Source organism: Phyllostomus hastatus, unplaced genomic scaffold (genome assembly GCF_019186645.2).
Source record: "Phyllostomus hastatus isolate PE091 unplaced genomic scaffold, TTU_PhHast_1.1 phas_scaffold_585, whole genome shotgun sequence".
Classification (NCBI taxonomy): Eukaryota; Metazoa; Chordata; class Mammalia; order Chiroptera; family Phyllostomidae; genus Phyllostomus; species Phyllostomus hastatus.
The window spans coordinates 11,634,202-11,706,290 of record NW_025334037.1 but is presented as its reverse complement, the minus strand read 5'-3'; the positions used below and the strand labels follow the sequence as shown (position 1 = coordinate 11,706,290).

Below are 72,089 nucleotides of genomic sequence, written 5' to 3'. Positions count from 1 at the left end.
GTCCTTTATGATGTTGTTTCAGTGTCCTGAGATGAAGTCTCTCAATCATAACTGAGGGCAAGAAGAACTAGATTACACACACACACACACACACACACACACACACACACACACATTATGTGAGATATGTCTGGAAAAAGTCCAACCATTGTTAATGAAGAGAATGGTTTACATGACATCAATGTAATCTAGCAGCCAAGGAGAGTGGACTAGAATGTGCATGTGTGAAGCTGACTTCACTATACTGGTCAGTGGGGGTGGTGAACACCCTCGAGTGAGCATGTGTACTGTGCGGCCATTGCATTCAAAGTGACTGAGTGAGTAGAGTAATGAGTCTGCATCAAATTTTGCATTAAGCTTGAACATTCCTCCACAAAAACTATTTGGATGATCCTGAAGCCCACAGCTGTGGGCAACTGGTGATTGGTAGCTTCATCAGGACAATGCACCCACTCATGCATCATGTCTTGTATAGAATTTTTGGGTGAAACATCAAGTCACTCAGGTGACTTAACCCCCCTATGGCTTATATTTGGCACCATGTGACTTCTGGCTTTTCCCAGAACTGAAATTCAGCTTGGAAAAGGAAGAGATTTCAGACCATCAGTGAGACTTAGGAAAATATGATGGAGCAGCTGATGGCAATTAGGAGAACTGTGTGAGGTCCCAAGGTGCTACTTTGAAGGGGACTGAGGCATCATTGTCCTATGTACAATGTTTCTTGTATCTTGTTCAATAAATGATTCTATTTTTCATATTGCGTGGCTGGGTACTTTCTGGACAGATCCTGTAATATGTCTATATGTATGAAGATGGCTTGCTCCAACCTTCCCTAAACTGGACCCTCAGAATGGATGAAATCAACATTCCCTACCCTTGTACAGACTTCTGAAATACCCTGTAACACAGGACATTTCCGTCTGTATTATATTGGTAGATCACTTCTTTTGACACTACAGGAAAAATTACTTTAGTCTAAAATTATCTATTTGTCTTTAATGTTCAGTCCCTATTAAGCACCTGGGATATATTAAGTATCCAATAAATGCCTGTTGATGAATAAAGACATCAACCATTTAGTAGTTTGGAAAATTAAACTGTCTTTTCTCCCAAAGTCTAATAAATTCAGTTTAGTGTGTGATAGGATGTGGTGGTTAAACAAATAATCTGTTTAAAAGATTATACCACAAAAATGATAAAAAATTATCATATCATGAAATATATGAAACCCCCACTACATATAATTTGCCCTTGATGGAATAATTTTGGATATTATGATAGTTGAGGACATCATAGGCCCTCATTTGTTGTCATCAGAAGACATGCTCCAACATCGTTTAGTAAATACATCTAGTGAGCAGGGTATCAAATGCCAGGGAACTTATTATATAGTGATGTCACTGTTGTTATTACAAATATTAATCCAACAATATTTCTAAATATAGGGGTTAAAGCTTGTTTTGGAAGAAACTGTAGAAATCATATTTTGTTTAAGTTTTCTAGATATCTTAATCTTCTAGTACTGTCACAATGATGCATTGACTTTGACAAGTATGTCACCAATATTAATGATATCCTAAGCAAAAGCTCTTCTCATGCTTGGCAGCTAAACCAATGACCTCCTGTCTATGTATTGCCAACTTACTTGTTTTGCAATACCGTTATCATTCATGTCCTAACTCCTGATCTGATATCTTGATATTATATTTTGTCCCCTTATAGGGACTCTATCCCTGGCATTTGGGACTTCAGTAATCAGGAAGAGTTTCGTCTGTAGCATTCCTTATCTTTTAACATTCCCAACTGCCTGAGGTGGGGACTCTACTTCATCTTTCAATGGACTTTTCTTTTCCTGGGCCACTCACTAGCTCCCTCCAGGGAAAGTGGAAGGGTAGAGGCATTAGACAGTCAAAGGTTTCACAAGATTGTTACTTCTCTTTGCCATCACAAATGTATGACAAGTCCTCCATAAGAGAAACCCAGTTGATTCTTGGTTAAATTGGAAAGATAGGCAATTACCAGTGCCCTTTGCATGGGGAAAGACATTTCCCGAATTCAAATCCTTCTTTCTGTGGGCTGCACAGACAAGACAGATATCTTTTGTGTCAATGTCACACTCTGTAAAATTGAACAGCTATCTCCTAAAAATGTAGATACCTAAATTGACTTTTGTTTGTGAAGGGTTGTAATAGAACTAGAAAGACCTCTTTATATTAGAGTGATGGTTCTCTCCTGTTTCATTGGGGGGAACACCAGGAAATCTTGGTGGTGTTTCAGTGCGTAGTGTGCACATGTGTGTAATATCATGAAATATTCACATAGTACACTATGCCACATGAACTAGACCTAATTTTTAGCATAAAATATAACAATTATATGTCTGCCAAAAAGTCATAACCACGGGTGTCCTAGGATTGGAAGTGGGGAAATGAAACAGTAAAGCAAGCCTGATTTTCCATTTTTCAGTTTTCCACATGTTGTTCCTCAATCATTCCTTTTTCTTTTTTTAAGACAAGCTAAAGAAAGTATCAAATATCAAGAAATGTACATGGAAGAAATTTTAAAATATGACCTAATGTTTGTCTCAAAAAAAATCATTGCTCACTTTTGGGAGCAGAATGCTCCACCTTACTTCAAGGAGCTCTTAATTTCCATGCCGGGATAGTTGGAGAGCCACCGTGCCCACATCCCAAGATCAGCCTCTAAAAGCAACTATTCTCCCTACATTTTTTTCTTAAAATGAACTGCAAGTTAAAATAAGATGGTTTTATTCGGATAGAGATTAAGATGCTAATATTTCCAAAGAGAATGAATCCACAGTTTAGCATAAATACATAACATGCACATTTCTCATTTTTAATAGCTTTTTAAATGTGGACATAGAACATTCACACTGCACTCATTCATAGAAATGATGCCTAATTTGAAACACATTTTCCATTAGGGAGACGATCATATATAGAAAAGGAAATAACTCTCTGAGCCCCGCTGTGTATATCGAAAGAGAAACCTGAAGCCATTATATAGTTTATGCTTAGATTTTGATTAAAAGATATCATAAAAATCCTATGAGAGCTCAGCCCAAGGAAAAGGATTTGATTTGAGCATATTGAAAAAAGATTGGTGCCCAAATACCAGCTTTAAATATCTTCTCTTACTCTACTATATAATAAACAATCCGCATGAATGTAAAAAACAGCAACTTCCTGAATAATGGTCACATCTGTTTTGCAGGCAAACTTAAATCTCCTATCTTAAACTTAGTGAATAATTCACTTCAGAGCTGGAAGAGAATTTGGTCTGGTTTCCCCGGATTAGACTTGAGGAAATTGAGGCAGAGAGAGGTTTCAGCTTAGTAACTCCTACCCATGCGTCCAGTCTCAGCCTAAGAGGAAGTCCCTGAAGGAGCCTTCACTGATTCCTGCCACCAAACAAAATATGAGCCCTCCTTTTCTATACTCAGAAATGTCTCTGCGCTTTTCCTCCCTGGAACATAACATGACTTGTAACTACATAATTGTCATGACTTTTTGGTTTAGAGGCTGTTGTCACAAGTGAAAGCTCCAGAGGCTCTGTAAGCTGGACGCTCACGGGCTAGCACATGCCAAGCACACAGAGGGCTCCCAGTAAAGTTAGAAAATCAATGTTTAAGCAACATGTAATGACAGAGATACATGCATAACTTTATTTATAAAATGAGGGGTTAGATGAGGTGATCTGTAAGATTGATACCAACTCAAAAAAAAAACTATGAATGCTTAAATCTAGCGTTCTTTCCACTCTGCCACAAAGTCAGGTGAGACGTGTCTTCTTGTTATTCACAATTTCTCCATTTACCATTTGTGTGACTTTGGACAAGTGTATTCTCTACACCAAAGCTCAATTTCTTTAATGGAAAAATAATAATAAAAAAATCTCTCTTCTGACACATTTTTCTATTTTTATTTTTATTTTTTTAAAGATTTTATTTATTTTTAGAGAGGGAAGGGAGGGAGATAAGAGAGAGAGAGAGAGAAACATCAATGTGTGGTTGCTGGGGGTTATAGCCTACAACCCAGGCACGTACCCTGGCTGGGAATCGAACCTGTGACACTTTGGTTCGCAGCCCGCGCTCAATCCACTGAGCTACGCCAGCCAGGGCACATTTTTCAATTAATATTTTTAATTGTGGAAAAAATATGTGACACAAAATTCACCATTTTAACCACTGTTTTCAGCTCAGTGACATTAAGCACATCCATGTTGCTGTGCAACCATCGCCACCTTCTAACTCCAGACACATTTTCAACTTCCCAAGGTTTTATTTTTGTACTTCCACTTTACCATGCTTCCTTCTCCCTCAGACTTCCAATCCATTTACCATTTCTCACCATCTATCACTGACCTGTATCAGTTGTCAGGTGTTATGCTCCAGGCCATTTATTAAGCTCACAAATCTTCTAAGTGGTTCTTCTGGTCTAGTCTGGGCTCAGATGACCTTAGCTGGGTTTGCTTGTGAGTTTGCAGTCAAGTCAGTCAGTTGACTGGGGTTTGGCTGGTCTTGGATGGTGTCACTTACATATCTACCAGTAGCTTGGCCGTGGGCAGGGATGACAGTAGTGAATGAGTCACATGATTTTCATTCTCCCAGTAGGATTATCAAAAGCTTACTCATATAGCAGTGATAGTAAAATCTCGAGAGTTCCAAGGAGTCAGGCCCCAATGCTTAAATGTTTTTCAAGTCCCTGTTTGTATTACATTTGCTCACATCTGATTAATCAAAGTCAAATGTCCATAATCTGTGTGGCAGAAACTATTAAAGGACATGAATCAGGAACTCTCAGACAAACTGTGGGACATGACTGCAAAATATATTATACCCTTGTTAAACAGACTGTATTTCATACTCATCATTATGATCATTTCTTTCTAAACATTATCGTCTTTTTTTTCTCATTTTCTCTCCAAAGTACTCAACTGAAAAAATATCCAAACTCATCAACTCCCAAAATTTGCCTGTTCTGCCCCATATTAGAGCAATTGTACATCACTGACGAAAACCACCCAAACCTACTGAATGCTCTCATTCATAATTTATGACTATAAATTTCACCTGGGCACTGACTACTACTTATCAGTTCCACTTATTTTTCTGAATCATTCCCTTTGTTGTTTTCCTAGATGATAATCTTACTTCATAATATACATGACAAACACACACGATGAGAGAATATGAATCAAAGAATCACTCATCTTCCTAATAACAACTCTAACATCTTGCATCTGTTGGCATATTCATTACCTCCCTTCTAGATGCCTTTTAAATTGACTTCGCCAGGCTCAGTCTCTCTCATACTGGCTACTCCTCACATATCCAGTCGCCAACCGAGCATCTCACTTAGATCTCTGCCAGGCAGAGCAAACATAGCAGGCCCAGACAGACACTAGGTTCTCTTTGTTTCTTCACCGCCACCCTCCAACACACACACCTCATCTCTCTCCCAGTTTTTCTTTATTTATAATGGCCCTTAATATTGCCCAAGGCATTAATTGGAATGGACTCTCATTTCTTACTACCCCTTCACAAACCCATTATCAAGTCCTGTTAGATACCAAAAATACATATCAAACCTACATGTCTTTTTCATATCTCTGCTTCTGCCACCTCTGCCAGGCTACCATCATCCCTCATCACTTGCAATATCTTCCTAACTGCTTCCCTGCTTCTACTCTTAAATGTTTCAGTCTATTCTTTGCACAGCTGCCAGAATCTTTTAAGAACATAAATGATACTTCTCTGCTTAAAACCTTCTAACAGTTTTCCACTGCACATAGATTTAAATCCAGATTTTGTATGGTTGTCTACAAGACCCGGATGTGGTTCCTGCCCACGGCTCTCTGACCTTGCCTCCCATTGCTCTGCTTCTTCTTATGCCTCAGCCACTCTGACCTGCACTCCACTGCTTGATCACACCAGGCCTGCTGCTGCCTCGTGGCTTTGGCCCTCGCTGTTTCCTCTACCTAGGATGCTGGTCATATGGTTTGGCAGGGCTGTAAGTCAGGCCTCCCCTCAGGTGTCACCTGACCACCCTTTCTAATGCCGCTTCTCCTCCTACTCCTGCACACAGTCCAGACATACCTCTGCTCACTCTCCATCACCCTATCCTGCTTTTCCCTCACAGCATTTGTATTACTTGGACTTGCATCTTTACGCATCTATTCCACTAGAATGTAAATCCACAAGTGTTAAGAACTCATCTTGTTCACTATTTTATTCCCAGTTTATAAGACAAAGCTTGAAAAATAGTAGGTATTCAAGAAATACTTCCCTAATGAAGGGAATAACTAAGTCTTTTCCATTGCATGGTTTCTGTGGGAAAATTTTTTAAATGTGTTTGAAACACTCTGGTTAATATTAGTTGCTATATAAATGTTGTTCTTAAAAACACAAATATGGTTTTCCCACTTTTATCCTTGGCACCTAGCAGTTTCTATAAATAGTTTGCACATGATACTTCTTTTTGTATCAAATCGATGATTCCACAATAAATAGCACTAACTTTGGTTAGTATAGACTCCATGGAATATTTTAATCAAGGCTTTTTTTGGTGGCAAGTAACAGCAATCCACTTACACTAACTTATGTACAATAAAGAATCAATAAAAGGACCAAAACTTCACCTTACAGATGTGCAGAAAGGACAGCCATAACCTCTCAGGGACTTAAAACCAGGAGCTAAAAATTCATCACATTCTGTGGGTGTTTCCTTTCAGGGAGCATGACAGTGTCGCCTGCATCACTCACTCTCTCTCTCTCTCTCTCTCTCTGCATATCAGATCTCTCTAGTGTTTCAAGCAATGGCTATCCCAACTCTGGCTTTATATCAGTTCATAGTCCTCATGAGCCAAAGAGAGTGAAGTAGTGTCTGAGAATTAAATTTCCAAGTCCCAGTGCAGAAAATCTGATTGAGTTAAGTACTTACTGCTACACAAACATGTGTAAAAAGGAGTTGTGGTCACATATTATCAGATGACTTTGAAGATCCACACCTCTGTGTATACTTGTATGTGGAAGGGAAGGGACAATAGAGTTCTAAGAAGAAGTGGAGAAATAAAGGAATGGACAAATACACTATAATGCACCTACCTCTCAAGGCCCTTAAGTTCAACTTATAAAAAAGTAGAGAATCCATGTCCAATGGCAGCGCTAGTCTTCAGGTTTATGTGGCTCTCCACATTGGCTCAGGACACTTGGCTCAGACATGTGTGGAGATTTTACCTTAGTTTCAATCACTAGTGGGAATTCGCACTCCAGAGGCCGTAGGGCGAGCCAGTGTCCGATGGGTGTAAATCATAAGTCAGATACACAAAGCACTCACAAGATGGGGGTGAGAAGTCTTGTCTGATCATGCCAAGGGAACAAATGTAATTGGCATTTGGATAAAGACACACATGTTCCCAGGAAGGAGGAACCATTTTGAAGCAAGCTACTGAGTAGAGATTGGAACTGAGATGCAAAGAAACACGGCTTTTGTCTTTGATCTCCAGAGACGCTTGATTAACAGCATAGAAAAGCAGAATGATCTGATTCCTGGGGTTGCTCAGCATAGGCATCACACTAGAGTCACACAAGAAAAGGAAAGTGGATTTATTTTAATCCATCTCACCTTAGCCCTCTAAGGGCAAGCCTACGAGATTCTCCTGAATGAGAGGGAAGTGATTATTAAATTTTAGGACATAATTCTCCTGCCTGCCACCTTCCACTCTGTGAGTCGCTTATGAAGAATGAACATTTGAATTAAGAGATAGATAAGAGTGGGAGAAAGGGGACAATTGAACTGACTTCCCTGAACATGAAAAAAGTCAGAAAGGCAAAGGTAAGGATATTTGACTGAATGCCGTCTTGTGAACAGTCCAGATTAAAAGGAAAATGTTTCTTATGCTTCTTAAGTTCAGTTTCATTTCAACAACAACTGGGGAAAAGTACAGTAGTCTCCCTTCATCCTTTGGGGATATATTTCAAGCCCCCAGTGGGTGCCTGAAATCATGGATAGTACCAAACCCTATATACATTATGTTTTTTCCTATGCATATGTACCTACAATAAAGTTAAATTTATAAATTAGCACAATGAGAGATGAACAATAACTAATAATAAAATAATTATAACAATATACTGTAATAAGTTATATGAATGTTCTCTTTCTCTCTCAAAACACCTTACTATACCATACTCACCCTTCTTGTGGTGATGTGAGATGACAAAACGCCAGACTGGTTTTTGAATCTGTGGAACCACCCCCTACTCGCTGTCTTAAGGGATCCCTTGCTGAAGTCTTCACACAGGCTCAATGCTTTCTGGTGCAACCCACTCCTGTCAATCAGAAAACACTTTCGGCTAATCTTCCACTCACACATTTAATGCCTTTTCTATCTTAATTAAGACATTTATCACTCACTCTGGACATAACTTTTGCAGTTTGAAGTACACTAGCAAAACAAATATGTTTTTTTTCCTTCTTCACAATTTTATGGATAGAAGATTTATTCTTACCATAGTCCTTAGCAACCTTGGCACATAGTTTTTTCTTTCCTTATTAAGTCCAGGACTTTTGCCTTTCCACTTAAACAAAGCCCTTTACAGCTTCTTTTTGGCATGTCCGATTGCCAGCATCACTACTGTTGTACCTTGGGGTTATTATTAAGTAAAATAAGGGTGACTTCAACACAAATACTATGATACCTCAAGAGTCCCTGGCTCCTAAGTGATAACAAGCAGGCAGCATGTACAGTGAGGGCAGGAGATTCACGTCCCTGGGGTCACAACGTGAGATTCCGCCGCGGTACTCAGAACAGTGTGCCATTTAAGGTTGATGAATTATTTATTTCTGGAATTTTCTGTTTAATATTTTTCAACCATGGTTGACCATAGGCAAGTAAAACTGCAGAAGGCAAATCCCTGGAGAGGGGAGATGATCGTAATTGCGAAAGTATAACTGTTGGATATACTAAGGCTATTTTTTCTCTGGGCAAGTAAAATAGTTACACTGAGAACACAGGATTTACCACTTCTTCCTCAGAATTCAAAATTTGTTTATAACCTTTCATTAATATGTGGGCTTGGGGACCAGGACAAAAATACAAGATAAAGAGCAGACTATTTGTCGCCACCTGTTGTGCTGCCCAGCCAAACTCATTGACCTTCACCATGCTAGCCATTTTGAAGGGTCCATATATTAGCTGTTTGTTAGTGAGTATATATTTATTCACTGATTCATATATTCTTACATTTCTTTATACATTATTTTTTTCAAAAAGATGTTTTTTAGGACCTTTCAAATTCTAGGTTCTGTTCTGGACATTCAGGCTATAATAAAGCAAAAAATAAAAATAAATTATAAGAAAGAGAAGAAGAAGGAGGAGGAGGAGAAAAATGAGTTAAGACCTTGCAGAGTATTTTGTTGAGCACTTACTTTGTGCAGTAGTTAATGTTGCATGTCAACATGGCTAGGCTATGAGGTCCAGCTGTTTGGTCAAACACTGGTCTGGTTGTTGCTGAGAAGGTATTCTGTAGCTACGATTTCATATTTATAATTAGTTGACTTCAAGTAAAGGAGATTACCCTTGATAATGTGAGGGGGACTCATCCAATCAGTTGAAGGCTGTAAGAGCAAAAACTGAGGTTTGCTGAGAAAGAAGAAATTCTACCTCAGGACTGCAATGTAGACACCCTGGTACCCTGAATTTCCAGTGTGCCTGGCTGACCTATGAATTTGTGACCGAAGGCTGCGACATCAGCTAACTCTTCCTGATTTTCCAATCTGCTGTCCTGCCTGACAGATCATGAATTTACCAAGTCTCCAAAATCACGTGAGCCAATTCCTTAAAATTTCTCTCTCTCCCTTGCTCTGTCTCTCTCTTCTTCATATAAGTCGCTTTCTTAAGGCTTTATATTTATAATAATATCTCACTTAGTCTTTGTAGCCAGAGGCAGATCTAGACACACTATTAGGAGGCCTGAAAGTAGTCAATTGTCAATTATAGTCAATTAGGAGGCTTTTCTTAAGAAAAACAATACAAAACTACAAATACAAAATGTAGATACTAAATTTGGAGAAAATCTGTATAAATGATGCCTTGAGACACTTTACTAGCATTAGAGTAAATCCACCTCCTTTTATAACAAACTATCACATGATTACCAATATTTTAATTTTTCCCAGCTGATATATGAGGGAAACAAGATTTAGAAGAGTGACTTGTCCTGTGTCTTCAAGCTCAGGATAGAGCAACGTAAAATTCTAGGATAAATGATAAATTCTGCTTGAGGCTTAAGTTTCTTCATGGTAAGTATACTAGGTAACATTTCAAACAGGAAGTTTCTATATTTTCATTGAAGAGGGAAAAATCCGAGAGGTCTGTGCCTTCAAATGTGATATGTCTTTTTAATTTCTAGCTCCAAAATGTACCACCCCAACCCCTAGCCAAACACAGAGCCCAGAGAAAGAATGCCAATGAACCTGGCCTTGAAACCCACATGGTGCTGGCACATTAGGATTTACAGGTACAAAGTGATAATAGTGCATTTTTTTAAAAAAGCAGAAGCAAAATGGATTGGTTTTAGTACTTGTGGGAATGAAAATACATTTCCTTTTCTCTTATTTTTCATCTCCAACAAAATGTTATATAGTATATTCAATACACTTGGCTTTAAAATAAATGTCGTTGTACCTACAATAAGCTTTAAACAACTCTTAATATTTTGGCATATTCGCTTTGAAACTTTAAAGTAATACATTTCAGGTAGAAGTTAAACTACTATTGTATCCCTTCCTCAGTCACATTTTTCTTTACCTCAATAACTGCTTGTTGAATAAATGAACAAAGGAACTAATGAACAGATACACTTGCAATCTCTCTCCCTACCCCCTTCCTTCTCAACAAAGCCGTAAGTGCCCTCATCCTCTGCTGAAGCACCAACAGATGAACACACCCTGCAGACCGGAGTGAAGAAACTCGAGGTGGGTGTTCTGATCCACCCACAATGTCAAAGAACATTATTGGGAGATACATTCATTTATTATAAAGCCCTATTGAAAAACCTCAAATCAACTCAGACTTTGCTCCATTCCTTAATCAATCTGGGATCAATTTGCAGGCACTAAGTGCATCTGTCTTTTATTTATTTTTTTTTAATCCTCGCCTAGGGATATGTTTATTGACTTAGAGAGGGGGGAAGGTGAGGAAAGAGAGAAATTGAGAGAGAGAGAGAGAGAGAGAGAGAGAAACATCAATCTGTTTTCCATTAACAACCGAACCAAAATAGAACCTGCAACCTAGGTATGTAGCCTGCCTAGGAATCGAACCCGCAGCCTTTTGGTGTATAGAACAACCTACTGAGACACCTGCCCAGGACAAATGCATCTGTCTTTTAAAAATTGCTAGTAGAATTTCCCCACATCCCTTTTTAGAATCAAAGAATCATTTCTCTTTAACGTCTAGTGAGATCTATAGGGTGAAATGAGGACTAATATCACTAAAGTTCATAAAAAATCAGCACCCATACGTGAAAGTCACTTTTAGCATGAAAGGCGTGGTATTTAAACTCTGTTGGAAAGCAGAAGATGACACAGACACAGGTAGCAGAATCACATCAAAGCTTTGTGACCTGCAGCACCTGAAGTGCTCCTGCCTTTGAGGTAGGCTCCAGCTTTCATGTTCGTGGAAGAATTGCCTGCAGTCCCTGCCTGGCCCTGCATGCTGAAGAGACAGAGGAAAGAGCTGTTCTCACCTCACCAGGGTTCAGAATTCTTCTGTTCAGTGAAGGGAAGCGGAATTCTGGTCTATCACTGAAAAGAGACATTTATTAAATTAAAAGTCAATAATAGTCAGTAACTCAACTTTCAGACAGGCAAACCTGGTTTAATATCCTGGCTTTTTATTTGAGTAGCCTGATGAAGCCTGAGCAAGTGACACCTTCTCTATAACTTAGTTTCCTCATCGGTGATATGGAGCTAATGATAGTAATGATCTCATGAGGCTCACATTTAATTAGACATTGCATCTAAAGTTCTTTGCACTATGCATGACATGTAGGAGATGTACACCAAAGGTGCATAGCTTTAATTAGTGTTTTTAAGAACCAGTAATGGATCTGCCTCTCCAACTCCTTTCTCCTCTGACAATTCCGCCTTCATGATCAAAGTCACTTCAGGAGCCACCATGTGAATATATTATGACCTCACCTGCTGGTCACAAGTAGTATAGGGTTGGGCATCTGATCAGTCCTTTCCTGAGAATTTTGGAACTAGAACTAAGAGAAGCAGACTCTCACCCCTGGCTGGCGTAGCTCAGTGGATTGAGCGTGGGCTGCGAACCAAAGTGTCGCAGGTTCGATTCCCAGTCAGGCCACATGCCTGGGTTGCAGGCCATGACCCCCAGCAACTGCACATTGATATTTCTCTCTCTCTCTATCTCCCTCCCTTCCCTCTCTAAAAATAAATAAATAAAATCTTTAAAAAAAAAAAAAGAGAAGCAGACTCTCTTTGAGTAACTTCTTCCAAACGTATAAAATTCAGGAGCTGACTGTAATTATCAAGATGAATAAAATGCTGATGTTCAGTGGGAAGGAAGTAAAACATCCACATGCAAATGAAAATTGATATGAGCAGAGAGCCCTAATGGCATTTGAATTTCGGTTGGTTTTGTGACACAGCCACGCGCCTGCATTCTGTAAGGTCTTCAAGTTCTAGAGCACATCCCAATAACCCTCCAATACCTTGCCCTTTATCTTTAAACTGGTTGAAGTTGAGTTTTTATCTTTTCCTAACAATGGGAGCACTTTACATATATTATCTCATTTACTTTTCAATAATGCCAAGAGATAAATATTACTATCCATATTTTGCAGATAAGGAAACTGAGGTTCAAAACAGGCAAGTGGCTGCCCAAGGCCAAACCACTAACAAATTATAGAATCACGATAGGACGTGGTCCCTCTGCCTCCAAGCTTTTATTCCCGACACTCTCTTCCATCCATCAGGTTTTGGCTTTTTCCTACTGTTCTCTTTCTCTTGACCTAGCTTCTCTTGGTCCTTCAGGTGTCAGTCTGTGATTCCTTCAGGAAGCTTCCCTTGGCTCCAAGGACTAGGTGAGTGTTCCCATTCCATGCTCCATAGCTTCCAGGCTTCCCCTTATCATAACCTGTATCACTCTGGACTGGAACGTCTTCCCTTCCTTTCTGCATGCTCCTCTATGCTATAAACTCTCTAAAGATAGGAGAGGCCTCTTTTCCATCTTTGCACCTCACATCAGGCTCAGCCCCAGGCATAAATAGGCCCTTTATATACACGTATGTTGAAGTAAATGAAAAGGGAAATATTTCAAAGAGGATGAAGGAGAGTTCTCTGTGTGCCCAAATTCACACAACTAAAGGAGTCACCCATGTCCTCATACAGAAGATCGGCTCGTCAGTCAGACCATCTTTTCCTGGGCTGGACGCTCCTATCTCATAAAATGATACAGATTTTCTTTTGGCATAGCTGTCCCCTCTTTGGCACCCCCGAGCCCCCACCCCCATTCCCTGCAGCTCTGCAGCTCTGCTCTAATTGGAAGGTGAGCATGAAATAACAAATAAAGGCAATTAAGCATATGGAGCCATCTCACAATGGTTCTGCAGCACGGAAAAATATGTCTTGGGCTAATCATGTTCACAGAACTTCTGGTTTAAATTCAGCCATGCTGTCCTTGTAATCTCCAGGAATAGAAGCTATTGTTCTTCATTAAATTTTACTTCAGGATATAAAAAATTATCTGGTTTTTATATTTTTTAACATGCAAGGAAATATATGTATGAATATAGTACACACGCAGAGGATGCATACTTTGAAAAAATAATTACGACCTAAAATAATTACAATATTATCAAAGAGTCTTCAAAATTAAATCAGTCATAATGAAGAATGTTGAAAGAACAATATTTAAGAAGATAAATTTTTAATGAGCATAGTCTGCAGCTAATTAAAATTTTCTCCCCAGAAAAGTCTGTTTGAGTTGGTGAACCTCATTTCTCAGCTTGAGAGAGATGACAGTGTGTCTTTTTGTAGAGACCATACTGAAATGTTTTTGAATTATTAGGGCTTCTGATAAAGTGCAGGTCTATTTTGGACAGGTGCACTGTTCTGAAGCTGTGAGTCTGTCACCATCCTCATTAAATAAAATAGTGAAAGATCAAATCCTCATGCAGGTTGGGACCAGAAGATTTCAAACAGCTGCTGAGCAGCAAGGGGCCTGCTTTGTGGCCAACAGCCATCCAAGTGGTTCTTTGAAAGCATTGTCTCCTAAGCCAATGGAAGGACGGGGACAAGAGTTCTTCATACTACAGAGGACAGAGCAAGCAAAGAGATACATAGTGTGAGTGCTTTCAGAATGGTGCAGTTTAGCTCGGAACACAAGAGATGCTGCCTTTCTTCTTGCAGGGTGGGGGGATGGGAGACTGGAAGAAGTCACAGAAGCACAGAGGTTCACATAAGTAAAGCAAAGCTCTCATAACATAAAGAACTGAGTTTGAGGGAAGGAACATATTCTTCAATCACTGTCAAAACTATTCTCCACAGGAACCTGAGGTCCTCAGACCTGTTAAGACTTATTGTATTTAAAACCTTCCACAAATTATGTTCACCTTCCGTGAATCTTTTTTTTTTTTTACTGCAAGTTGCTATTTTTAAATTTTGGTATGATGGAAGAATCTGTCTACTGTAGCTCTTCATCTGCTGATTATAATAAGGAAAGGGTTAGTTGTTTCAAAAATACAATGTATCATAAAATATGCTAACTCAAAGAGATAAGTTAGATTGATGTTTGTATTTATTGCCATGAAGATGAGAAGAGTTGCTTGGAAATCAGCTGCAAACCTGCTCCAATTAGAATACAAGTGAAAATCAATAATTCATTCTCATACATCTTCCTGCACTTTGCTGGCAATTGCAGGCAAAATTAACGGCAATCCTGACAGCCAGGAAGAATGACTCCACCGTGGTTCCCCAGGAGGCTACACCATTTCAGTACCAGTGACACCGTCTCTGCCTTTTCCACACCTTCGCTCCTGCTGCTTATGAGTCAGCCATTTCCTGTGATTTAACTTTATCTATAGTCAGGCTGATTATTATTTTTACATAACAAAAGTATAAAGTTTCTGTTTGTGAGGAACAACCATTTCTCGGGTGTGCCAGGACCAAAACAATAAAATTAAATGAGTCAGCAACACTTATGAGCTGCAGGAAGAGGCATCTGTGTTTTACCAGGTCTATGGGCTAAGTGAGGGGTCATTGGGTGTTGTAAGCAGAGATCACTTGATGTCCCAGAACATACAGCCATCAAAGCTAATCTTGATAGAGCTTAGAAGTGGATTAAAGGAAGGAATCTCACAAGCACCAAAGGAGAAAAAAAATGGAGCAAATGTGTGCGTTTGAGTGACTAAACTGTCGGGAACTGCTCTCTCTCTTTCTGGTGTGGTCATCTCACAGAAAGAGAACAGACTCCTCTCTAAAATTTAGTTTGGATTTCGAAAGTGATAATATCATACACACCAAGAGACTATGAAAAGATTTATTATTCCCATAATAAGTCTTTCTGGGGAGTGTAGGGCAAGGTCTCAAGCAGTGCAAAATGGCTTGAGAAAGCAGGTCTGGGCAAATGGCTTTGGGGTTGACTGCTGTTAGGGGTTGGGACAGGAGTGAGGAATCTCCAGTGGGGTCTTGCATCTTGCATAGTTTAGACTTCCCACTAGTGCCAAGGAAGGGAGCACCCGGGCTTTCTTACCAGTGAGCTAGATGTGGGGCAGAAGAGAAGAGGGGCCCCAGGGTGCTTGAAAGCTGTCAGCAGTCCAACAATAAAAATGTGGCCAGACTCATTATTACACTCTCCCTCTCCACTGGGCCCAAATATTCTGTGATCTCAGATTCCCTCCTTTATCTTCTTTGAGGAACTGCTCCCTCTCTGAGTCTCTTGCTGTCGGTGTGTCTCTCAGGGCTCTGTGAGGTATGGCAAAAACTGGATAACCATAGTGCTCAGTGACCTGTTAATATGGGTGCCATCACCATGTACATGACTAAACTTCTGTATCTAAATTCAGGAGTGAGAAGAAAGGAAGACAGGGAGACAACAAGACCAAGAGAGAAGGAATGAACCCTGTCTTTGGATTTCCCCCCGGCGAGGTGCCCACTTTGGCCCATTCAATTCTGTCCACTTAGGGAAAGTCATGTGGTCCCAATGTGGCCACTCAAGTGCCCTCTGTCTGAAGGGCATGTGGCTGGGGTAAATTTTAATGAAAAGAAAAATAACTCACAAGTGCTTCAAAATATCTTGATTTCCTTTAACCAAGTCCGTACTTTGCAAATAAACCCTGTAATAGCCCTTTTCATTTATTTTGTTTATGCTGCTTCCTGATGCAAACCTGGCTCTGTATATACATACAAACACACATTTTAAATATACACATATATTTAAAACAATGAATGGAAACATCTGGAAATTATGGCTTAAATAAAAGAAAATGTTAATTTGCTTTTCCACATTGTGTGGGATAAGCTCAAAAATTTACACTGGTTGTTTGATGATTAAGAAATACTTTACATGATAATATATCCAAAGAAACTCAAAACACTAATTCAAAAGAACATAAGCACCCCTGTGTTCATTGCAATGTTATTTACAATAGCCAAGATATGGAAACAGCCCAAGTGTCCATCAGTAGATGAGTGGATAAAACAATTATGGGACATTTACACAATGGAATACTACTCAGCCTCAAAAAAAAAGAAGTTTTATGCTTTGCAACAGCATGGATGGACCTGCAGAATACTCTGCTAAGTGAAAAAAGCTAGTCAGAGAAAGACAAATACCATGTTTTTACTTGTATGTAGAATCTAATGAACAAACTGAACTAATAAGCAAAATAGAGACAGCCTCATAGAGAGCAGGCTGACAACCATGTGGGGGGAGAGAGTGGAGGGATTGAGCAAAAAGGAAAAAGAACTCATGGACATGGACAACAGTGTGGGGATTATTGGGGGGAAAGGAGTATAAGGGGGCTAACTGGTAATAGAAAAACTACAATAAAAATGGCCAAAAAAATACTTTCCATTTATAACAAAGCCAAATAGTAAATCTCTCCATGGTTAGCCCTGACATCTTAAAAGATTCAACTCTAGTATATAATGTATGTACCTTTGTGTTTATCAGAAACACTATTCTGAATATTAAAAATGCTCAGGTGCTTAAATATTCATTTTATCTCAGTATATCACCATGTACAGTCTATCTGATTTATAGAATTTCTACTTTTTATTAAATACTTTCCCCATAAATTCAAAGAAGAGACATAATGTTGAATTTTATTATCACTGACACTGTCAGCAGACCTAGATAGAGTCATACAGAAATGAAAAGACAAGAAATCAAAGAAAATTGCTGTCATATCCAGGCTCAGGTATGGACCTCGGGAACACTGTGAATTTGGCAAGATCTTCTGAGCTCAGACTTAACCACCTTCCCATGATGTGCCTAATATTCTGTTTTTCTCTCTCTTCCTTTTCTCAAAAACTTACATTCTCATTCAGGTTTTATTAACAGATAAAACTTGAAATTCTATCCTCCATGATGGATTCTAATACTCTCCTCTATGTCCTTGAGTTCTCTTTATATGGGCTCATCAAAGACCCCCAAGAATCTTGTCACTTATCACTGAACTTCCAAGCCATAGCACCATTTTATGCTAATAACCTTTGTTTATTTAGTACTTAACTGTACACCAGTCTCTACCCTAAATTGTCGATGCAGCCTCTCATATTTAATCTTTACAACCACTCTCATATAGATACTCTGATTATCCTTGCTTCACGGATGAAGTTTCTGAGGCACCAAAGAGGTGTTTTGCTCAGGTTCCATAGTTTTTAACTGAGCCAATTGAAGGAGTATGGGTCTGCTTAACATAGGAGATGGTGCACGGAAGTCCTGGGTTGTCTCACGGTCCTTGGAAGGTGTCCAGTGCCGGTGTATTTAGTAGATAGATTTTAACATCAATTACCAGTTCATCCTGATTTTTAAAAGAATCTGTGGAAACTCTTAGCTAGAAAATATTCTCTGCTAACAGGACCTGGATTTCTCTCCTTTATTCCTGTTGTTTTTGCAAAGAGTGAAAGTGCCTTGTGAGCCAAAGGACTAATTGTGACAGTTCTCTTATCATTTTATAGGCAATGCCATTCACATCAAGCAGGTTTGAAAAATGCCTGAACTTTAAACTGTCTGTCTTAATCAAACCTTTCTTTTAAACATACACTCTTTTTCAGTATTTAAAGAGCACATATTGCTGTAGTTCTTGAGCTTATCCAAAGGTCAGACCAAGATAAATTGTAAGTGGAACAGGGGAGAAATGGCAAGGGAGAGGAGTAGGGATTTGAAGCAGAGGGAAATAGCAGACCCAGCGGGAAGGCATTTGGGCCAGTGGGGGACAAACAGGGCTGATGAATGGAAGGAAGAAAGCAATCTAATGTCTATAAATGACCATGTATGTGGGGCTGAAAAGGGCAGGTCCAAAGCACAGTCCCTCCAAAGAAGGCTTTCTTAAAGTTTAGGAAAAGAGCCTGCCTAAAAGGAGTCTGAGTCCTTGTCATAAGCCCTATCTTGTCACTTATCAGCATCTTGCCTGAGGGGACCACATTGAATCGGGATGCCAGACTTGGTATAAAAGGCCACAGAGGCTAGGAAGCAGCAGTCTCAACATGGGGATATTTCTCTTGTTTTATCTTTCTTGGCTGCCTTTTATATTATTTGTTTGTTTCTCTTTATCTCCTAGATGCTCCCCCCCAAAAAAGGTGAAAGGTTGGCAGTTTCCAGATATCCCATCTGCTTGCTCCCCATTCTACCAAATATGTATCGTCTTTTGGAGCTAATTAAATTTTGCAGGCTCAGATTTAGAGTAGAAAATTCTTCACCAATACTACTGTGAAAGATTTAAGCAAGATTCCTCTTTTTCCTTCACCTCATAATCCAATCCATCAGGAAACCTGTCAGCATTTCCTCTGGAATATTCTGAAACTCTAACTGCCTCTCATCTTTATGATGGCCGCTGTTAGTCCAAGGCCCGTGATCTGTCAGCTGGACACTGCAGTAACCTAACCGGTCTCTTGCCTCTATTCATGCTTCCCCTACAATTTATCCTCCACTAGGGAACCTTAAAACTTACTCTGAAATTTAAGATACATCATATCTCTTCTCACTTAAAATGTTATAATGAGTTTTCCATAGCACTCACCAAACTACGCACACATGTCCTGATGCCCATGAACTCCTCCAGCTGTATTTCATCCCAGACTCCGTGTTCCCACTGAGCCCCAGGAACACAGGCCAGGCTCATTCCCATGATGCAGAGGGACACTTGCCGTTCTTTCTGCCTGAAGTTCTCTTCTTCCAGATATGTGCATGACTGATTCTTTCAGATTTCCAAGGCCAAAATCAAATATCATCCCCAATAGTGAATTTGGTTGGTAACTACTCAGATCCCCATTGCTATGCTGATGGACCCATCCCCAGCTATCAGATGCATTGGTTGTTAACAGCTCACAGCTGTCACCCTTTACTAAGAATTGTCCTCTAGGCTGAGTTTGTGTTCTCCCCACCAGGGTTTGCACCAAAGCCAATGACTCAATGACTGCCTGCCTGACTGGCTGATTGGGAGATACAAAGAGACAGCCCTCTTGCTTCAAGATGGTACCAGCTACCAGCTGTGTGGTGTAATTAATGTTCTAGAGCTCCTGGTGGGGCCAGGCTTAAGGAACTCACAGCTGAGATCCCATCCCTATTTTGCATTCTTTTCCCTGCCCTCTTCTTTGTCTAGTTCCCCTTCACCTGAAAGCATAGTTTAAATAAACCACTCAGGAATCCCCACCTCAGGCTCTGCTTCTGAAAAACCCTACTCAAGATTCCTCCTCAGAGAGGCTTTCTTGAGAGGGGATCTAGGTAGAACTCCACCCTCCCACCATCCTTCTCTAACTCATCACCTTCTTTTATTTTTGCCCTAATGCCACCATTCTCAAATTATCTTTTTCATACTTTTCTTCATTGTAATAATTTTCATTAAAAATAGTGTTTTTCTTATGTTTAATTTTTCATTAAATGTATTGGGGTGACATTGGTTAATAAAATCATATAGGTTTCTAATGCATATTTCTATGATACATGATCTGCACACTGCGGTGTGCCCACCACCCAAAGTCAGGTCGTCTTCTGTCACCATATATTTGGCCCCCTTTACCCTTTACTATTGCCCATCTCCTTCCCTCTGGTAACCACCATACTCTTGCCTGTGTCTGAGTTTCAGTTTTATCTTTTCTATTTATTCATTTTTTTAAAATTCTGTCTCCTGGACATGTAATAAATTCAATGACATACATACATATACTTTGAAAAGTACCTGCCTATGTGTGGTCACACAGTCAATATTTGTTGAATGAATGGAGCTCAGGCTTTAAACCTGCATTCCATGGATGGAGCCAAGGGCAGGTGGGGTTGAGGGTGGGAGCTGGGCATGGGTAGGGTGGGGGCAAATGGTGCTGGCAAAGGGGGACAACTGTGGGAGGAGTCGGAAATGGGGCTGCAGAGGAAGATTGGTGCAGGGGTTTAAACCCAGACGCAGCAGCCATTGCACAGGGAGAACCTTGAGGCCTCGCGAGAGAGAACCACGCATGATGTTTGAAATGATTCAAACATCAATTAAAAAGTGAAAACAATAAACTTGGATGAGGAAGTGTTACAGAACAAAAGGGGGGGCCAAAGGTGATATACTAATACTGAAAGAATCCCCCAGGTTCATTATGTCCGCCGCCTTATGGGAAAGACATCTCATAATACTAGAGATTTGTGAAAAGGAAAGGAAATGTTTATTTAATGCTATACAGACTTAAAGTAGTGACCTAATGTCTTCATCAAAATCCCAAAGTCCCTTAAAACACCCATAAACACAGTCTTTCCTTGCCCCTTTGTCCAGTCCAGGGTACCATATTTCAGGGAAAAAAATAGAAGTCCATGGTTCAGGCAACCTTCAGTTCTTCCCAGTAATCTGTCTCGGCTGGTAGGCCCCCCTCGGTTCCTGGCACCATCAGCTGTGTTGCTGGGATCTCTGCTAAAGCTGGGTGGTGGTTCCCCCTTCTAAAGCTGTGAGGGTCCCCACTCTGTCAAAGCCTCATGGCTCTCCTTTCTGTTGCCACAGCCACATGGTTCTCTGCAGTGCCACAGCTGTGTGGTCCTCTCTGCACAATGGCCACGGGGGTCCCCACTCTACCAAAACTGTGTGGTTCCCCCTGCAAATGGCCGTGGGAGTCCCCACTCTGGCAAAGCTGTGTGGTTCTCTCTCCTGAGGCCTCAAGGTTCTCCCTGTGCAATGGCTGCTGCGTCTGGGTTTAAATCCCTGCACCAATCTTCCTCTGCAGCCCCATTTCTGACTCCTCCCACAATTGGCTACACTTGCCAGCACTCTCATATTCTTCCAGCTTTACTGGGCCGCCATCATGAGTCTGGGCAGGCATGGCTCCAGGTCAGGGAGCCAATCTTCTCCAAGCTCCCACGTAGACACTATAACTTGGAGGACCTGACTCCAGTTATGTCTTGGTGGGGAAGTTACTTCCATTCCCCTGGCTTAGAGCACCGCCACAGCTATTTAACATACCTATGCAACCAGTTAAAGGTTATAGATGTGTTAAATGACCACACCAGAGGGTAGCTGCAAAGCTGTTGCTATGCAGAACAGCTCTCAATGGCCCTGCGCCATTTGTCCCTTCCCCCAGCTCACACCTGTGCGGGGGAGGGGTGAGGACCTCTTAATATTTTCTGAACATCTTGAGTTCTGGACCCCATTCCAAATCCCTATTTGGGGCCCCCCTTTTGGCTGCACCCTGTAACAGAAGTTACACGCTTTCTCTCTCGAAACTGTTCTCTTTATCAAGCCTGGCCTTCGAGGTGAGTAGATGTTTGTGAGCACAGCTTCAGGCTGAGGAGAAAAGGTGATATCTGCCAGCAAGGGGTCAAAGGCTAAGAGCAGGGTGGGTCAGTATGCCTAGGTCTCACCTGCATTGACTGTGGAACATCCATTAAGAGGTGCGTGAGGAATTCCCAAGTCAGATAATCCCGGAAGCTGTCAGCCCAGATTATTTCCAAGTGTGAGCCTGAGGGCCAAATTGGCCTGGAGATCTTCTGTTTAGCTCACATTATTAAGTTGCTATTATGTTTGCTGACAAGGAAAAAAAAACAGTTGTAAGATGCCACAGAAATACCTTGGTTTGCAACCTCTGTTGAACAAGACATTATTTTAACAAAGCTACAGGCAACTGGGCCTGTGGAGTTGCTGCCCCTTTTGGGCTGGGCGTGAGTGTTCGAGGTTAACCACATCTTCACTGGCTTCCTCCTTCATTTGCACAATGTGCTCGGTCCCTGTGAACCCTTGAGTTTCTAATCCCAGTAGTGACCCGTTGAAAAACTCTGAACTGAATTCTTCTGTAAGCTTGAACCCTGTCCTTGATAAACCTATGTAGAATCTTCCATTTGTCTTGAGCTGTGCTGTAATGAAAGGGAAGATTGGAGTGGACACCAGAACAAAGGGGCAGCCTGAGAGTTTGACACCCAGCCAGAACTCTGCATGCCAAATGATGTACCCTAACACCAGGCAACCAAAGAAGGGTGTCCCTTTCAAATCTCATCTGCCTCATTGTAATTCATTGGCCGAGAGCAGGCCATACATAGAAGCTAAGGCCACGGGAGAGCAATACCCACTCAGGCTAGCATGGTGAGAATGGGAAGAGTTCGTGCTGGAACTTCTAGTAACATTGGGTGGATCAGTTCTCTGGCACCAAATACAGCAAAAGCCCAGTCAGTGACTCAGATGGATATGACATCCCAACGGAAGCTCCCCAAAACCCAAGTTGGGCATTGAGTCAGGAATAGACTTTTGGTTCAACTATTATGTAACCTCATTAAAACCCAGAAGCACAATGACTTAGTTTCATATATTCAGAACTTTGCAGATTTCACATTGAGATATATTCTGTCATTGATTCTTAAAAAAATACTCTAAATAAGAGCTCTACCTCCTGCAGTGACTGTGTTGCCATTGTATTGAATTGCTTCACTGAATTTTCTGAGTGGGTTAAGCATAGACTAAGACACACACTGCCAAGTGGAAGAAATCAAACTTGTGAATGATTTGGGATACCAGTCACACAACCAAGTACACTTGTTTTATGCCTTTGTCTTAAGTGTTCATTTTGTTTCTTGCCCTTGATCTGGGACTTCTGCCTTCTGAGGGATTGACAACGTGTCTTGTCAGATTGACTCCTTGTCAGCAGAATGGCCACGCCGCACTTCTGTAATATCTTCCTTCCTGCCCAGAATGCGAATTCACTCTCCCATTTCCAGCTGATAGTGGTGGGACGCTGGTAAACCTATGTTCACGACAAGTCAAGTGTGACAATGTCTTGCAAGAGCATCATCACCCATAGTAAAGGGGAGAAAAAGAGAGATTATTAAAAATAGCTGCTTTCTGGTCACTAATCACATGAGCTCTTAAAAACTGAGAGCCTGGTAGTTTCTCATAAGACCAAAGGGAGGTTGCCATGGGTTGAATTGTGTGCCCCCCAACATTTATATGTTGACATTCAAACCCCCAGTACTTCAGAAGGTGACCTTATGTGGAAATAAGATCGTGGCAGATGTAATTAGTTAGGATGAGGTCACACTCAGCTGTCCCTAAGCCAATATATCCGGCATCTTTATGAAAAGAATGGCATGGAAAGAGACAGACATGCACACAGAGAGAAGAATGCCATGCGGGGACTGGAGTTACACTACCACAAACCAAGGAAGTACCCATATCTGGGAGAGAGGCCTGGAACAGATTATTGTCTAGCACCTTCAGAAAGACCATGACCTTGTCCACACCTTGATTTCGAACTTCTGACCTCCAGAATTGTGAGACAATAAACTTCTGTTGTTCTAAGCCACCCACTTTACTATACTTTATTACGACAGTCCTAGGAAACTGATACAGAGATGTTCTGAATTTCCCTCCACTTGATTTGGTATTTATTATTTGAGAGGCATAGCATGGGTTCTGTGGGAACTTAGGAAATAAAGAGGATGTGATTCCTACCTTCCATGAGATTGTTGGGGAGCATAGATTTAAGCACAAAGAATGACACTGATGATTAAGGGCTACATGGAAATAAAGGTAATTTGCTGTCAGTGGGCAGAGAACAGAATGATGTACCAGCCTTCCAGACCCTTCCTTCTCAGGCTCCCTTTCTCCTTGCCCCACAGAGGGCTTCCATGAAGTCATGTGGCTGCTTCTGCCCATGTGCACCCAAGGGTGCCCCCACTAAAACTACACTCCCTGAAGAACAGTTCTTTCCAATAACCACCCATCTTGGGATTTATTTCCCTTGGGTTTATCCCATCTAAGAAGGAGTGCTGTGGGGTATCTGATTAGCACTAGTCCTGGGTTCTAGCCCTGAATTAGACAAATCAAAGACTACCACTAAGTCTTTAGTTTTTATTTGAAAAAAAAAAATGAGAGTAGAGACCTTTCTCCATTCTATGTTACAGCACTAGAGTGAGGATAGAATTAAGGGAGGCTGTCTGGAGGCATTTTGAAAATGTAACATGTCATAAAATATTCATAGTCACTAATGGTCTGATATGTTTACACCCAGTTACACACTTCCACTTTACTGGGAGGGTCTTGCTGAGAGCTACTCCCTTCACCCAAATGGAGGAACCAGAAATCTCTGCATTTGTATGGCACCTTGTAAAGATTTACAAAGCTTGCAAATCAAATGATCTTACTTGACGTTTACCCCCATTCACTGCACTGCGCATTGTTATGCCGGTTTTGCAGATGAGGATGCTGAGCTGAAGAAATGAAGTAGTTTGCTCATAGGAGGTTAAAAGTATGACATAAAGCCAATTCCAACGCTCACCTCATTGTGCTTGGCAACCCTTAGTGAGGGAAGTGTGTCTGACCACCCAGCCCTTTCTATGTTTTTAAAAATAAATCCTTAACACAGGCATCCATAATGTCCATCATTACTGATGAAGAAGTGTGAGTTTGTCTGTGACAGCCCTCTAGTGATACATAGATTGTATTTATGTTTCCAGCACATTGTAAAGAACCATGTTCTGTCAAGAAAAGAGAAATAAATACAGTGGGGAAAAAAGCACAAAAAAGTGATGGGGATATGGTCAGAGCTTAAGTGGAATCTCCCATTAAGACGAGCCTGTCGTTCCCTGGGTTGAGTGCATTGATTTCCTTGAGGAGAGACTAACTTGAGGAAACCTCTGGAACAAATATGGCCCTAGAGACAAGAAAGAAAACAAAGTGAAAAATTGAGACATTTTATCTTCTTCTTGTATATAACCTTGAATTTTAGATGAAATTTTGAGAGAGAAGAAAGAAAAACTGTGTTACAATAAATATTGTGTGTGGTTCTTTCAACAGAGTTTTGGAAGCTTGAGACAAGTGGGTAACTGTCATGGAATAATTATGCAAGGGACAGAAAGCATAAATCATGTATTTGTGAATATGTTTTAATATCCACATTAGCTCTTGGGTTTGAGTTGGAGGGGTATGGAAGGAATGACTATGCCAAACTCTTGTCTTGACATCTGGAAACCACCATGGCTCCCAGGGCAACCATCACCACCACCACCACCCCGCCCCCCAATGTTTCCATGGGACTCTTGTACAGAACCAGCTTGCAGTCTCTCCCCACTCCTTGCAACATTTTGCAAGACAGATCTGATCTCAGGCCCCACTAAAAATTTCTTTAATTTTAAGATTGCATCTGAACGCTTTAGTCTGGCATTGAAGGCACTGCACTATCAGCTTCATTGTCCCACTCAGCCTCATATATGCTCCTAAACACACTTGATAGTCCACCATACCACCTGCTCACACCTCCACACACACCATGATAGCTACGCCTCCGTGATCTGCTAAGGATGGAGCCACCACCTCAATGCCTTTCCTCTACTCAGAAGGTGGACAAACATCTATTTCACTTTCAAAGTCTAGTTCATATCTTTTCTCTACCTTTCTCTGACTTCCCTACTGAAAAAAAAGAATTCATTTCATAAGGAGGATAATATCATTGTGCTCACATATCAAATATGGCCATGCATTCTTCCATTTCTTATTTGCTGAATTTCTAATCTATGTTAAACTGTGGATATAGCATGAAGAACAAAAGACATGCTCATGGTATTTCCAGATTAATTGAAGAAAAAAATGTTAGATGCAAATACCATTTCCTGTTTCTGAAACTCTGCCTGTCATGCTCTGCCAGGCTAACCCACATTCACCTTTGAGGTTTCACATTGCATGTCACATCCCTGGGGAAATTTTCCTCAATCCATATTCTAGATCCACTTCCCTTTTGAAATTCTCAAAGCACCTATACTCCTCTTTCAAAGCATCTATCACAACTGTAATTTATTTTTCTGTTCATTTTTTACTGTCACTCCCACTGCGTGTAGAGTTCTGTGAAAGCAGAAGCCATTTAAACTTTTTCCTCACTGTGATCCTAGTCCCTGCCACATAAAACATTCTCAATAAATACTTATTGCCTGACAAACTCTCTAACTTACTGAATGAAAGAGTGGTTCTTAATTATCTCAAAAGCAGTGCTGTGAATCCCGAGAAGTAATCTCCCACTATCCTGCTGCTGCAGAATAAATAGTTGGGTAGACTTTAACAAACCACTTCGCTTTTCTAGCTGCAGCTTCCCCACCTACAACATGAAAAGGGTTGAACATGTACTTTTATCTTTCTCAATTCCAGGACTCTGTAATATAGCCCATTAAACTAGTAAAAGTTGAGTGGGACCTGTTATTAAAACTTCAACTCATGTGTTTCACACATAGGGATTGCAGGGTATTTAGTTGATGAAGGGTTCCATGAAATCTTCAAATCCAAAGTTCTGTACAAATGGGTAAGGGGTTCCTTATGAGTCCAAAAGAAAGGAGCAACACAGAAAGAAGCCCACCAAAACTGGAGCCTCCAATTCTGTCCATCCTGTTAGCTATTGAGATGGATGGCTGATTAAAATAAAGTCTGTAGGAATGTAGGCAGAGAGTAAACATTTAGTCTTATAGTTAGGGGGATCCTGAGAACAATTATAATATTTCTTTAAGTTGTCTTGAGGAACTTAGCTATTGGTCAGCAAGAATAAAGTTAGAAAATTTCAGAGCTTCAGAGCTGGGAGGATCTTTAGGACCCTGCAAGGCTAACCAGTCCCTTCATTTTCCTGATGGGAAGCTGATGCCTGGAGAGCTGACAGAACTGGCCTTGAATTATACAAAGGGCAGTGGCAGAGTCAGGGCTGAAGCCCAAACAGTTCTGCTTTTTCTGCTATCCCATTGCAACTGGGATTGAGAGAGTTAATATTCTTTTAGACTAACGACAACATAATAATTCCCACCCTGTGTTGATGAATGAGACATTTCCCCCAGCACCCCCTTTTTAAATCTTTGAGAAACAGTCCAATAGAGTCTGACAAGATCTGTCAGAAAGATGGCTTGCATCTGTGACATTTATTCTCATGCAGACTTTTGTTGGCTTTGTGCAGAAGAACTTCATTTGGATTCATAACCCTTTTCAAAAACGTGAAAAAATTTACCTTTACTTTGACTTCATAAAATAAAAACATTCTCCCAAAGCAGTTGCATTAAATTATACAGCTTGTGGAAACTGTCAAATAGTCATAAAGATTATGACAATATCTTCATCGGCAGCCCAAATATTTTTTTAAAAACTGGAGAGAAATAAGACTTGTGTTATGTGGGGAAAATATTTGATCAGGTTTGCTTGTTGTTGTATTTTACAATACAGAAAAGAACCATGGAAAAATATAATTAAAAACCATATATGAATTCCTAGAATAAACCAACATTGATATTTCTCATATTTGCTTCATATCTTTTCAAAATTAAAAAATGATAATTTTGAAATTTATTTTAATGCTTTCTCAAGTTCATTCACTCCCTTCCTCTTTAGGTGCAACTACTATGAATATTTTTGTATGTATCCTTTCAATCCATGTCTTTATCCTCTATCTACACACTATATAGCATTTTATATTTTTATAAATATATAGATTACATTTTACATATAGCATCCAAAGTGTCTATTGTTCTGTGTCACATGAAATTTATAATACACAATTGGAAAAATAATTTAGGTAACCAAACTGAGTCATTTTTCATAAGAATATAAACATCTCAAGATAGTTTCCAAAATGGCCCATTGTGATGAATCTGATACTGAAGTTATAATTGAAGAGTTAATCCCTTATATTTATTCAGCATTATGGGAAAAAAGAAACAAAAGTCACATTTGTTAAGCTCAATAATGTGCAGAGTGCTGAGCTAACCACTTGATATATTATCTTATTTAATAACGAAAACAACTACTAACTTGGTATTAGAGTGCCATACTACAGGTGAAAAAAAAACAAAACTGGTCCTCAGAGACATTAAGTGAAACTGACCAAAGTCACACAACTTTTCAGAGATAGTCTTTACTTTCTAAATTTACTCCATTAACTGTGTGGCCTTGAATAAGGTATTTAACTTCTCAGTGCCCAAGTGCAGTTAGCAATAGTACCTAACACAAAGGGTTATTTCGAAGATTAAATGATACAAATATAAATATAAATATAAATATAAATGCCTGAGAACAGTGTCTGGCATTTCCTATGCCCTACATAAATGATTCTCCTTATTATTATTGGATCCCTCTTTCACTTCCTCCTTTGAAATAAAAGCAAAGGTAAATAACAACTAAACAAACAAACAATGGAAAACACAAACTGAATAACACTAAGGACGGGAAAGAAAAACTACAGTTGAGCCAAAGAGTGCATCTCTAAATCCCCTTGAGAAGGAGACAAAGGAGACGGGCAGCCTCCATTCAGACTTTACCATGGATGGTGCTGTAGGGCATCCCAACAGCGTGCTTCGAACTCCTAGAAATGCAAGGATCTCTAACCACTGCACATTGAACAAAGTAATAAAACAGGTCCTCAAATGTGAGTTAACAAAACGAGAGAAGTTTCTTTATTTTGCTTGTGCTTGGTGAAAGCTGTGGAGGGTTTCATTCAGTAAGAGCTGCAGAATTTGGTAATCGACAGGGTAATATATCCAGATTGTGCAACTTTTAGGTGCCTAGCTGTATTCAAGGGGGATAATTGGGGGAGGCAGAGAAAAGCGTGTGTGTTTTAAGAGACTGAATAGTGTAGATTGACCTACATAAATAAAGTATATTTGAGAGCAGTTGAATGAAAATTCAACATAAGGATGGAGAGGGAAGGAAAGAAAAGCTCTCCCTGATCATTGTAACACTATAGTAAGAATAAAATCTCAATGATCACTATTTGTTGTTAAAGCTCAGGGAGGCAGCAGGTACATCAAGGGTGAAAAAGTGGAAAGATAAAATGTATATGTCATTAGAAACCCAGGGGAGAAACAGAAACAGACAGCAATTTAAAGAACTGGATGGAAAATGTGTGTAAGAAGTTCCGCCTATCCACCTCCCCTTATGCTGAATCCGGCACTGGAGGAAGTTGTTGCTGATCTTTCCCCAAGGCCTAGGCTCCCTGAAGCACAGGCATGTCTGAGGCTGAGAAAAGCTTCGTCCCCTGACACTATAGAAGGAAAACAATGACAGGAGCTGCAGCTTGATAGCAGCCCAATGTTAGGAGTTTGGGCATTAAGGAAAATCCTTTCTCAGGTAGGTTAACATGGGCCCCATGTCCCAGGGCCTGACTGGGCAGCTGAGCATGCTTCAAACACCTCAGGGAGGGGAACTGGCCTTCAGGATCCATGACAGTAGAGGCTGGATCTGTTTTCTCACCAGTGTATGCCCAGGGACTTCCAGAGTATAGGCACTTAATAAACACTTATTAAGGGAATAAGTGAATTAATAAATGAATCCCAGAAAAACCAATAGCCAGTAGTTCTCTCTGTAGACAAACACAGGAACAGTAAGCTACAGATATAATTTAAATACCCATCATGTTTATTCATGTTAAATGTGTATAGATGTTTTTGCATTTCCCCAAAAGATCCACCCATGCAAAAAATATAGAGAAAACGATGCAAAGAAGAAATTGTCATAAGTAAGTTATTGGATAAATAAAAACCTTAAATGTAGCAGAATATGAGACTACAAAAGTCTGTTACTGAAATAGGAAAATATGCATGCTAAACTTTAACTGATAAAAATATGTTGCAATGATAGATCAAGTATGACTTCAAATTTGCAAATTACAAAGTATATGTGAGTTTCCTATATATGCGTTTTTTATAGAAAACATTCCAAAAATCTTTTAACAGTGATTATGTCTGGATGTCAAGGTTATTGATTACCTTTATTTTTTATTGTTTGTATTGTTCTTTACCTAGTAAAGGTCCCTCTTACCCCATACTACATTTATAATCAGAAGAGAAATAACATTATTTAAAAGTGAAAATAAGTTCCTCTCTTGCTGCGGTCAGACTGTATTCTTATTTCAGCCCTGAATCTTCAGGAAGTTCATTATACCCTGATCCACTCCCTCACTTTGGAAAATACAAATACTAATATTAATATGTGGCCTTTCAATTTTATAAGGTAGATGTGTGAATGAGATGGGGTAATACATGGAAAAGCATTTTGCAAACTGCAAAATGCTAGCTAGACACATACAACAAACTCGATAGGATTGGGCATTGGGATGAGAAGGAAAATGTGGAAAGGGAAAGGAAAAGAGGGAGAAGAGGAAGATGACTTCACATGACTGAGAAAAGAGAAAATAAGTATGACCAGTGGTCATGCTAGGAAACATCATTAGAGCAGTTTTCTTACAGGGAGTGTAAATGTTTGTGTTATGGAATTGGGGAAATTATATAGTGTTAGATTCAGGACATTTTCGTTCCTGCCATCAAGTTATGCAAAGATGACATGTGAGCCTCCTTAAAAATTAGGTTTGGTCTCTGGCTATTTTTTCTTTATGCAGAGGAAAGCAGGAAGACAAAAATACACTCCTGATCTCACCCCAACCCCCACCCCCACACACTGAAGTTATGCGAGTGCTGGGTATGGGATAGTGATGGAAGCAATAAATATCCTTTTATTAATTTCTTAAATAAAAACCTGGTTTATGAGCTCTGGCTGGCATAGCTCAGTAGATTGAGCACGGGCTGAGAACCAAAGTGTCGCAGGTTCGATTCCCAGTCAGGCCACATACCTAGGTTGCAGGCCATGACCCCCAGCAACCGCACATTGATGTTGCTCTCTCTCTCTTTCTCCCTCCCTTCCCTCTCTAAAAATAAATAAATAACATCTTAGAAAAAAAAAACCTGGTTTATGCCCTGGCTGGTGGCTCAGTTGGTTGGAGTGTCATCTTGGAGCATCATCCCATATACCAAAAGTGTTGTGGGTTCGAACCCAGTCAGGGCACATACCTAGGTCACACGTTCAATCCCTGGTCAGGCACGTGCGAAAGGCAACCGATCCACGTTTCTCTTTCTCTTCCTCCCTTTCCTCTCTCTCCGAAATCAATAAAAAGATAAAATCCTCACATTAGGATTAAAAAAATAATAATAACAAAGGCAACAACCCGGTTTAAAGAGAAAATAAAAACAATAATATAGCTAATCATAATAACTCCTTTCCAAATTCATAACATCCTCTGTGTCCTCTTGATCAAGCCAGTTTCTTTTATTGACCTTCATCATCCTCACTTGTCAAATAAGAGTGTCGACTAAATCATCCCATAAATCCCTTTGAGCTGACTGATTGCCTTCAGCTTCAGTTTCTTTGTAACCTGGATTAAAAAGATTCTTACTTTGGAGGGTCATTGTGGAATTACATCAGATACTTTATATAAAATGGTTAGGGCAGTGCTGAACAAAAAGTATATGTGCAATCAAAAGTAGGTAGTATCTGACCTGACAAGTTTTGAACGTTTTCCTAAAATTTTCTTTAAGTTTAGCAGAAACTGTAGAAGGCTGCCATTGAAGATAGAGTTTGACTCACAGACTTATTTCTTGACATAAAACTCTGTGGAACCATATCCCACACAATCTGAAGAATGCCATGTTTTTCTATTAAGTCTTGAGTGGCTAAAAATGAATGTTATTCTTGAGCCTTGACTTGACTTCTTTGCATCATACTCATCTTAAATTCACATTAGAGGTACAATCTACATACAATAAACCCAAATTAAGGTACTGTTTTTTCTACAAAAGGATAAATAGAGCATTTTATTAACACTTTTCTGTGCAGCAACAAAAATGATAGTCCACATTTTTTTCATTCAACACAACAAAAGCTATGATCACACTATGTCACTTGGAGACACAAAGCAGAAGATATTTTTATTTTCTTAAGGTCAAGAATGGTCTGCATTTTCAAACAAACTTTATGTTTTATGTTCGCAGTAGCAGGGCCTCCAGTCACTGGCACAATACATTGGACAGGTCAAATATCCAGAAAAGACAATTAAATACACCAAGAGTATTTTGAATTGAATTGGGAAATGCATTATTATCATTTTAGAACATTAAAAAGAGGTCTGATGTTAAATTCTTTTAAAAGAAAAAAAATCATTCCTACCACCTGAAAAGCTACCACAAGCAAAATAAAGATAATATACAGACAGGAAATTGTATGCATTGCACTTATTGCTTGGTACACAAATGTTGCAACGCCTGCTGCGTATTATTAAGAAGTGACAAGCAAAATGCCTCTGCTCCATCTAAAACTCTATGACTCTATGAAAGTAGAAATTGCAGTCCCCTACCCCAACATTAGGTGTATGCTATTTTTGGTATTTTTGTGAAGATTGTTTATTATGTTTCTGTGTATGGATATGTATAAGATATACAGATATATAGAGATATAATTTTAATATAATTTCTTGTCCTATATAAGACAAATATATTTTAAATGGGACTTTAAATAATAAAATTATCTACTTACAATCTCTCTATTAAATTTATCTTTTTATATTATATATAGCTCTGTGGCACAAGTTTTACATAGTATTTAATTATTAAGGAAGAAGAATATCTAAACCATTTTCTATTTCTTTTGTTGTTTAATATTGCATTTTCAGGGCTCTATTTCCATAGCAATTTCTTAGTAGATTCTTTATGGTGTGTGCATCTTTTTTTTTTCTAATGCAAGTTACAACCTGTACAAAGTTGTAATAAAAATACATTGAAGTCTCTTCTTAATATTTTTTGCAAAAAGTTATGTGATATGCTACATGAAAAGTCAGATTTATTAAAATGTGAAGTGTTTTATACTGCTAGGTACATGAATGGAAGAACATGAAGCATACCCCACGCTTTACAAGTTCCCTTTCACAGATATGTGTTTGTGCCCAAACATTTCATATAAAACACTGTAACATACTCCCTATGATGACAATCCATATTGTGTAATAACAGTAACTATTTCATATGCCTTGCTAGTTGCTAGCCCACAATATTCTTCTCTAACTGAGATATCCCAACTTCATGATTTACACTCAGTAAACGTTGTCAATAACTGATGCAGGCAACATGACAACATTGCATTTTTGTTAAAACAGGACTTCTGCATGAGATCTTGCAATACAGTGTAACAAATATATAAGTGCATTTTACGTGATCAAGTAGCTTTGGCTTCCTAACCTTTGTAGGATGAAATGTGCCAACTGTTTTAGTTGTGCTTTATTAAATGGTGATGAGTTTTAGCTCATATGAATCTAATGAAAAACTACTTGCCTCTACAGTGTTTGATCAGTCAACCTTTAAATCACAAACGCAAGAATAGATGACCTGAATGGAAATGAGGGAATTTCACAACTTCTACAGATTGCACTTGATGGTAACTTCATGAGTTTGTTTTTATTTCATTGTTATAGCAAGACTTGCCTGGTTGATATGTTTACATGTTTACACCACATATTTTTAAAATTTTTGTGCAATCACAATTAAGTTAATCACAAACACTAAAAATAAATCCAGCAATTAGCTTTGTTATGAGTAATTATCTCGGTTGTTATAGGCGTATGAGTCTTGTCCTTCTTCTTGTACAAATTCCTCTTTCTTTTCCCAACTATTGGGCCAACCTCCATTGGCCTGTGTGGTGGCACCATAAGACTTGGCGGTACCATAATTTATATAATTTTGAGTAATGTCCCCTGTTTCTTCATCAAGTTCATCTTCATGGATAAATCCACATTTTTCTTCACTTGTTTCCTCAGGGTCTGCCCAGGGTTGCTTCTCTCCTGAGGCAAATATCGCATAAAATATAACTCCGCCATAATGGACGAGGGCAGCGATCAGGAAGACATACTGCCACTCCTCACGGGACTGCAGTGACAAAAGTGGAGTGTGAGGACGGACAGCCGTGTTTCAGAGGAAACCCCTATTCTGATTCTCTGAAGCAGATCCCGTGACAGAAACTTTCTCTAAGGTACAACTTTTATCATTTTAAAAAATTAAAATCTAATGTTCCGAAATGAAACTCCAAATATATTTAAGGTCTGCTAATTTAAAAAGAATATTTATAATTGATTTACTTAATATTTTTCTCCCATTCTTTTTATTTATTTTCTTCTACTAAGTCATAATTTTGAAGCTGTACATATAAGGACAAATAGCTGATTATTATATTCTTCCACAGATAGCTGCAGAGATGTCTGAACTGAGGTTTGTAAATAAAACTAGAAGATTTCTAGTTTGTAGAAAGATTTCTGCTTGCCTATTCTAATAAGCTAGGAGCAAAAGGTTTTGTTTACTTTCATCTACAACAGGAATATCAGAAATATTAAAAGATATTGAGGGGCATGTTGCTTATTGGTTGGGAAAAGACGCTCACTCAGCGTTCTTAGATATTTTCTTCTGAGCCTCAGTCACCTCCCCTACTCAGAAGTGTGGTGAGTGGATCAGAAAAGAAATGCCACAGAGAATATATCAACCCTTTCCCCAACCATAAGAGAGAATCTTCTACAACTGAACATCTGTTTTGTTCCACCTTACCTTATTCTTCGTCATTGCACCAACAATGATAGGACAAACCATTCCTGACAATGTGCCCACGCCATTCGAAATGCCCATCAAGATGCTGGCATATCTGGGTGCAATATCCAGGTGGTTAACGTTGAAACCTGAAATACACACATCACCTTGGACTCAGAGCATCCCAAGCCTCTTAGATGTGCCTGCAGAATCTTTTCTTCCATACCCACCACCCACTTTAAAAGATACTAGGTACACAGCAAGTGCTTAATAACTACTTTTTTAATATAATTCAGCTCAGGGGTGTAATAAGAATAAAATGAGGTGTAATTTCTTTTCTAAGACTTCGTATGTGATGTTCCACAGAGGAAGGAGATATGTTCTCTTAACCAGAATAAATAAGTAAATAGATAAAAAAGGGTAAGCAGTGAGAAAATGAGTAATAACGAATCTAAAGAATGCACTGTAAATATTTTTTATTTTTATTTAATTTTTAGTGGAAATGTGTTGACTAAACTTTCTCAACAGTTAAAATATTTAAAGTGGAAAGTAGAATATCTGGAGGTATACAGATAGACCACCTCACCATCACCAGCCCAAATCAGATGCCACAAGCACAAATTTTAAAAATGTGTATTACCAGATATAGCGAATCCGCTGAATCCCACCGCAAGTACCAAGAATGAGATCGCCACCCCTCTGGTGTGAGAATAGCCGACGACCAGAAGCAGTGTTGCCTCCATGCCAAAACCTTCAGAAACAAACACGTGCAAACACATCAGAAATTTGTGTAAGTTTCCCAGTGAGCCAAAACTGCTAAAAATGCCCTAGCAAACTACTTTTGTCTGTCCATGTTAAAAATAATCATAACAGTAATAATTTATACAAAGAGATTACTGAAACCTTCCTGGTGTTTTGGTAAGAACACCAAAACAACCTTAAGTTTTGATGGTGGGGAGAGTTAAGTTAGTTATGTAGTTACTTGGAACTAGGAGTTAGGAAAACCTAAAGATAGGAAAATGATTACAAAAGAACAATGAAGACACATTTATCTTCATATTTGATGAGTACAGAAAAAGCTGCTTATGTGAATCAGAACTTCATGGACTAAAAACATGTTCCAAACATCACTAGTGCACTTACCCCCACAATTCATGATCTTTCTTACTGTCGTAGTTGAAAGAATTTGCTTGCTTCTTAGAAAGTCTGCAATCTGCCCACCAATAGGCACAATAATTGTCATCACTAAGTGTGGCACTGCTGACAGCATGCCGACCTGAAGAAAAACCAGATGGGAGAAATATATATGCTCATAAGTAACATGGGCAATGTAATGACCCTGGTTTCCTGAACCCAGCATAAAGTCTTCATGGACAAAGGCAGGAAAAACATTATCTCCACATGACCACTTATTTCCTAGAATAAGTATTAACTTCCACACAATAAGCAAGAAAAGCTAAGTAACTTTACTCTGACCCCTTTTTTATGTTCTAGAAGAGAACACTGTTTTTCTGTGCTATGAGTCAGTTTTGAGTTTATGAATAAACTATCCTGAACCTTATTAAACAGTGATTCCCATTTATGTGCCCATTTTATACTCTCAAATATGTTTGCAAAAATGTATCATTAGGAAGAAGGGAGTGTAGAAGAGAGGTGGAAACAGAGGCAGAGGGCAAATACATTAGACAAAACCTTGGAGAGGCTATATTTTAAGGCTAACAACTTTAATTGCATTCTAAAGATATATCTCTTATGAGTTTTATCTTCAGTTTCTACAAATTAAGAACCCAGAAAGTGTAGATCAAATTTTTAGGCACATTCATCTCAAATATCAATATTGGATCATATTGCCATCCAATGAAATATAGTTTCTATGCGATCTAAAATCCAACCCACTGGCATTGATTCAACACACATTTTTTGACCAATAATTATGTGCAAGGCACTATTCTCTAAGCATTATTGAGGCAGAAAACATAAATAAAATGCATTTTAATTGTGTATTACTACATACATGGACTTAGTAAATTTTAAATATTCAATATAAACACGTAAGGAGAGGGGTTTTTTTTCACTAAGTATAATTTTAAGCACAGTTCCTGCCAAATGATAAGTACAAGTACCAGGTAAGTTTATTAATATATGTAAATATGTTTTTCAAATTAGATTATTGAAACTTCAAGAAAACGATCGGGTTTTATTTTACAATGGTGTATAGTGTGATCTCATGACCATGACTTGAGTTGTTTTGATGATTAATTGACATAGTGAATGACTCTAAAATAGGTTAGATCTCCAAGCTATTCAATTCTCTTTTCCTACAGATGGAAGTGTTTAATATTATTATGATTATAGTTTATGATAGAGTTTGGTTTCTAAACCATGTCAGCCTAGGTCCAAAGTCCATGACATATTTTCTTCTTTACCTCCTTTATGTGTTTTTTCAGGTAAGTCGAGAGACTTTTTTTTTTACCAGTATAATCAAAATCTTCAAGCCAATCTGTGTGTGTACAATTTCTTTACAATTTTAGTTAAAAATACAATAAGTGAATCAAATTAAGCCATTTAGTTGTTATATTTAGTTTCTGAAAAATATCGTTGCATTTACTCAAGTACTTTCAATGACTCGGAGCCACAGGGCCAGGATGACCGTGCAGTTTCATTAGCATCCGTTGGTTCCTTCACTCTCTCGCCCATGAGGCCAGACTTTATCAATAGCCTCTCAGTGTCATATGTGTCCTAGATTATGAAAATGAACTCGCACCTTCAGCAGCCTTTGTGGAGAAGTGCAACACCTCTCAAAGCTCCCAAAGGCTACCCTGCAATGTTTGATCAGCTCCAGAGAGAAGAGCCCTGTCTAAAGCAGCCATTCTTCTCAGCAATGGAGGAAACAGTTTCCTTAGAAACAGGGTTTACAAAAGAGCTCTTAGAATAGCTACTCCTAAACTCAGGCTTCCTTCAGTTCCAGGCCTCGGATAGTGTTTCAAGTAGAGATGTAACATGAATAGCGAGCCCAGCTGGACTTATGTAATGACGTGAAGAGGAAGGGCAAGTCCATTGCCAGCACAGACAAATGCATTCAGGACTCAGTGAAGGGCTTGGCACAGAGATGAGATTTAACAAATACATGCCAAATGCTTAAATTAAGATATGGTTTACCTGAATTTAAACGGCATAGTAGAGGGAACTGAAACAAGCCAAAGGATCTGGGCTTAAATTTGATTCTGTCATTTATTACCAGCTTGGCTTCAGGCAATTTTAAAACTATTTCTAGTTTCTACATCAGTTCGAGAGAAATGGGGATGGTTATCCCCTGTTCAACCACACTAGGTTTTTCATGAATATGAAGGCCTGGTAAATTTCAAACCCTATATAAATATAAAGTGGTATTATTATGTTTATTTTATCCTTATAGAAAATCTCAAAAATGATTATATTCTCATGGCTATGAATAAACATCTGTAGCTGTTAGTATACTGTGCTGTAATTAGTAACTTTTATTTACCTATTTTTTGGTCTACACCACCAAGCTGTGCACCCTTGAGGGCAGGAACCATGTTCTTATTTCTGAATCTAACACGGAACTTCATGTATCATGTTCAACAAATGATTCTTTAATGAATAAACTAAATAAACAACATACAAGAATATTTTCACATACTTTCTTCTTATGTGCAAATCTTTTAGCCAAACAGGTTTCTGAGAGCACTGGAGAAGAGTTAGATTTGTAGTTACAATTCCACCTTAATAAAATACTTTTCCATTCACTGTTACATTGTCTCTAATCTGACATTTAAAAGAAGTTATATTTAATTGCACACAAAAGACAACACTGACGCCCACCCCGATGGAGATATAAGCTCCATAAAAGCAGAGACTCAGTCTGTTTTGTCTGCATTTCCTGCAGCAAAGAGCAGTTTCTCGCAGATATTTGAAGGCAGCTGACAAATATCTTCCTTAGTCTTTGTTTCCCAGAAGGTGTTTATTGACTGAATAAATAAATACCTCACAGAACTTAGAAGATAAAATCTTGGCAAAAGAACTTAATATTCAGTTAAACACAAAAATGGTGCACTAGTTAAAAATAATTTTTACATACCTTGCTGATTTCAAATCCAAAGACTTCCTCAAAATATGCTGGCTGACTAATAAGCAATAAGTAAAAAGTCCAGCTTCTGCAGAAGTTTGCAACAATTATTGCATAGACTGGCATAGATGTAAAAAATTTCCTCCATGGAGTCTTGAATTTCTGAAATCCCAAAGAGAGAGCCATTCTGACCACTTAAGATACATTCTAACTTATGTAAGAATGATATAGGGATGATAGGTGCTTTGCATTTTCAGGATGTGTGTTGGGGCATGGTAGGAGATAGGCAAGAAGCAGTGATTTGTTAATTGCAACATTCCAGTTAGCTTTAGCTGTGTGAACAATCATTTGTAGAGAAAAAAGGGTAACAGCCTCTTATTTTGATTAAATTGTTGCAGTGTTGGGAATATACAAGATTCCATATTTATACAAAACTAATTCTAAAAGCAGAGATCTCAGTTTCCAAGATCTGGGCGGGGTGGGGGGGAGCAGTTATTCAGACCATGCTTCAACTAACACTCACTGACAAATTTAGTCACCTTGTTGGTCTCCCAAATACTTTATCAAAAATATTGAAAATTCAACATCCTTAGGGAAATAAAAACAAGAAAAATGAAGGGTGCAATAATCCAGACCTTCTCTAAAGACAATGATAGCACTTTGTATCTGTAAACACCCCTGATCACCAATGGATATCAGTGTAAGTTCTGTGACACTGGAGTGCCAGGCTCTGTAAAACCCCCATGGTGTATGTCTGGTTAAAGCCTCTGGCCACCCGGCACACTATAGGCACGTCATAACTATAGTCATGCATTGCAAAACACCACTTTGGTCAGTGATGTACCACATATATGATGGCGGTCTGATAAGATTATAAAGAAGCTAAAATAATTCCTATCACCCAGAGTCACTGTCGTTCAACACATTGCTCACATGTTTTCAGTGCTGCTGGTGTAAACAGACCTACTGTGTTGCCAGACATATGAAAGTATAGCACAAACAATTACAGTAGTATGCTATGCCATCTACACTTGTGTAAGTGCAGTTGACGATGTTCGCACAGCGGCTAAATCACCGAATGCTTCATTTCTCTTAAGTGTATCAGTCATTAACAGGCACATGACTGTAGTTATTTATGATATTCAAGACATTCCAAATTAACAACCTAAATATGATTAGCTTTGTTTATAACACCTATTAAAAAAACATCCAGTATACTTAATATCCTGTATATGCCTAAATATATAGTAAAACAAGTATCTGAAGACTAATTTTTACACCTTAAAATATTTCTCAAGTTTTCAAACACTTTTTCTATTACTTTATTTTGAACACCAAGATACTGTTTGGTGAAGAAACAATAACCTAAAATAATCCTGCTTAATGCTAGCTTGGGGCCAAATTAGTAAAAGAGAAGGCACTCATATGGGGGACACAAAACTGAAAGTAACAAATGAACAAACAAGACAAACAAACAAACGAAAACAACCTCACGCACACAGACAATAGTCTCGTAGTTAGCAGAGAGAAAGGAGGGTGGGGAGGGTAGTAAAGGGCATCCAGTGGGCATCCAGTGGATGGAGACCAAAGGAGACCCAACTTTGCGAGGTAAACAGGGCAATATACAGAGTATCCAGGTGATGTATTTTGGAACTGTACACTTGAAATCTTTATTATTTTACTAACCAATGTTACCCCAATAAGTTAATAAAAATTAAAAAATTAGATATAGGAGGCAAACACTTTTTATACAGAGTTAGTCATTGTTTTTGGATATGGAACCTCATCATTGCTATTACTGATTACGATTCTAATTAATCCTTTACAGATCACCTTATAAGCAATACAGTAGAAAGTTATGCAGTGGTGATCACAAGTACATGTATAAACACATATATGTGATTGAAAAAACAGAGCAACACAAAGACTGTCCTAATAATGTGTAATGAGTTCTGTGGCTTTGGATAAAAATTTCAAGCAAGCATCAATTTCATAGATGGGTTTAAAAAGCGCAGAGTTTTCTCCTTAAATTCAATATGCTCTGGGAACATGGTGCCAGATGAACATATTTATTCACTGATAAAAAAAAATAGCCAAATAAGGAATGTCTGGATGATGGGTATTTGTATAATAAATAGCCTTAGAATATTATTAGAAGTAAATAACTATTTCCTGCTGGTCTGGTATTTCTTTGATTTAACCAGGATTATCTCCACTAAGAACTTTATTCCTCAGGTTGCAAAACACTTCATCAAATATAAGAGAAATGCATCTAGTTTTATACTTTAAAAAGTTGTTGGGGGCTGTCAGAGGGTTTGTGGTATTCTGATAATGTTCTGCTGACTGGACTGGCTGTTCGCTTCCCAGGTGCAGTTAGTGTGTAAAAATTCAGCAGGATGTTTGCTTATGATTTTGTGCATTTTTCTGTATGTATGTTATATTTAATTTTTTAAAAAGAGACATTATAGCCCTGGCTGGTGTAACTCAGTGAATTGAGCACAGGCTATAAACCAAAGGGTCGCTGGTTCAATTCCCAGTCAGGGCACGTGTCTGGGTTGTGGGCCAGGTCCCCACTGGGGGCCATGTGAGAGGCAACCACACATTGATGTTTCTCTCCCTTTCTTTCTCTCTCCCTTTCCCTCTCGATGAAAATAAATAAAATCTTTAAAAAAAGAGAACGACATTATAATCAGCTGCAACATGTGTGATCTTGAATTGGATCCAGACTCCTAAACAAACAGCTACAAAAGACATATGACTACAGACTAGGTATAAGAATTTGGACTGGATATTAGCAATTTGAATATCTAGGTATTAAACAATGTAATTAAATAAATTAATTATATGAGGTTTGATAGCAGTACTTAGCTTGTAAAGGAGAATATTTTTATTTTTCTAGAGATACTCATGAGGTATCTGTGGATAAAGTTTTATGATATCTCCCTTACTTTAAAATTATTCAGCAAAAAAGCAAGTGAAATAATAAGATGAGAAGTCACTAACTGCTGCGTGCATGCAGTGGATACACAGATGTTCCTGCCACGGTCCCTCCACATGAAATTTCTTCACAATAAAAAGTTCAAAGTAAAGTTTAAGTTCTACTCCCACCTGATGGCATTTTGAAAAATTTACTTTGAAACTAAAAGAAAGTGTAAGATATTAATAAGATAAAATATTGTTTAAAAGGCAGTAAGTTAGAGAATATGAGGATTTTAAGATTATCCATGCTCTTTTGGGGGTCATTTCAGAAATTGGTTTTCACTTAGACTCAATTTCTGATTGTTTTAAATAATTTATGCCTGGTGTAGACATGCATTCTCTCAAGAACTGGTAAATAAAAGAATCACATTTAACCTTGAAGTTATAGGCTGATCAGGATGTTTTGGCTAGAAATTGAAACTGAGCTCCGAACTCACTCTGATCAACCTATATATTTAGCTTCCGCTGGTAGCAGGTATGGCTGGCGGGACCAGAGCATGAGGCCAACCCCCGCCCCATCCCCACATCACCACGTGTCTTTGAATAGCCAACATTAGAAAGGAATGATCTGTGCATTTACACAGGAAAACTGGAAGGGGAAAATCCTAGTGCCAGTCTATTTGGTTCACGAACAACTATAATGTAAGGATTATTTTGAAGCACTGAAGTTTAACTTTTGAATAATACCCAGTATGTAATTTTTCTTATTTGTTAAAGGTCAAGATACATATCTGTAGCAACAATGAGTGACAGACCTTTTTACCTACAATGAGATGGTATGCTTTGGAACAGGCCTTCTCTAACAAATGAAGTAGAGGAGCAGAGCTGGAATAAAATACAATTAGAATGTGAGGAAGAGCCTTCTAAAGAAAGAGGAGAAACATACAAGGGGCACTGGGTCCTCAGCCAGTGCGTGCTCCCCTTCAACTCCTAGCATAAGGAAATTGAGTTACTGATTGAGTGCTGAATTACCGAACCTGTCTAAATGCATTACTTTTATTTCCCAGTTTTTAAGTGGGATAATATGTCTATTTACTACTTACTGTTCATGATATATAAATGTAACATGGACTAAAATATTCACATTATTGACATAAAACTGCATTTCACTCTTGAAAGGCAGATTCTGTCCAAAAAAACCAAATCATGATCGGAAGAAAGGCTTTACAACATTTTCTTTATAATACTTGATCTTCATAATAATCATCCTGAAAATGGTAACATTTCATCAAAAAAGGATTATATTATAATAAGAATATTTTCACATTAACTATTACTGGCATTCTAATGCTTTAGTATTTACTAAACCACATATAAGTACACATATACAAAACCTACATTTAGACTATTTAATGGACAAAAAAATAGTCTTTTCCATAACTGTGTTAGGTGATTTGGTGATTCGGCATTTCCTACAATCTAAAATTCACTACTGGTTGAATTTGTTTAAATTATGGATCATACTGAACTGTCTTTCAAACTCATTTATGTTTACAGTCATAGCAATAACACGGAGCAACTCTGAAGATGCTTAACAAAGATAAAGAAAAGAATTATAGATGGAAGAAGTAGCAAAAATTCCTAAGTAAGTCAGGAAATATGGATGAAGTAAAAAAAATAATGATTGTTACCAAATTAGTTTTGTTGAATAGGGACATATAAAATAAGTTGGTTAGTTGGAGGGAGATGAGATGGAGAATAAGAATAGAAATATACACCATAATAAAATTCTTACTTCCATTGCACCTAAAAGATTTGCACTCTCTCCAATGCTTTCTTCTATGTACCTACGTTCTTCATCTGTAATAGTAGGGTGCTTTGCAGGACTCTCGTAAGACACCAAAAGCCAAAACATGTACCAGATCATCCCAAAGCTTCCTGTAAGCAGGAGTTCAAAAGGAGGAAGTTAAAGAAACCCACTGTAAATGCTTCCACTTAACAGTCATTTGCTGGAATAAGACTACACATATCTTGTGACAAACTACATACTACAGAATGTCAATTTGAGTTTTATGTTTCTACAGCTGACTTCAGCTATCTCTTCTTCTCTTTTGTCACCATACTTCAGTCTTTCTGAAGGCTAGTCCTGTATTTTCTCTTTTTTGTAAATCATGCTGATACACATGATAAATAATGATGGAATAGTGTGGTTTGGAACATGTTCATATATCCATCAAATACTGACTGAGCAATTGCTTTTCCAGGCACTCTGCTAAGTGAGAAAAATATGATGAACAGGGCAAAATTTCTGTCCTCAAAGGATTTTCTGAGGAGTTAATACTTTGGCTATTGGGCTTTCTTGAATATATTAGAGTGGCTTGCATTTCCAGAGGAAAAAAAATGTTCATTTACCTCTCTTGATAGCACTTCTAGATCTAGTAAAGAGACTATTAAATAAAACCTAGAAAATAATTATAGCCTGAGAGACTATTAGACATTAAAAAATGGCCTTCTATAATTAAGGTAGTGCCTTCCCACTTTATGTGACTGTAGACCATATTATTTTCAGTACATGCTATTGCCTATTGATCATTTGGGGGGGGTACATGAAGGTTATAAATGTCAGAACAATAAACGGTTTCTAAATTCTTTCCATCCCCTTCTTAATTTAGCACTCACCATTAAAACATGCCCTTAATGTGCAATATAAGTCTGGAAGCATTAATAACAGAAAGAACTTCAGAGGATTTATTCTCATTTCTCAGCAGCTGGCCATTTCATTTTTGCCTCATACTGTTCTTTCTCCCTTGAGTAACAACCTAAATGTCTCTGATCTTTATAATATATTTTTTTGCTTGTCCCATGCTTCTGTTAATGACTGAATGTGACAGCACAAACAATTTTGGGTCAGATAGTGGAAATCCCATATAGTGCAGCGATTATGGAATATGGCTCTCCCAGAGTCAGATCCTGGCTGTGTCATCCATTAGCTACACAATCTGATCAGGAACTGAATCTCTCTAAACCTCCACTATAAAATGAGATACTAATTCAATTTTTATGACATGTGGCAAAGAAAAGTTAAAGGAGATAATGCATAAAGCAACTACCACAGTGGGAGGCTCAAAATAAAAACTCAATAAATGAGGGCTCTTACAATTCAGAAGTAATTATCACGACTGCTCTCTGAATGCATCAAAAGTGCCAGATACTCAGCTAATTGCTTTTTACAGGGTGCAGCAAAAGTAGGTTTGCAGCTGTAAGTACATGAAACACAGTTTATTCTTAGATTATTATTTATTAATTATTGTATTATTTTCAATATGAACAACTATAAACCCACTTTTGCAGCACCCTGTATGAATTCTATTTTTAAAACTTTAGTCACTGTGCAGGTTTTATCTAAGTTTTAAACTATCAATATTAAATGTGTGGCTCAAAGACCCAATTTCTGTTATACACAGTAAGTAAGTAATTACTGCGATATGATGTTTTCATATTACCTAGTATTTAAACTGTGTACCATTCAATGATGGGCATTAAATAAATTATAAATTGAAATAATGAGACTGGTTTTTAAAAATACTTCGTGGAAATTAGCATCCTTACTTCAAAGCCATATCACATCTTCAGTTAAGTAAGGGACTAAGGCACCAAATGGAGGATTTAATGGATGGCCACTCCAACTCGTACTATAAACCCAATATGTAAATGCTTGAAATTTTTTGAATTATGAACCTTTGAAAGTCTAATCAAAGGTATGGATTAAAATCTGATAAAAAGATCTCCCCAGAAAAAAAGATATGTACAAATGCTCACATGGCTTCAATTTCGAGCATTCATAAATCTAAAAGCCATACAGGGACTTTTGAGCCAGGACATGAGACCCTCCTGTAAAGTGTTTTTAATAACATCCTAAAAACATAAGGATTTGCTCTGGTGAGAACATTTCAAAATGGAAATGGATCGTAGCAAATTTGGAAACAGCCAGATAACTATTCTGTTCGACCACATGACTTCATCAAACTTACAGAACCTCATGCCCATGTTCAAAGATGGTATTAATCAATGACAATATCAGCTGGACTCCATCTCTCTTATACTTTTTCTTTCCTCATTAAAAAGAAAGTGTTTCTTAGAAAGAGACTTTAGGGATACTTTCAAGTGGTAAGCTTTCAGCTTCTAGTTACAAAATAAATGGAAAGGGAATTGGAGCTTACAGCTTTTCTTGTCATTTTTACATTTCTATCTGGGAACTGAATCTCCTTTAATTCAGAGGAAATGAGGACAAAATGAACCACTGCTGCAAGAGACTGCTAATATTTCATCACCAAACTGATTTGTTTCGTTAGCACGCCTGTCACCGTCCAGTTTTCTAGCCCTGTTCAGCTTCGAGGAGGCACGCTCAGGGAGCTGGCAGAGAAAACAGTGGCAAAGAGAAGAAGTGGGCACTGCCTAGCTCTTTCCTTTTAATCAGCTTTGAATCAAGAGATAACCTCCATTTTTATTCATAATTAAGGGCAATATACACCATACATCACAGAGTTTCCATCAGCAATGTGGCTGCTTTTTTAAGCAATAGATAACGATATAGGTAAAATCATAAACATAGAACACTTTCCTTGATCTCCTCAGAATATAAGGAAAGAATTCTTAGTAGGAAAAAAAATAAGTAAACATAGAAATATGTTTAGTGATCCATCTCATTGTTTTAGATTATGCACACTTCCTTTAACTCTATTGTATAGAAATGCAACATACCGTAGACATAGAATACTGAAGACCAGCCAGTATACTGTACAAGAATGCCAGCTAAAGGCATTGCAATCACAGCTCCAGCATAGGAACCTAAAGTAGAAGGGAGAATAGGAGAAAGGAAGCGAAATCAATACAAGTTCTTGACTTTTTATCTCACGTTCCTTGGTTCACTTACACAAACACACACTTACACACTTGGGTGCATGCACCCAAGTGAGTGCATGCACACTCACACATACACCTCCAAACACATGTAGATGCCTACATATTTAGCCAAGAATACAAGACTACACAAGTACATATAACTTACACAAGACACAAAATGGCTTAAAAATAAACTATAATAAAAAGTAAATTTTTTAAACTATAATAAAAATCATTGGTAAGTATTTTGAAAACCTAGATAAAATGGATGAAATAGAAAAATATAAAGTACTAACAGAAACAGAGGATTTAAGGAGACCAATAAGAATTGCATAAATTGAAATAGTGGTCAGGAAACCTTTCCTCATGAATACACCCACACACAGACAGACATGCTGCCCCAATGGTTTTACAGGTGAGCTTTACCAATTTTCAATTCTTATTCAAGTTGTTTCTAAACTTTCACCCAACATAACTACACCAGCACACAACACTTACCACAAAAGGAGGTGGTTGCCAATCTACTCCTCTCCAGAGGAGGGGCCCATTTGCTCCATATCCCATGACATGCTGGGTAGGTGACACCCTGTGATGAGGGAAGACATATGTCACCATTTCAGATCCAAGGTCAATGGAAAATAAGCACATTCCCTTTCTGATGCTGTCTCCTTAGAATGAGCACAAAAGAAAGATGCTATTCATAGGAATTTGCCAGTTCCCTGAAATTCCATTCTAAAACTTTCAACCCAGACTGGGTAAGACATGGCCTCTTTTCAGTGACCTGCTCAAAGACTCCCCACCCTTCAAGCATTATTACTACCTCAATATTCTTCTGATCAATGCAAAATAAAAGATTCTATGTTACCCAGTTTATTGGAAGTTCTGAAGAGTTTGAGAAGTTTAGAATACTTTTTTTGTGAGACATAACACTCAGTGACTCCCAAATATAAGGAATCCATGCAAAGGAAGGTAAAGCTTAGGTCCTTGAAAATCACACTTCTCAAGGAAGTGTCTAGAACTCAAGGCCCTTAAAATACAGTCAGCCCTCTGCAGCCACAATCTGCATCTGCAGATGCAACTGACCTCAGGTGAAAAATATTAGGGAAAAAACGTTACCTTTGCTGCTGACATGTACTATTGTAGTTGACTCTACCATGGTTGTGTCTGTACTGAAAATGTGCAGACCCATTTTTCTTGTTTTTATTCCCTAAACAATAGAGTATAACAACTATTTACATTGTAGTAGGCAGTATAATTAACCCAGAGATGGTATAAAGTGTATGGGATGATGTACATAAGTTATACGCAAACACTGCACTATTTTAGATGAGGGCCTTGAACATCCATGGATTTTTGCATCCAAAGTTGGGGGGGGTGCTGGGTTCTGGAACCAATATCCTTTCAAATACCAAGGAGCAACTGTCATTATCTTTTTTTTTTGTTATTTTCACCTCATCAATTTTTCCTTCTGTTTGGAAAGAGGAAATTGTTTTCAGTGTCTTAATACTTTATCTGATTTATTTATTCTCACCATACTTCATAAAAAGAAGGGGCAACTGGTAGGCCAGTCTCAAGTTTTTAATGCTATTCTTTCAAAGGCAGTAGGCTGGTAGAGGAAAAGTCAGTCACTAGTGTTAGATACCCAAAGAATATATCCAATGAAATACATTAGTGAAAACTCAAATAATGATTCTATATGATTCTATGATTCATTCCAGTGATTATATTGGAATGATTCTATGATTCCAATGGAGACCTGGTGTAAAATTCCCAAAAGATGTTAATTCAGGGTTATCACCAACAAAGGGTAAACTCAAAAATTTTTATCACAATACAGTAACAAAAGTACCTATTCTTTTTTTTAAGTCAAATAGTCACTAAGCATTCCCTGAATACCATTCAATTCTAGAGAAAAAAAGTAGTAGTTTAGCATCATTTGAAGATAAAATATCTGATTGCCTAATTTTTCCAATTCTTTAACATGGTATAGACACAACCAAATTAAAACAACTTATTTATAGATCAAGTCAAAGACTTTCTGCTGGTTCTTAATAACATGGCAACCTTAAGATGCTGTCATTCTGCAGTTCCATACCTCAACAAGTCCCTGCAATATCCTAACAAAGATGACACATCCATAATGCACTCTGGCTGCTGATGGGATTAGCATATTCAGGGTAGAGGTAAGAAGTATGGCAGCTCCAAAAACCCTGAAAAACAAAAGGAATTAATAGATCTAAATTTCTCAGGATAAGTTCAACACAAGCAATTTAAAACTAGAATGTTTTTTTCTAAAAGAATAAAATACATTTTGAACTTGATTGGCAACAGCCATTGGAAATGGATTTGTGGACTATCTTCAAATACTAGAAATAGAAGAAATAGAAGAAGAATTTAGTAAATTTGATTATACTTATTTATATTTATTTTCTTCATAGATGTAATTACAAATTGCAAATATGTAATGAATCATTGCATACATTTTTGGGCTACATTTCAGTCTACAATGCAAGTTTCTTAAGGGTGAGAGCTTGTTTTCAGATACACTCTATATCCCCAATACTATGTGCCAGGCACATAGAAGATATTCACTGAACAGTTGTTGAAAAAATAATAAATGCTTGAATGGAATTGTACCCCACATTATACAAATACATTCAACTTCCTTCAATCAGAACATTCATAAAAGTTTTATGAATGAAATCATACTTTAAATGCCCCAAGAAATCTCATGATCAGATTCCCATAGCACATGCTTTTGTAATCGAAATAACTGTTACTATACCAGTCTCAGGGTTTTTTTTTCTTTTTCTGTGTGGGTAGGTGGGGAGATTGTATCACATCACTAGGTGCCATCACCACTAGTTTCTTACAAATAAATAATGATTCCAGAGAAAAATTTGCAAAAATATGATGTTACCATTTCTATAAATCTGCAAGTAAAAAATACATTTCATCATTTAAGAATTATTTTATAATGCTCATACTAAGAAAAACACCCCCATAATTGGGTAACTTTAGAAATATTCTCTTGCATGGAAGTTTTGGGACATATTGACTCTAGTGAGCTTAGCTGTGTGCCCTGTACAGGTTTTCTCAAGTCAAACATTGAGTTATTTATTTATTTACTTACCTACCTATTTTATTGTTCAGTTACAGTTGTCCCCATTTTTGCCCCATTGCTCTCCCCTGCCTCATCCACCCTGCTCCCAAAGACAGTCCCCACCTGTTTTCCTTGTCCATTGGGTCCTTTGTACATGTTCCTTGATTTGATCCTTTCAATTCTTTACCCCATTATCCTCCTCCCCATTCCCCTCTGGTCACAGTCCATTTGTTCTTTATTTCCATGTCTCTGGTTCTTGGTTCTTGTTTGCTCATTTGTTTTGTTGATTTGGTTCCACTCCTAGGTGAGATCATATGATATTTGTCTTTCACTTACTAGATAATTTCACTTAGCATAATACTCTCTAGTTCCATCCATGCTGCTGTGAAAGGTATGATTTCCTTCTTTCTTTTTGCTGTGTATTATTCCATTGTGTAAATGTACAAGTTTTTTGATTCACTCAATTATTGATGGGCACTTGGGCTGCTTCCAGCACTTGGCTATTGTAAATTGTCCTGCTATGAACATTGGGGTGCATAGGTTCTTTTGAATTGGAGATTCAGGATTCTTAAGGTATAATCCCAGCAGTGGAATCGTTGGATCAAAAGGCAGTTCCATCTTAGTTTTCTGAGGAAATTCCATACTGTTTTCCACAGTGGCTGCACCAGTCTGCATTCCTACCAACAGTGCACTAAGGTTCCCTTTTCTCCACACCCTCCACAACATTTGGTTGGTTGATTTGGTTATGATGGCTATTCTGGCTGGTGTGAAGTGGTATCTCATTGTGGTTTTAGTTTGCACATCTCTGATGACTAGTGATGCTGAGCATCCTTTCATATGTCTCTGGGCCCTCTGCATGTCCTCCTTGGAGAAGTCTGTTCAGGTCCTTTACCCATTTTTTTAATTGAATTGTTTGTCTTTCTGCTCTGGAGTTATGGCAGTTCTTTATATGTTTTGGAGATCAAACCTTTGTCCAAGGTATCATTTGCAAATACATTTTCTCATATGGTTGGTTCCCTTTTTATTTTGCTGATGTTTTCTTTAACTGTGCAGAAGCTTTTTAATTTGATGAAGTCCCATTTGTTCATTCTTTCCTTTATGTCCCTTGTTCTAGAGGACATATTGGTGAAAATATTCCTGAGTGGAATATCTGAAATTTTCCTGCCTATGTTCTCCTCTAGAACTTTTATGGTGTCACAGTTTATATTTAAGCCTTTTATCCATGTTGAGTTTATTTTTGGTATATGGTGTAATTTGGTGATCTTATTTTTTTTTCTTTCTTTCCCTTTTTTTTTTTTTTTTGCATGTACCTGTCCAGATCTCCCAACACCATTTATTGAAGAGGCTGTTTTTTCTCCAGAAACATTGAGTCTTTTAACTCAGTCAAAAGTGGTTACCTCATAGAAGCTCCAGTTCTTCCAGGGGTATGTTTAAATGTAGGTGTGAAGGCCTTGAGTTTCTGAAAGGGAGCCGGGCTCATTATTCACCTGCTACTGAAATCTGAGAAATGGCATTATGAAAGCTTGAAGTGGATCAGCTCTTTTTCTATGAATCATAGGCTGGGTCAAATACTCTTGTTTACTTGATGCAGCCTAATAGCCCCTTCCTCAGAAGTTTCTCTCCACTGAGGTAAATGGTGACTCAGAAGGTGAATGTTCTGCTCCATGTTCCCTCTGTGCTGTTTGCTGAATAGGTATCTTTGTGTTTGTGTCAAAGCACAATTTATTTTCTAACTGTTTGATACAAAATAGAAACTTTCTATTTTTAGAAATAATTATGCCTACGAAAATGCCACACACATAGTGACATTAAAGTTCTGCCAAATGTTGATTTTTCAAAAAATAAATGCAAAAATTTCAAAATCTGTCTTTATAAAAAAAAATAATCCAAAGTCATTATAAAAATTGGTTTAAAATGTATTTTATTTCTCAATTGTTACTTTTAAATGGAAAGAATGTTCACCTCTCTTAAGCCTAAAATCCAAATGTTTTTTGTGTGCATTTCCTAGAACACTGTGGAGGTTTCTCTTAGGGCTGACAGGTAATAGGAGGGAGCATATGGGGCCTGTTTCCTAGACCTGGTGGTAAATAGTGCATATTCCCGAAGGCCAAAGTATGAGGTAAACATACCTTTCCACTGTTCTGGGAGTTTGAATGTAGTGCCTGTGCAACAGAAAGAGCAAAGGTGGGAAGGGCTCTCAGACACAGGAGGTCTGGTCCTATGAGCAGGCTGTCTGGATACTGGCAGACTTGCATAACTGTCTTCCTGTAGATCCATCCCATTTTATGTATCATTATTGATAATAATGAGACTGCTTTAGGCTTTAAGGATAAAGAGAACCAAGCTACATAATGCTACAGGATTTTTGAAAGTATTTATATGAGTTATGCATCTGCTCTCTTCAGCCCTTTGGAAGAATTCTTCCCAACTGTCATCTGCAAACCAGCTGCATCAGAATTCCCTGGAGTGCTTATTAAATATGCAGATTCCTGATGCTAAACTTTTCAAATCACAATGTACTTGGAATGAAGCCTAGAAATCTGGATTTTAATAAGCATTCCAGGTGATAATTCTATGTAAAATTTTTTTAAAAGAAGAGTTTTATCCAGCCTTATCTAACTTGTGTGTTTTATTTTCTAATAATTACTTTGAAGGTATGAAGCATGAAGTTCATTTTCTATGAATATACCTTCTAAACATCACTTTATCCCTTTTGAAGGGTTTAACATATTGCTATCTCTAAGTGTCCCAGAGGGATGAATTTTACCCATTCCTTAGCTTGTTTTCTCAACCTCCACACCCCTGTCTTGAACTGGATGATTCTTTCTTGTGCGGCGCAGTCCATGCGTTTTATGATGTTATGCAGCACCCCTGGCCTGTATGCACTAGATGCCAGTAGCATACCCCCACATCAAGCTGTGACAATAAAAACTGTCCCCAGCAATTGCAAAATGTCCTCTGGGAAACAAAATCACCCACCAGTGGAGCTAAATCATTTCTGGACTATTTGTTGAGTGCCCACTATGGTCAGGTCTAAATTTAATGAGTGCTATTCAACTTGATATACACCATTCTGACACTTCACGTGTCACAAAGTCCACAACTACCTAACAGTCCAGGGACATTGGTGATATTAATATACCCATTTTACAGGTGAAGAAACTAAGCCTGAAGTAAGTGAAATCGTATACACAAGTTGTTAACCAATTCTAACTAGAGGAGTCCTGTTTTAAATCTAATCTGATTCCAAAGCCGTGGGTTTTGTCACGAGGATTTATATCTGATGATGAGCATACTATGGCATTAATAATGTATTTGAAGATTCTAATTGTAAATTTAAGTAACAATTTCTACAAAGCTACTTGAAATCATCCTACTATTCCTAAAATAAAATGTTAATAGATCACTTTAAATGTTTACTTTCCACTCTTGCCCTGAATAGTGTTTCAAATTATGTAATATTGTAACATTTCTAAATGTTTCCTACTTTTAAGTTCCTTGATTCCTTTAGTCAATTTTTATTATTAGTGGCCATAACATCATAATAATGATGTGACTTTTCTAATTATAAGAATAAAATCCATCAAACTTTTCAGAACCTCGACTTCTTTTTAAATTTTATATACCTGGTATACAAATCAATATCCAAGTAATTAAAATTCTGGTTATCAAAATTCTTGCTCAGTATGGGAAGCCCTTACATTTTTTCTTGCTGTACTACACACAGCCCAAGTGAAGCAGCCACTTCATTCAATATTCATGTATGCATTCACACTCCAAATCCTTGGGAGACTATATTTAGAGCAGGGTATTGTGCTGACAAGGAGAAGGGAGCTAACATTTACATACGTACTATACTTTCTCTATACATTAACTATACATCAGTTCATTTAATTCGTGCAACTCTTGAGTTACACTTTTCTCTCATTTTGCAAATATGAAGATGCAGATAGAAATACTGTGCAAGAAAAAAAGCAAGCAGTAGAACTGAGATTGGAATCCAGGGCTTTCCGACATGAAAATCTGTGCTACTAGGAACTCAGAAAAAGATAAGGATGGACCCTGGTGGAATGAGAGAGATAAGTAACCAAGGGACAACTTATACCAAAGGCTGTAACAGAAGAACAAACGGAAAGCAAAGGAGGAAATCCATTCCAACTGGAGTAATTAGGAAGCAAGCTGGGCCTTGGAAGATAAATACAAAAAGTAGGGAGAAATTCCAGAAAGAGGAACTAGGTCAGCAAAGTTTCAAAAAATGGGAAGGATTACATTATATACCAAAAACTAGGGCAGTCTTGAAAATGGCTAGACATGGTGGTGCAGGTGTGCAGAAGTGAGAACATCAAGAGTGAGATGATGGACAAGGATGGGGTGAGGGAGGTTTGAGGAAATGTTGGTAGGCTAATTAGGGGAAGAGCAAAGTCCATTAAGTCCATGACATCTAGGAAATAACAGGGTTCAGGGTCATACAGGATAACAGAAAATTATGCCCCTAAAGTGAATATGAAGTGAATATAAAGTGAAGTAAGTGTGAAGGTTACCAGAATTAAGGAGAGAGGGATCTGAAGTCAAAGAGCTAGTAGGTGGTCAGAATTCATAAGTTCAGGCAAGGTGATGTCTTGCAGAGGAACAAGGGGCCAAAGTCATTAATGGTGGTAGAGAAAAAAGTGGGTGACATAAATATTGTACAGAAATTGTTGTAAGACCCTAGTTTTGTTACTTAGTAATGATGTGACTGGAAAGTTACTAACCTTCTTGGCTTCTGATACTTCTCTATAAAAAGGGCAGTGCTGTGTCATGGTCAAGAGCATGATTTCTAAGGTCAGGCTACCTGAGTTCAAAGTTCACTCCTGTCACTTATTACTTGAGCAGTTTATTTTACTATTTATGCTTTATTACTCAACAAAAGAGGGATATTAAGAGAAACCATGAGTTACTACAAGTAAAGCACCCAGAATATCCGGCACATCCTAAGCACGTAAGGGATGTTAGGATTTGTACAGGGATAATATTAATGTATTATATGTTGTATGATTGCTGTGAAGCTAAATGAAATAATGCACTTAAAATGTTTGTCTGGTGCCTGACACATAAAAATAAATCCATAAAGGAGTCAGTCAAGTAAAAATAAATATAGCCAATCATTTTTGAATTGTTAATGTGTACTAGTCACTGTCCTGTATTCTCATTTTAAACCAACAGCACCAATAGTAGAAACTACAACACTATCCTTCACAGATTGAATGACCTAGTCCCATTGAGTTTAAATAACTTTTAAAGGTCACATAGATACCAGGTGGAGAACTATGGTTTATGTTTACTTGGTCTGGTTGTAGTACCTCGATACTTAACTGTTAAACTGGACTGCATATTAATGGCAGCAGAACTAATACTAGCATTAACAGTGCCTGCAGCAGCAGATACAATAACAAAAACTTTGCAAGACAAAATATTCATTGAAAGATGGATGGTGACAGAAATCGGGAGTAACAGGAGGACTCTACCCCACAACTCCTGTTTTGAAAGAAGTAGTTAAACAGAAGCTCATTTAGAGAGTTTTTTTTGTCTTTTATGAACAAGGTTTAGAATTCAAAAAAGAAGTGGAAGAAAAAGTAGATTCGAGTGTGGACAAGAAGTTCCGGAATATAAAATAGTTTCGCGCAGTGATATGCAGGCTTTATCGCACGTGAGAATCACCGTAGGGGCTAGCTCAAACACAGATGGCTGGGCGCCCGAGCATCTGAGTCTGAAGGTTTGTGAAGGGACTGGGAATTTGCATTTCAAACAAGTTCCCAGGTGATACTGATTTACTTTTCCTGATCTGAGAATCATTGATTTAACATCCCGATGATAGGTATTCCCCCTAAACATCATAAAAGGGACAGATCTGGGGCAAAGGCAGGCTTAGAATGAACAGAGCTAGACAGAGCTGAAATAAGGGGATTACCTTTTTTTACAGATGGGAGTAGCAAGAATGTAATGAAATCACCTACAAAAAGGGATGATTTCCCCGACAAAACACAAATCGTGATTAGGTCATTTGATCAAGATTCAAAGTGAATTTTACTGATCTGGTTTTGAACTATCCTCATTGACCAAACTGACTAAGCAGCTGCCTTGTTTTCTTTTAATTTTTATTTACTGATTTGGGAGAGAAAGGGGGGAGCATTGATTTGTTGCTACACTTATCTATGCATTTATTGGTTGATTCTTTTATGTGTCCTGACCAGGGATCGAACTCACAACTTTGGCCTATCTGGACAACATTTAACCAACTGAGCTACTTCTACATCTGTAAAATGAAGATATGTTTTCAGATTTCAAGGAATATAATAAAGACTGAGTGAATTAATTATGAAAGGGGACAGTGTCTGGTTCACAGTAAATGGCTTATAAGTATCAGCTGTCATTACCTGGAACTTTAACATTGAATAGTTTTCAGAAAATTATTATCCTTTGTCCCTTTTTTCCAGAGTGTTTTTGACCTGATTAAATAATGCTATTTCTGTGACAATGGTTTCAGAGTTGCTCCATATCATCCTGAAATTCTAGCAGCTTATGGTCCATGAGGACATAGAGTGGGAATTCTACCTCTCATTTTGAAGGCACACAGAATTAGTCAACATGCATTAGCAGCTTAACCTTTTCTCAATAGTAGAGCTAAAATATGATACAGGAAACAAATTTTTAAAAAGTAATTGATAGCCTTTTCTAAATGAATTATACCTGTCTTTTCTAAATGAATTATACCTTCACTTGTACCCCAATGCTTTCCTTGCACACGCACACACACAAACACACACTCTGCAGCTAATCTCCTTTCAGATATTCCCAAAGCAGGGTAGAGCACTTTTATAAGACTTAACCTAAGATCTCATGTGTTTCTCCACTCCTAAGTTATTTGAATCTCTTGGAGAATATAGTCCACATCTCTATTTCACTTCTTCAAATCCCATGATGCTAGCAGAAGGCTTTATATATATAGTATGTTCTTACACTTTTGTATAAAGACTTCAAACAGAGGGCAATCATAACTTCCTTTCCTGGGGCCTGCACATGTGATAACAGATATTTCTTCTTTGAACCTGCTTTATCCTGGTATCTTTCTCAATCACTTGACCATTTATTTGTTCTTGAGCTTTTAATGGGGACACATGGCCATTCTTGGTATCCTAACTATCCTAGGAAGCTCATATTCTATGAGTGACTCTCAGAATAACTGTAGGATGGCAGCCATGGCTAGAACTCTGAGTACCCCTGTGGATAAATCCTCACTTGAGATAGTTGCTGAGTTCGAGTACATGACCCAATCTGGCCTCACCTTACATCTTCCAAACAATACTATAGAATCTCCTGAAACCAACCGCCATTGCACTTTCAGTTCATCACAGCATCCTGGTCACCCTCTGAGACCACCGTCTCTGCAACACTGCTTTCAAAATCAAATTAGGTCACAGTACTTTAGAGGTAATATATTCTCCTCTTAAAGAATCTCAGCATTTATCAATACTTAATGTAGTCATGCATATTGCATTATGTTTGACAGTCACGATCTTTGTTTGGCCTGATATTACAAAAACAAACAAACTGAGCATTGAATATATTTTTGATATCTCAAGAGACAGATGAAAATAGATTATATACTATGACACATTTAATATTCTTGTGACTTTTATTATCCCTAGCATTGGTCTCAACTAGGACACATAGTTACGTTTCCCAGCACTGCTGCCCTGAAAACACTATCTACCACAATAGGTTTCGCAAGTTTATCCTCTTATCAAACGACTTGTCTAAAAAGCAAAATCATGCAAATAAATACAATTTTAAATTATTCCATAGCTCTTTCCTATGGACCTACCCTAGCTTTAAGTAATATAGTAATTTTTTAAAAAGAGACTGTAAAATGTTTTTTTTAAATAACATGCACAGTAAAGCTATTCAATAGGGGAAATCTGTTTAGTAAAGAAGCACATCCTTTGAAATCAGACACACAGAGGCTTAGAGCCCAGTGTTCCCTCTTACCAGCTAGTGGTCTTTGGGAAAATAACTCTGCTACTCCGTGCTCAGTTCTCTCATCAATAAAACAGTTGTAAGAATACCTGCCTTAAAGAGTCACTATGAGGAAGAAAGGTAAAACAGTAACATAAGGGCCACTGGCTGATTAAGATTGCTTTTCATAATGATAAACCACTTGAAAGCCACTTAAAATTGTTGTTTCCTCATGATTTCCTCTGCAGCAAATGACACCCTAAAATGATTTCGATTTGCTTAGTTTCAAGTTAAACCTAATTTCTATGTGTTTTTTTCTGCTTGTCACACACACATACATATATCTGAGTTTTCAAAGTGATTATATGAAAGAAAATGCCATCATTCCATGCTGAAGGATAAAGGAGAGGGAAGAAATGTGTGTGTGTGTGGAAGTGTGCTGTAAGAGGCTCCGTGTTCCTAAACAGAGCGCCAAAATCGAGAGGCAGATAGGGTCACCCAGACAGAAAGGGTTGGAAAACAAACGCTGTAGTTGAAAGCCTGTGCCCCGTGCTGCTGCCTGGTCATTAACATTTGGTGCAGATCAGAGAGAATTCGCCGTGAAATTCCCAGTCACGTCCTTTTTCTGTGACCCATAGCCACAAACACCCTCACGTATCAAGCCCAGCCAGCATGGATTTCCCCTGAAGAGGTGACAGAAACACTGGTGACTTGTCACTCCTACAGATTTTATCCATTTTCCATGAATCAATCCATCAATCTCCATTTGGGCTGCGGCTTGTCACTCAACAAGGAACCAGTGTTCCTCACCCCAGGTGTGGCACTAATCCTCTCCTAGAGGGTCTGCAGGAATAGAGAGATTCGGGCTGTTTAATCTATTTACTCTAATCAAATCAGTGCCCAGGCACCTCCCTTTGTCACATCGGACGCCCTACACCCATATTAAATAAGGAACACAGGAGCACGAGCCAGCCTTCCAGGTCCCTTGGTACATCATTAAGTTGTACGAATGACTTCATCACTCACGACAGAGAAATTAGACAGCTCCAACAGCAGCATATGGCAGGGGGAGAGTCATTCCACCAGCTGCCCACCTGACTCTCTCCTCCCTCCAGATCATACCCCCACCCCCTCAGGGGGAGTCAGAGCTAGTGAGGGTGAGAGAAGCCCCTGTCAGCAAACCACGTGCAAGCCCTTAGGGACCCCTCCCCCTCTCAAACATCTATTCATCTTGTGGAAAGGGTATTTTCTTTTGTCAGAAAAAGGAAGGCCTTTTCTGCATTGCCCTAGATACCTAACCCATAGGGCCCACAGTGGAAAGGAAGCTAGATGCTTGATATGTGGCAAGATGAGTGAGATGGAAATAGTCACCTCTGGCCCCAGAAAGACTAGAAGACTATTGACTGTTTTTTCATCAAATGAGAATAGTGGTCCCTTGCAGCAGACTTTATGTTTGTAGTCTGAATTATTTTTTCACACAAAAGAAATTTGCAAATGTTTGTCACTGGAAAGGTTAAGGAATCCTAGCTTGCAATGAATGTTGCAGTAGACAGGTAAGTAGAGAGGGAAAAATAGATGACAAAAGATAGATAGATAGATAGATAGGATAGATAGATAGATCATAGATCATAGATCATAGATACATACATAAGTAGAGAGAGTGTATTTGTGTGCCTATTTGGTGATAAGACTTAAGATTTCCAACACATGCTTATTCTAATAAATAAAGCACATCTTTATTGTTTTATTTCTATGAAGGAAAAAGACAGAATAGCTCCAGAAAAATCATTTCTTTCTGGGCTTAAAATATGAAGGTACTGTGTTTAAAATATCTTTGTTTCCCTCTTCCTGAAAATCATTCTCACCAGAGGATTTTTCATAATTAAGTTAGCCAGAATATTTACCAAAAGCATATCAAATTTCATTCTTTTATTTTTTTTTAGATTTTATTTATTTATTTTTAGAGAGGGAAGGGAGGGAGAAAGAGAGAGAAAGAGAAACATCAATGTGCGGTTGCTGGGGGTCATGGCCTGCAACCCAGGCATGTACCCTGACTGGGAACAGAACCTGTGACACTTTGGTTCGCAGCCCGCGCTCAATCCACTGAGCTACGCCAGCCAGGGCTTCAAATTTCATTTTTATATGTGCAAATGCACATCAGTAAAGTTTTAAAATCCATCCATTTGAGCACTGGCTGGTGTGGCTCAGTTAGTTGGAGCATAGTCCAATAGACCAAAAGGTCACAGGTTTGATTCCTGTTCAAGGCACATACCAGATTTTGGGTTTGCTCCCCGGTGGGGGCATGTAGAAGAGGGCAGCCACAACCAATTGATGTTTCTCTCTCACACTGATGTGTCTCTCTCTATCTGCCTCTCTCTCTCTTTCTCTCTCTCTCAAGCAATGGGAAAAAAATCTTCTCAGGTGAAGATAAAAAAAATCCATGGATTTGAATCTGTTCATTTTTGTGCATTAATTACTCTTTTATATTAGTAGTATGGATTGAATTGAATCATTCAAAATCCCAAGGAAGAACCCTTCTTCTTTGCAGAGAAAAGGTCAAAACTACCCCCCAGCCAAGCTCAAACCTCTGCAATCTTCTAGGAGCTCAAACTGCCAAAGGGGCTGGGTTTCCCTCTACAGATAACCACACTATTTGTTTAAGTCATTATCAAGTTTGGATGTTGCATTTTGCAGAGAGAGCAGAATCACTCATGTTGTGGCCAAATAGTTTGGGAGCCAGTGAACACACAAAAATACAGTATGTTTCTCCTGCCACAAAAAAAAAAAAAATCTAAGCATCCCTTGGGCCTACTAAAGGCTTCTCTGTCTAATTCATGGATTTCTGTCCAAGGTTTGGGGCATGATAGATTGTGGGCACTGATTCAGAGAGCAGATGGCTCAGCTTGCTGCTGAATGAGAACTTTGCAATGAAGCACATAATACCAGGCAGAGATGTTAAATTTCAAATAGATGTAGCCTGTGGTCATGTACTATGGGACACCTGAGTTTTAGTCTCAATTATTTTGTGACCTTGGGCAAGTCATCACCTCCCTGATTCTCTAGTCCCTTTGCTGGCCTATAAAAGGAGAGGATTGGATTAGATGAGCCTGTCCAGCTCTACTATGGGCTCTTTCTGTCACGGGGAGTTCACGCTACATCACAGACACATGCAATCCTCAGTCTCTTATTCAAATAAAGAACTATTTTTCTTTAGCAAGAGTCAAGCTAGAAACCCCAGAGATATCTGAGAGGACAAAATTTGCACTAGGAACTGAACCTTCTTTAAATGAAGGATGGGGGAGGGGAGATAAACAGTAACTCAGTAACTTTCAACAGAGCAGTCTAACCTCCATCTAAGTGGATGTATAATGCCTGGTTAGAATTCAAACATGTCATGCACTCTCAATAGTATTGGCTGGAAGTATTTTTTAAGGCAACTCTTTAAAAGTCTTCCAATGAGACATGACATTTCCAGTGAACAATATTATTAATGATGTGTATGAGAAAATAATTTTAAAGACAGAAATCTGACATGTGAAAAGAAGCATTTTTATCATAATAAAAATAACCCTTTGTATTACTAATACTTAAAGTAAATTTAAAGACAGGTAATGCAGAATGTGCATAAGGTATTTTAATGTCTTTTTCTGAACCTAAGATTTCATTAATAATGAATGGTCAAAGGCACTTGTAAAAAAGTTTACACGTGCTCTCTGGTTTAGCTGTCATAACAACCATATCAGGTAGGTATTTTGGTTAGTTCCCTTTTACAGAAATATAAAGGGAGGCTCAGAGAGGTTAAATAGTGTTCAATGTCTTTAGTTATTAAATAGCACATTCAGGAGTCTGGACCCATACAGTTTGCTTCAGAACCTATATCTTAACCAATATGCAAAACTGTCTTTTGTTTTTCAAAGCCACTGATGCTTTGTTGTGATGTCTATTTTATTTATTCAGCTAGAATCTATCATGGGCCAAGCACTCTCTGAGATGCTAGGTATAGAGCATTAAAAACAACATGTGCAAAACTGCATGTTTTGTCATGGAGCTTACATTTTATAGGAGAAAGATAAACATTAAAGAAAAAATAAGTAAAGTATCAGTATAGCCTGTGGCAATAAGTGCTCTGTAAAAAAACTATAGCAGGGTTGGGAAATCAGGAGAACAGGAACAGATTAGGGAAAATTTTTAAATAGGGGTTAAGTAATATTGCCACCTAGACTAAAGAAGCAAGGATAGTCTTCCTGGATATAATATCACCCATTAAAAACATAATGTTAGCCAAACTTCCTTTGGTAATTCTGACCCTCTTTGATTATGCCCACTGCAAAAATTCCATTGTTTTTCACATTAAATATTTGCCCAGCAAGGTTCCTTCTCATTCTCTCAATAGAAGGTAAAAATAGTCCTTAGCCATTCCATACTTGTAAATATCTAGACTGATGTAGGCTCCATGCCCTGTGCTGTTTAAAGACAAAATTAATTGTCTCTAACACCTTTTAATCACTACATTACATATGTTCCCATCTGGAAACATTACAGATCTTGTGAGGAGTCTTTCTTTGGTTCCCCACCCCAACGCCCTCCATGGAGATGACTAAATGCTCCCTCCCAGGATGTGCAATAGCCCTTTAAGGAGAGACAAAGGAAAAAATGATGCAAGAGCCAACTTGGGCAACTGAGATTTTTCTCCCCAGTGCTCCCTCATTTCCTGCTCTCCACAAACAGGAAAGCAAGAATACTTAGAACTTGACCAGACAAAGAACCAAAGAACCAAGAACCTGTATTCTGCCCAAGCGTGAGGCTGTTTTGGCTTCACTTATAAAATGGAGGTGCCAGATAGCAGTGCTGGTTGTTTTTCATTGAGAAATTTGCCTGGCAGGGTAACCAGGAGCCCTTCTCTCTTGAGGAGGTGTCTCTGCACACCTCAGTCCCTCTACTCCAGTTCTGCCCTTAGCAGTGACGGCAAACACTTTCCAAAGTGAGTTTCTTTCCACCTAGAGGGAAAGGAATCTGTCTCCAATTTCTCACCCCAGGGAAATTTTGTTCTATTATTAAATGACCTACAGGGAGAAGCTTATTTGAATGGGCATACAATACTTGTAGGTGGAAAACTGGTCTTGCTGTGTTGTTTTTACTATTTTGAAAGGGGTTATGTAATACAAAAGCATGTATCTGTCAAACCAATTCTAAAAATCCCTCTGAGATTTTGTGTGTGGGTTTTTTTGTTTTTTTTTTAAGATATTTTATTTATTTATTTTTAGGGAGGGAAGAGAGGGAGAAAGAGAGAGAGAGAGAAACATCAATGTGCGGTTGTTGGGGGTCATGGCCTGCAACCCAGGCATGTACCCTGGCTGAGAATCGAACCTGCAACACTGGTTCGCAGCCCAAGCTCAATCCACTGAACTATGCCAGCCAGGGCTTGTGTGTGTTTTTTAAAAGGCCTTTTAAGATAAAATTTTATACATCATATATAGGGCTAATCAGACATTCACCAACATATTAATAATACGTGTTTCTGGTGATTAAGTTATTTACGATTATTATCCTTTATTTTTAATATACATTTTATTTAGTATATAGTACTTTTTATAGAATTTATTGTGGTGACATTGGTTAATATAGTGATATAAGTTTCAGATATACAATTCCATGATACATCATCTATATATCGCATTGTGTGTTCACCACCCAAAGCCTAGCTTCCTTCCATTACCAGTTTTTCCCCCTTCACCTTCTTCTACCTCCACCTGCCCCCTTTCCCTCTTGTAATTACCATCCTGGTGTCTGCGTCTGAGTTTCTTTTCTTTGCTTAATCCCATCACCATTTACTTTTTTCAGTTGGAAAAGGGAATGTTTTCCTGGGGAGGCTTAACTGGCTAAAACATTTGTAATGTTTTATTATATTTTTAATATGTAGCAAAGATGTCAAAATCCTAAAATGTAATAAAGAAGATAATCTATAATCTTTGATCTGTTCATGTATTTTACAATGAGTTTTAACTTAGTTTTCTCAGTCTTACAGAACAGAAAACATTGCATGTAAAAATATTAAGTTTCTCTCTTTTAGATACTCATTTAAAAGTAAGGTGAATACAGATAAAAAAATCTAAATTTGGGAATTTTTCCTTCAGGAAAATGTACCAAATAAATTAGAACCAGAGTCAACACCAGTCTTTTCTTTGCTGAACATGACACAAATGACAGCAATGAGCTTGCTTTTTTTTTTTTTTTTTTGAACCAGGAAAACCTGTTTACTGACCTTCAGTTTTATAACCAGGAAAGCTGGGGCATCCCTGGTGTTTTTTTCTTGGCAGGAAAATGTTAGCATTGTAACATTTGGCAAGCTGAAGCTTTGGACTCTGAGAAAAACTCACAGGCACAACCATTAGGTATTCACTTTACATTTCATTGAGTTTTCTGTAACATTTTTGGGTTTCAGTGATTTGTTAGATATGTATCCCTGAAGTGAAAATATTTCCTATAGTGTGTTTGGAGTATCTTTCCAGGAAAGTTTATTTTGTTTCAGCAAATACTTTATTAAAAAAAAAAACAGAGTCAGAACACTATGCATTATGAATATGAAAGCCAAAAATGTAACAAGTTCATTACCAGTGAGATTTAAAGTAATAATTCCTTTAGGTTTTATTGTTGTTTTTTGCCTAATATAGCTTATTCTTTGATTTATCCCATTTATAAAAAATTGAGTTCTCTATACAGTTAATGCTTTTCATTTTAAACTAATTCCTTTTTAAAAAGAATATTTGTCTCTTGATGGGCCTAAGAGCACTAAAACAGCACTATTTTTAACATATTGCACTCTCCTCTTGACATTTTGAAGGACCGTCCAAATCTTCTCTCTGGAACCATTAAGCCTGAAATAAATTTCCAGGAATGACTTCCTAGACCTTGGCGACAACCGGGAAATCTTGGGTAGGAAGACGCCTCTGGGAATGGGACCGTAGACGACAAAAGCCGCTGGAAGTGCCCGGGAAATTACTGAGATGAAGAGGGGTCCGTTTACAAAAGCAGACAAGAGATCAGATTAGAGAGGTGCCCAGTTCTAGATCTCTTGCCACCTTTTGGGGGAAGGGAGGAGGTGAAGGCATAGGTACAAGGTCTGAAGGAAGACCCAAAGTCTCCATTTGGGGTCTCTAAGCAGCAGTAGCTAGAAGGGCGAGTGCATTTGTTCTTGACCAGATTAACAATTCAGATTTAAGGAGCACTGATTTTTATTTATTATAACGCACACAGTAAAGCAAATGAAGCTGTCTCTCGCCCTCCCCTCGGATGGCTGTGCCCTTTGTCACCCCCGCCCCATTAATTCTTACGGCCCTACAGTCCCTGTGCCTCTGCAGGTGGGGCTTGGAAAACTCCGGAGGGCTGACCCTAAGACCTCGGCTCGCAGCCACCACCGCAGCGCCGCAGGAGGCCGCAGGACGCAGCTGAGCGCCTTCTCCGCCCCGCCCCTACTCAGCGGAGCTCATTAACAGGTGGAATCACACCCACGGCGAGTAAAATCCCGCCTGCCTCCATAGAAACAAGTCCTTCTAGACCCAGAGCACCATCTGGGCGGGCTCTCCTTCAGGGCTTTCGACTTGCCCAGCCGGGAGGTCAGTGCCGCAGGAAGCCGAGGCACCCGCGGGGCGCGCAGGGGAGAGCGCTGCACGTGAGGCCCCCACCCTTCTGTGCACCCGGCCTCACAGTCCCAGCACGGCCTGCTCACCGCCTGGCCTCAGCTCCTTCCAGGCCTTCATGCACGTCGACTATTTTGTTAAGGGCCTATGCAGACGCGGCGGAGAGGAAACAACAACGTGCGCCCGCCGAGGAAAGCCTAGATCTTTTCCGGCGCCTTATTCTGGAAGGAGGCACCAGCAATTTCTGTTACAGGAGGGGGCACCAGGGAATTAGGAGACCTGCCCAGGAGTTCCCAACCCTCGCGGGGCTGTCGTTCCTGCCCACAGTCTCCGCTGCCCCTCCTGAGGGCACACGCTCCACGCCCCCGAGCCCGGGCCTGCCCCGCACGTTACCTGTTGGCTGCCAGCCGAGACGCGATGTAGCCGCCCGGGATCTGGGTGATGATGTAGCCCCAGAAGAAGGAACCGTGGATCATCCCCACGGTTTCTGGGTCCCAGTTGAATTTGGCTTTCTATGGGAGTAGGACAAAAAAAATTTAATAAGCAAATAAAATAAAATTTAAAAACCGAGGTGGAGGGAGAGAGTCTGGTCAGTGCCTGGGTTGAGATTCACTTTCAGTAGCTCTCCAGCCGAAGAGCGCTCAGTCCCCAGTTACTCCCTGCATTTTGAGCTTGGGGGAAGGGAGGTCTTAATTTCCGTTCCATGACAAAACAGAATCAATACCTTTTTATAGACAGGCAATGCCTCTTTTAACTAAAAAAAAAAAAATCGTGCTCATTTGAAATGTGTTGTGATTAAGAGCAAAGCTGGGAGCTCTGGCTTTGCTCTCGGAACACTGTTAGGCGGGTCGGATCGCCTAGGTGAATGAGGAATCTTCAAGGCTCCAGTTTGGGGAACTCCGACTCCCGGTAAGAGATTCCGTTAGCTGCCGAGGGGGTAGAGAACACCCGCCTGGGTGCATTTAGCCGAAGCCAGCCAGTGCGGAGACTAATGGAATCGCTTGGAGAACCGAACTCAAACCGTGAAATTCTGGAGAAGGAAGTTGGGGAGCTTGGGGTGGAAGGTCCGAAGAGGTCGGAGGGGTTAGGAAGGAGGATGGTCCCAGCAAACGGGGATGGGCGTGGGTCAAATTTGGGGAGTCAATGGAAAGGGAGGTGTTGCTCAGAGGTGGTCTTAAGAGGCCGAGAGGGGTGTGTCCGAAGGTCGGGGCCTAACTCCGCCCTCGGCAGCCCGGTCGCCTGCACCAGGTGAACCTTAACGTAAACCAGGAGGAAATACCTGCGGCGGAAAGGGGAAGGAGCGCTTATTCCGCCCGAGTGGCCCCCTTTTATCCCTTTGAATAAAATTGTGAAACCAGGCGCAGGGTCTCCCAGAGTGTCCAGGGCTGGTCAGCGCTCACCGCTTCTCACCCAAAGCGAATGCAGAATTAATCCTCCCAATCCTCACTCTGCCTGGTTTCTGGTCACTCAGATCCCTAAACAAGAAATACGGACCCAAGGGTTTCTGTGACCTTGAAACTGACCCTTCTCTTCCTAGGGGTTACCCAACACGCCCATTGTAAGATTATAGGACTGGATTCCCAAGACCCCAAGATGTGCCTGCGCTGCAGCCCCTCTCCTGGCCAGCCAGGTCGACGGCTCCAAAAGGCCCCTAGGAGGGAACTGCCCAGGTGCATACCGTTGATTTGATTTGGTTTTCGATTTTGTTTCATTTTCATTACTGAGAATGTTTGGCGGGAAATGGAGGAATTCTGCGGGAAATTATAACTAATATAATGCCCTATTCCTCTGAGTAAAAGAAAAACGTTTCGATTTCGATTTAGCAGCGTTATTAAGCCCCGGTTTCCTGTTTCTCAAAAACCCAGTGAGATACACTCTATTTTCCACTTTGCGGGCGAGAAAAGGAAGGCCCAGAGAGCAGAAGCGACTTGATTCAGGAGAAATAAGCCGGCTGGTGAGGATGCTGGACGGGTGCATTCTGAAGGGTAGTACTAGAAGGGGGCTGAGGGAGCTTCCAGGCCTTCCTCACTCGGCAGGGGAAGAGAGGGAACCGCACTCGTGAAGGGGATGCGGCTTTGCGCGACCACTCGGCCGGCTGTTGCCCACCTCCTTGATGACCTTGCCCCCTCGGTGGATGGTACTGTTGTTGACCATGTCCACGATGGCCACGCCCAGGTTGCAGCGGATGCCGAACGAGATGCAGAAGCCTAGGCCGCTCATGATGGCGATGATGTAGCGGCGGGGCAGGCCGAAGCACGTGCAGTCGCACAGCGGCGCCTTTTTCTCAGGCACCTCCAGGGGCTTCCCATCCTCCGTCAGCTCGATGGTCTCCCCGGCTTCTTGCTTTTTCTCCAGCACCCTACACGGCAGAGCGGGGGAAGGGGGGAAGCGAGGACGCCTCGGGTTAGGCACCCCAGACGCCCACCAGTTCCCAATTCCCAGGGCCCATTAGGGCTGAGGGGAAGGGCGCTGACCAGCTCCCCCAGCCTCCGGGGTGAGGGTACTGGACAGACCCGAGGCTTCAGCACCTTCCCGGCTCTCCAGCCCCTGTCAGTACCCTCCCCACAACGGCGTCTCTTCAACTTTAACACCTCCGGCCTCTGGCATCCAGTCCCCATTCCCTCGGGATGCAGACTGCAGCACCTTCATTCATACACACAGGCCGCTTGGGCCTAACTTTCTTGCCGGGTCTGCAGTTTACGTGGGTTACCCCATAGGCGCCTTGTGAGCGGCCGTGTAGACCTTTCTTCGCCGCAGTGCTTCATTCACCCCGGTGACAGGGTGTTTTATCCAGCACCCCCCCCCCCCCACTCCTGCCAGCCGCTCAGGGGCCGGCCTGCCCAGCCCTGGCCCCACACCCTCCCTATCCCTTCCTTCCCGGGCAAATTAAAGCTTTCTGGGATGAGGACGCAGCGGTCCCGCCCCCCAGCTAAGCCCAGGATCCCCGGGGACTGAGGCCTCTGCTGTCCGGTGCCCACGCGGAGCAGGTCTGTGAGCGCTCTCTCTGAAAGATTCGAGCACTCCGCGGCCCCGTCCTCCAGCCCCAGGGTGCCCATTCACGTTCACCCTCCCATTGCACATCTTACTTTTTTCCCTCTGACACTCGACTTTGAAACAAAGGCCTCCGCAACATATGGCCGACACCTAAGCTTCCTACTGCCAGAACATGAATAATTAATTATTCACAATCTTGCGTCATTACTATCTCGGTTACAAACACTGAAAAATGCCACCGGCCCATTTCCAAAGACTTAAAATGCGACTCCCAGGTTACAAACGCGACCCCAAATAAACTCGGTAAGAGGTTCCATACCAAGGTAGAAAGTATCATATTTAGTTTTTGTTTTATGTTTTTAAATTTGCATAGCATTTCACAAGATTTCACCCGTCCGATTCAGTTCCTTTTAGGCGTTCATCCTTGGGGGAAGGGGGTAGGGGAAAGCGGAGTGATAGAAAGCTTTTACTAAAAGCTGATAGCATTGTTTTAGTCCACAGTATATTTGTGAAATTTCTTTAAAAAAAAAAAAGATGAGGCGTGTGAAGGATAACATCACCGTTGACCCTTGAGATGGATATTTTCAATATTTAAACAAAAGCCTCTCCGTTTACAATCTGCAGATATTTCAACTTTACATATAATTAATTTTTATTTGTAGCATTTTAAATGATATATCCAGACACAGTTGTCTTCCCACACGCATGTAAAGAAAATGAAATTCTAAGATCAATTCCAAGAATGCATAGCTTGGGAGATGGCTGTCAAGCAATTTGAAGCTACCAGGAAAAAAAAAAAGTCAGACTTTCAAATTCTACAGAATAACACCTGGGAATAATAGGTCACTAACATATTTGCGACTCTGTTAATCCTTATTCCTAAAGTCCAGTCTCAACTGGAGAACATAGGGAATATATTCTAAAGGAGAAAATTTTAACTAATGAGATTCGATTTGTTTTTATACATTGGCTGCATGTACTCCTCTTGCAAAGTTGAACTCTGCACCTGAACTCCCCACCTGATGACAGTTGGGCTGGGAAGGACCAGCTCTTTCCAGGGCAGCTGGGGGACTGCAGGGCCCTTGCGGTATCTGCTGCCGCATAGGTGCATGATCTAGCCTGCACGAAGCCCACCAGAGCCAAAGAGATTTGGAAAATTGGGAGGTGCATTGGTCATTTTCTTTACATTTTCTATACTTTTCCAAAGGTTTCAGTTTCTTAAATGTGAATATTAGTGCTCTCTTTGAATCGTTTATCTTTTTTTGTTTCTGCCCTCTCTTCTTGATTTTGCTCATATTATCAAGAAAAAGTGTATTCATACAATACCTTGGAAGGATTTCAGATTGTGAAATTTACAGCATAATTTAGTACAACAACTACAAGGAGGATAAAAATATTTTAAATAATTTCCAGTACTTTCAAAGTCATTTTGCTGGTTACTATTATGTTTTTTCTTGTAAGTACTGTGACCTCTTCCATGCAAGAAATAGACTTCTAGGAGAGGTCAAATGATGAAAAATACATATACATTGTTTCAGGTTGAGAGAGAAGAACTGCCTCAGCTATCAATTATTGATATATTTTGATTCCTCTTCCTTCTTTACAGAAGGATGATTCCACTGGGAGATTCACTACAGTGGTTTTGAAGCTAAGATATAAAAAAAACAAACAAACAACATTTTTTGCCATTACTCTTTGGAATTTCTTGATTAATTTTAAAGGCTTCTATTTTTAAAATTCATTTGCCTGCATCAAATTTAGTGTCACTATAAGCACCAAAAGAAAGGTTCTTTGAACCTGTACTGGTCATTTTCAATTGTAAAAAGGATAAATCCTGGGGAGGAAAGGGTGAGAATCTGCAGGTACCAAACAAAAATCACACACACATACACAAAGCAGACAGGTTCATTTAGCGCAACATTCCTGAATAAATAAGCAGGTTTCCAGAGTAGCCCTGATCCAGCAATGAGCAAGAAAAAAAGACTTTCTGATCATATTACATTACAATCTCTCTAAGCAACCAGGGTTTACGGAAATAGCCCTGCAGATTTTTTTCATGCTGAGCCCCAGGAAAATATGGGTTTGCTTTTTCTTACCTGTAGATCTGGCCGAGGGATTTTCCAGCAAAATTCTTTAGCCCCTCTTTTCCTGGGGTTAAAATCCTTTGTTTTACCGACTCCATTCTTGCAAAGACTGGTGTCGGGCTCTTGCCAGATTTAAATAGTGATCGCTACAAAAGGCGAGAGTTGCGCATATTGTCTTAACCCCTTAAGGTAGTTGTGGGATTTTTCTTCTCAGCATAATGTCATAGATGTGTCTCCAGCAAGAGTGCGAGTGAGAGAGGGGAGGCAGAGTGAGAACAGAATACAACAGAATAGCTGCATGCAACCCACGGTTTTTTTTTAAATAGGAGAGTTGGTAGACACAATCAGAAAGTCTCATTGGAAGGGGAGGTTCCGGTGGCAAAGGGCGCACGCAGTGCCATGGTATTTGGGCGGGTGCCGATGAGACCTTGTCCTGGAAGTCAGTCCACTGAAAAACAATGTAAATTCCCGACGTTGAAAGCCTTATTGCTGTCAAATCTTCTGGCTTTTAACAGAAGGGTGGAAATAGCACAGAACCCTTGTGTAAGAACAAAGACAAAAGAATGGTACTTTTTAAAAATATGTGTATATGCTGTAAGGAGCAGAGCACTTCCAAAACTCATGGGAGCATCATAGGTCTCAGGTGAGCGATGTTGCTATTAGTTTTTTCTCCTTGCCTACGATCTCCTCCCATCACGCCGGCGCAACTCTGCTCTGCGGTAGAGTTGAATTAAGATGGAGAAAGCTTGCAGCTCTTTGAGGACGTGAGTAAATAACAGATACACAGATCTGATTGAGCAGCGTCAGGGAAGATTTTTTTCAGCACAGCTGACAGCGCCGTCCCGGAGTGTCTCTGCAGAATGGTTCAGCACCACGGACAGAGTCAGTTTCAGGAAATGGAGAAGCTTCCTTTGGCTGACCAGATTGCCAACTTTCTGTAGGAGCTGGATCGCCCTGACCAAGAACCCTTCTGGGGATTTTCAGAAATGGATGCTATGGAGACCAAATGGGAAGATGTCATCATCGCCAGAGTTTTCAGGGAGAATGTACATTTGGCTCTGCAAGAGAGGAAGACTTTATTAAAAACTGACAAGTTACTTCTAGTCTACCTTTTACCCAGCAGGCTAATATATCTGTTTGTTGCAAGGAAGGAAGATTACAACATATTTTATTCATGTCTGTGGTATTCTTGAGCACCTGAGCTCCTTTGGATGCGAAATATATGTACACAAAATGCATACTTACATTGTTCATGTATTTTGTTTTAACCCTTGATAAGAAAGTATGAAGGAAGGAAG

At 39.3% G+C, this 72,089-nt stretch overlaps 1 protein-coding gene across 1 annotated transcript; it reads right to left on the bottom strand.

Moving 5' to 3' along the window:
• Positions 1–32,213: 32,213 nt before the first annotated feature.
• On the bottom strand, positions 32,214–71,484 carry SLC17A6 (solute carrier family 17 member 6). Its single transcript, XM_045825396.1, has 12 exons — positions 70,804–71,484; positions 67,820–68,072; positions 66,107–66,225; positions 49,077–49,191; positions 47,480–47,567; positions 46,841–46,927; positions 43,875–44,017; positions 39,173–39,322; positions 36,217–36,349; positions 35,714–35,824; positions 35,095–35,222; positions 32,214–34,425 (listed from the first exon to the last, which is right to left on the bottom strand). The coding sequence occupies exons 1-12, from the start codon at positions 70,887–70,889 to the stop codon at positions 34,090–34,092; spliced, it is 1,749 nt and encodes a 582-aa protein (XP_045681352.1). The 5' UTR covers positions 70,890–71,484; the 3' UTR covers positions 32,214–34,089.
• Positions 71,485–72,089: the final 605 nt, after the last annotated feature.

Excerpts from the sequence above, each read along its gene's own strand:
- SLC17A6 (XM_045825396.1), bottom strand. The coding sequence starts at position 70,889 with ATGGAGTCGGTAAAACAAAGGATTTTAACCCCAGGAAAAGAGGGGCTA. Across the intron at positions 47,568-49,076 it reads TATTGCAGGGACTTGTTGAG|GGTGTCACCTACCCAGCATG; the intron begins GTATGGAACTGC and ends CCCTCATCACAG. Across the intron at positions 39,323-43,874 it reads ATCTTTTAGGTGCAATGGAA|AAATTCAAGACTCCATGGAG; the intron begins GTAAGAATTTTA and ends TTGGGATTTCAG.